This window comes from Muntiacus reevesi, chromosome 13, assembly GCF_963930625.1.
Source record: "Muntiacus reevesi chromosome 13, mMunRee1.1, whole genome shotgun sequence".
NCBI classification, from domain to species: Eukaryota; Metazoa; Chordata; class Mammalia; order Artiodactyla; family Cervidae; genus Muntiacus; species Muntiacus reevesi.
The window spans coordinates 10,641,681-10,695,001 of NC_089261.1; the positions used below are offsets into that span (position 1 = coordinate 10,641,681).

Below are 53,321 nucleotides of genomic sequence, written 5' to 3' on the forward strand. Positions count from 1 at the left end.
AGACTTAAGCTGTGATTGTCTTGTCACTGTCAACGAGAGGTTCAGCCACAGCCATTAAGGAATGCTGAGGCTAGTTCTCCATTCCCCTTTCCTTGAGAGGGAATCATGGAGGCATGAAGACACATGGGAGAGAGGGATGGGGAAAAAGGAGTAACAACACAATAGTAACAAAAATAGCAAAAACTGTACCAAACTTCCTGTGTGCCAGGCACTGTTCCAAGGGCTTCGGGTACACTAGCGTGTTTCGTCTTCAGAACAACACTGTAACATCATCCCCATTTTGCAGATAAGGCCCAGGGGTTTTTTTGTTGTTGTTTTTTTTTTCCAACCACATCTTGAGGCCTGTGGGATCTTAGTTCCCTCATCAGGGATGGAACCCATGCCCCCTGCAGTGGAAGTGCAAATTTATTCTTTTTCTAAAAAGTTTACTCAGATTCATTCTTAACCACTGGACCACCAGGGAAATCCCCAAAGGATCTTATAATTTACCCAAAATGACACAGCTTGTAAGTGGCAGAGCTGAGATTTGAAACCCAGTGGCTGACTCCTGAGCTCATATTTAAAAAACAAAACAAAACAAACTTCTATCATAAAATAAGAAAAACTGAAAAATACCCTGGCATAAATGTACAACTAAGTGAGAGACAAACAACCTTGTAACTATCATATGGATCAAGAAATAGAACTTTGCGGGACTTCACTGGTGGTCCATGGCTGAGACTCCTTGAGCCCAATGCGTGTCCGGGTTCGATCCATGGTCAGGGAACTAGATCCCTCATGCTGTGACTAAAGTTCCCGCATGCTGCAGCTAAGACCCAGGGCAACCAAATAAATAAATAAGTATTTTTGAAAAAATAGAAGTTTGTCAGATTCCCCAGAAGCCCCTCTCTGTGCCCTGTCCCAATCACAGTCCTGTCCCTCTCTCTAAGTGTGTTAGTTGGGCAGTCGTGTCTGACTCTTTGCGACCCCATGGACTCCGCTAGCACCCTGCTAGGCTCCTCTGTCCATGGAATAATCCCAGGCAAGAATACTGCAGTGGTTTGCCATTTCCTTTTCCCGGGAATCTTCACCACCCAGGGATTGAATCCATATCTCCTGCATTGCAGGCGGATTCTTCACTGTCTGAGCCACCAAGGAAGCCCAATCACAGTCCCCTCCCTCTCTCTCTCCCTAAAAGGAACCACTATTCAGACTTTTATAAGAATAATTCTCTTCTGTTTATGGTGGGTTTTTTTTTTCCAATTCAAGTGCACATCTCTAAACACTGTCATTTATTTAGGCCCACTTTAAAAAAAAAAAAAACTTGATAACTTTTAAGTCTCTTTTCATCCACAAGTCCTCCATCCATCCCTTTCTTTTTCTTGTCATTTATATGTTTGAGCCCTTTGACCTGTGAAGCTTCCCAGGTCTGAATTTTGCTGATGGAATATTCACGGTATGTCTCAACGTATTCTTCCATACTCTGAATTTCCTGCCACTTGCCCACTGGAGCTAGAGGCACAGTCGGACTCGGGTTCTTACCTCTCAGCAACTCCCCCAAGGGATGTGTTCTTCTGTTAAGGGCACAGGATGTCTGTTTTTCTCTGTCTTTTGGTCAGAACCAGGCTGTCAACCACACTGCTATGAGTATGCTCCCTGGCTGCCCCTGACTGCCCCTGGCTGCCCCCCGGCTGCCCTATGAATTTGCTCCATGCTCTGGACCTGTCTGTTAAATATGAGCCCTTTCTAAGCACCAGGTATTCTGTTGCCGTGGCCCTGGCTCACACAAGAAAGCTGCTCCTCATAAGTCCCCCATGAGCCCTGTGCTAATCAAGCTCCACCCTCCAATGTCTGGGTGGGATCAGGCCTTGCCTCTCTGACCAGCATCATCTCTGCTCCTTCCTCCAACCCAGTACACCAGCCAAGTGGAATTCTGCTTCGTTTCCCGAAGAAGCCACACTCTCTCTTATCCCTGGGCCTTTGCTTCTGCTGTTCCCTTAACCAGAAACACTCCTCGGTTCAATTCCTCTGACTCGGCACAGCTGATCCTTCAGGTCCTAGCAAACCTGTCCCTTCCGCCCCACCAGATTGGTGGGTGGATTCTAGTACGCGCACTTCTCCTAGGCTAACCTCATAAGTAACCTGGTAAATAGCACTTCTACCACTACATCAGCCTTGTCTGCCTTCTTATCCGTTTCCCTACTAGAGTCTGAGCTTCTAAGAGACAGGGACTCGGGCAGAGGACCTGGTGCAGACTAGGTGCTCAATAAAAATCGGTTGAATACATGCTTGAATGAGTGAATGAACTGGACTTTACAGGTCCAAGGAGACAAATCCAGGCTCAGTTTCAGACCTCACAATGAGAACTCTTCTAAGATGATACACCTGCCTGGGGAGAAGGTATAGAAAGAGTTCCTGCCTGGGATAGGGTTCATCCAGGAAAATGAGCCTCGGTTCTTGGAAAGGAAGAGAACCTCTTCTTCAAATGATCTTATTAGGAATGCCTAGATATACAAGTTCAAGGGGTTTCAGCACTGGAGGAGGCAGAAGCCCCGCCTCTGGGCTTCCCCCGGTCCTGGGCATGCGGGCTCCTCTGAACAGCGGCCTGACACCTTCCCAAGTCCGTTAATCATGGCCGCCGTGTCTGTGACTTTAGCAAACCCCAGTACTGAGGACAGAAGTTGACGCCCTATCTTCTCCCAGTGGTGCCCTCAAGGGCTCACCCCTGTCAGCTGACAGGGATGCCAGGCCACTGGATTTCTGAAACAGTGTGGGTCTGGAGTCTGTGGGCAGAGCTGGGCACAGCAGCAGGCAAGGCTGCAGATCTGCCCACGAGGGCGCAGAGGCAAGGGCTTAGTCTCAGAATTGGATTATTCCAGTGGATTTGGAGCTCCCAGCCCCCTGGCTCTGGGGAGTCGGGGATTACCCAAGCCTCTAGAGGGTGGGGCCGGGGGGGGGAGCCCACCATCCTCCTCTAATGGATCTGATAACATGGATCCTCTCTCTGTGGCTACAGAGAGGCAGGGGATTGTCTACTTACCTCCCGCTTCCAGCCTGCAGCCCACAGCCTCCGTCAGCTACGTCCCCTGTGTCTGGGATGTTCAGCCGTGTTATTCCAGTTGAGGTCCTGAGAGCATCAGCATCCCCTGAAGCTTGTGAGAGATACAACTTCACGAAGTCTGTCCCAAACACTGGACCTGAATCATTGGGTTGGGGGTGCCTAATAAACCCTCCAGGTACTCCTGATGAGCAAACTCAAGATTGAGAACCCCTGGCTTGGAGTCCATGGTTCCATCCCACACACCAGTCAGATTATGCCTCAAGCCTGTCAAAAGATTCTGGGCAACTTCTGCCCACAAACTTCTCCTTCAGACTCCTTTAAGCCTTTGATTATAGAAATTAATGACAGTGATTACAATGAACTCTGTTTAATAATGCCACCTTGCACTATTTCAAGGCCTCTGGAGGTGGGCACTGCAATACCCCGAGATCATTTACAGTGGACTTTATTATCCCCTTATTGCACATGAGGAAACTGAGGTTCAGAGAGGAGATGTGACTGGCCCAAAGTCACACAACGAGGATAATAAATCCAGGACCCAACAGGATCCTGCTTCTCGCTTGGCGGAGAGAATGAAGGCTGATTCTACATCTGTCTTCTCACACACTCTGGGATTTCCTCCTGGGTAAAAACCGTGTTATCACTTCCTCAGGAAAGCCTCTCCTGACCTCCCGGGAGAGTAGTCCAGACCTCCTTATTCTACCCCACCAAAGGTCCCCGCGTTTTTCCTTAAAAGCAGGACCGCAATTTGTAATCACATATGGATGTGATTATCTCCTGTCGGTCTCCCCAACCAGTGTGAAAGCTCCAGGGAGGCGGGAAGTGAGGCAGACCCTGCTCCAGGGCTTGCGCAAGCCACATCCAGTCTCCTTTCCTTATAGAACTTGACTCTGTTTGGTGCAGCGCTGTGTTCAGCTACATCCGTATATGACCCAGTCTCCCTTTCAGTTAAAGGTACCGGGTTCTGGCTTCTGAGATGAGTGTGGAAGAGGCTGGGGACCTCATGGAACTCCACACAAGGCGTTGCAGGAAGGTTTTTGAGCCAGTTCCCCGAGTGCAGCTGGTACTCAGGAAATGCATGTATCATCTAACCAGACAGGAGAAGCAAAGAACCCCCAGAGCCACCTTCCTCTTGGAAATGTTTTTATTGGTTCTGAGATAACAGGGCTGAGGCGAGCTGGGACGGGCACAGAGCTAAGGAAGGTGGTGAGAGGCTCTGCCCCGGGGCAGACATGCTGTGTGGGCCCCCCCACCCCAGCCAGCGGCGGCTGGGTCCGTGGCACTCGGCGCCCGGCCTGACCTCTGCCGGCCTGGCATGGTGGCCTCCTCGTTGGCGGGCGCCCCCCCTTTCCAGTTGCAGGAGTCGTGAGTCTTTTTCACAGTGCGGAGGGGTGGGGGTCCGGGGTGGGCACCTCCCCGGGGTGCAGGCAGGCCCCGTCCGCCAGTACATCCTGGGCTCTGGGCGGCGGCGGCGGCGGCGGCGGCGGCAGCGGGGTGAGGCCAGCTCAGGCTCTTCTTCTCCCGCCCCGCGGAGCTTGGCGGTCCTGGAGGGGCCCTGGCGGCCTCAGCGGGACATCATCCGGACAAACTCTGCGGTGGGGGGTGGGGAGAAAGCAGCAGTCGGGGTGCAGGACACTGCCCCCACACCTTCCTCAGATCGATGCCTCCCTCCTGCATCTGTGGCCACCGCCTCTGACCGGGGCTGGTCCCCAGTGTCCATCCGCATGGTTTTTTGTTTTTTGGTCTCGCCCACCACGTGGCATGCAGGATCTTAGTTCCCTGACCAGGGATTGAACCCAGACCCCCTGCAGTGGGAGCATGGAATCCTAGCTGCCGGACCACCTGGGAAGTTCCCCATCCAGCATCTTCCAATCCCTCTTCTTTGCAACAGCCAGCAGGATCTTTCTATCTGTAGGTGTGACCCCTTTCAAACCTCTCATGGTCCCCACAGGGCAACGGACACAACCCCAAGGCCTCCCTGTTCTGGCCCCAGCTGACAGCTCCAGCCTTACCTGTCACTACTCACCCCCTACCACGAGGTTCGACTCCAAGGATCCCCTGTCTGCACCTCAGGTGGAGCTGACTCCCCCCTCCCCTCCCCGCTTAGCTTTCCTGCAACCTGTCCCGTTCCCTTCTCTTTTAACTAGACTGTTTTTTAGAGCAGTTTTAGGTTCACAGCAAAATTGAGCAGGAAGTCCAGATTTTTCCATCTACCCCCTGCCTCTACACACACACACACACACACACACACACACACACACACACACACACACACACAGCCTCCTCCATCACCAACATCCCCGAGCAGAGTAGGATGTTGCTTACAGGTGAACCTATGTTGACTCATCATTATTACCCCACGTGCATAGTTACATTAGGATTTATCCTTGGTGTTGGAGACTCTGTGTGTGTGTGTGTGTGTGCTAAGTCACTTCAGTCGTGTCCAACTCTGTATGACCCTATGGACTGTAGTCCCCCAGGCTTCTCTGTCCATGAGGATTCTCCAGGCAAGAATACTGGAGTGGGTTGCCATGTCCTCCTCCAGGGGATCTTCCCCAACCAGGGATCGAACCCACATCTCTGAGTCTCCTGCATTAGCAAGCGGGTTCTTTACCACTAGCACCACCTGGGAAGACCTGGAGGCTCTATGGGTTTGGACAAATGTATAATGACATGTATCCCTATTATAGTATCACACAGAATAGTTTTACTTGCCTAAACATCCTCTGTGTTCCCCCTATTCATCCCTTCTGCCACGAACAACTCTTGGCAACCACTGATCTTTTCACTGTCTCCAGGTCTCCATGGTTTTGCCTTTTCCTGAATGTCATATGGTTGGAATCACAGAGTACGCAACCTTTTCAGATTTTCTTTTGCTTACTATGCATTTAAGTTTCTTCCATGTCTTTTCATCACTTGATAGCGTGTTTCTTTTACAATGCTGCATAATATTCCATTGCCTGGGTATACCATAGTTTTATTTATATATTCACCTAGTGAAGGGCATATTGGTTGTTTCCAAATTTTGGCAATTATAAGTAAGGCTGCTATAAACAGTAAATCTGTTTGTAGGTTTTTGTGTAGATAAGAGTTTTCAATTCCATAGGGCAAATATCTCTTCCTTCTTTTTCACCTGGTGACTCCTACTTGTCTCTTAGGGCTCTGCTTACTTACAGCCTCCTCCAGGAAGCCTTCCCTAATCCTTGCCACTTTGGCAAAGGTGCCCCCACTGTATGCAACAGCCTGCTGTACTCCCCCCCACATGGCATGGACTACTGTCGGCTTCTCTTTTCCTTGCTGGTCATGGGCTCCTCAAGGTGGGGATCAGGTCTTGGCACACAGCTCGTGTACAACACATACTGGTAGAATGAATGGGAGATACTGAGCTTTCAGGGAAGAGCTGTCATCTGTAGGGGTCACTACCTGGACATGGGGTACCTGAAATGTTCAGCTCTGGTGGTAGCCAAGCCTTTGGTAGCCAAGCCTCTCCACTGCCACACTCCCCTTGACCTTGAAGACCAGCTACTCCCCAGAAAAGTCCTCCCAGCCTTTGTCTTCTGGACATATTCACAGTCTAGCTCATGTTTATCTTGCCTTTCTGCTCAGCACCCAAGTTTATGGAGTGTAGATTCAGTGTTTTGCTGTGTTTTTCCCCCCTGTATCCCATGGTGCCTCAGATGGTGTCATGAACAGTGTAATGTATGGAATGGATGAGATTCCAGGCCTGAGTTTATGACCCAGCTCTGCTTCTCTGTAAGAGAAGCGTTATATTACTTCTCTGAGGCTCAGTTTACTCAATTGTAACGTGAGGTAATAATAGTGCAGTCCCTGGAGTCATTGTAAAAATTAAATGGGATAATACATGTAAAGTTACTTAGTACAGTGACTGGTATATAATAAATGTTCAGTTCAGTTCAGTTCAGTCGCTCAGTCGTGTCCGACTCTTTGCAACCGTATGGACTGCAGCATGCCAGGCTTCCCTGTCCTTCACCAACTCCCGGAGCTTGCTCAGACTCATGTCCATTGAGTCGGTGATGCCATCCAATCATCTCATCCTCTGTCATCCCCTTCTCCTCCTGCCTTCAACCTTTCCCAGCATCAGGCTCTTTTCCAATGAGTCAGTTCTTTGCATCAGGTGGCCAAAGTATTGGAGTTTCAGCTTCAGCATCAGTACTTCCAAGGAATATTCAGGACTGATCACCTTTAAGATGGACTGGTTGGATCTCCTTGCAGTCCAAGAGACTCTCAAGAGTCTTCTCCAACACCACAGTTCAAAAGCATCAATTCTTTGGTGCTTAGCTTTCTTTATGATCAAACTCTCATATCCATACATGACTACTGGAAAAGTCATAACTTTGAATAGATGGACCTTTGTAGGCAAAGTAATGTCTCTGCTTTTTAATATGCTGTCTAGGTTGGTCATAGATTTTCTTCCAAGGAACAAGCATGTTTTAATTTCATGGCTGCAGTCACCATCTGCAGTGATTTTGGAGCCCAAGAAAAGAAAGTCTGTCACTGTTTCTATTGTTTCCCCATCTATTTGCCATGAAGTGATGGGACCAGATGCCATGATCTTCGTTTTTTGAATGTTGAGTTTTAAGCCAACTTTTTCACTCTCCTCTTTCACTTTCATCAAGAGGCTCTTTAGTTTCTGCCATAAGGATGGCATCATCTTTGTATCTGAGGTTGTTGATATTTCTCCCTGAAATCTTGATTCCAGTTTGAACTTTATCCAGCCTGGCATTTCGCATGATGTACTCTGCTTAGAAGTTAAATAAACAGGGTGACAATACACAGCCTTGACGTACTCTTTCCCCAATTTGGAACCAGTCTGTTGTTCCATGTCTGGCTCTAACTGTTGCTTCTTGACCTGCAAACAGATTTCTCAGGAGGCAGCTAAGGTGGTCTGGTATTCCCATCTCTAAGAATTTTTCAGTTTGTCGTAATCCACACAGTCAAAGGCTTTACCACAGTCAATAAAGCAGAAGTAGATGTTTTTCTGGAACTCTGTTGCTTTTTCCATTATCCAACGGATGTTGGCAACTTGATCTCTGGTTCCTCTGCCTTTTCTAAATCCAGCTTTAACATCTGGAAGTTCACGGTTCATGTACTGTTAAAGCCTGGCTTGGAGAATTTTGAGCATTACTTTGCTAGCGTGTGAAATGAGTGCAATTGTGTGATAGTTTGAACATTCTTTGGCATTATCTTTCTTTGGGATTAGAATGAAAATTGACCTTTTCCAGTCCTGTGGCCACTGCTGAGTTTTCCAGATTTGCTGGCATATTGAGTGCAGCACTTTCACAGCATCATCTTTTAGGATTTGAAATAGCTCAGTTGGAATTCCATCACCTCCACTAGTTTTGTTCATAGCGATGCTTCCTAAGGCCCACTTGACTTCACACACCAGGATGTCTGGCTCTAGGTGAGTGATCACACCATCGTGGTTATCTGGGTCATGAAGACCTTTTTTGTATAGTTCTTCTGTGTATTCTTGCCAACTCTTCCCAATATCTCCTGCTTCTGTTAGGTCCATACCATTTCTGTCCTTTACTGTGCCCATCTTTGCATGAAATGTTCCCTTGGGATCTCTAATTTTCTTTTCAGAGATCTCTAGTGTTTCCCATTCTATTATTTTCCTCTATTTCTTTGCATTGATCACTGAGGAAAGCTTTCTTATCTCTCCTTGCTATTCTTTGGAACTCTGCATTCAAACGGGTATATCTTTCCTTTTCTCCTTTGCCTTTTGCTTCTCTCCTCTTCTCAGCTATTTGTAAGTCCTCCTCAGACAACCATTTTGCTTTTTTGCATTTCTTTTTCTTGAGAATGGTCTTGATCACTGCCTCCTGTACAATGTCATAAACCTCCATCCATAGTTCTTCAGGCACTCTGTCTATCTGATCTAATCCCTTGAATCTATTTGTCACCTCCACTATACAATCATAAGGGATCTGATTTACATCATACCTGAATGGTCTAGTGGTTTTCCCTACTTTCTTCAATGTAAGTCTGAATTTTGCAATAAGGAGTTCATGATCTGAGCCACAGTCAGCTCCCAGTCTTGTTTTTGCTGACTGTATAGAGCATGTACAGTTAGAGATGATCACTAATTATGATTATTACTATTTTAAAAACACTTTTACTGAGCATTCGCTATGTGTCAGGTACTGAGTTCTGTGGGAATCTCAGAGATAAAGAAAGTAGGGTTCCTCTTTTCTCCAAAAGTTCAGAATTAAGTGGAGATATAACTAGCGCTTAGGGGCCAGTGTGAAGAACGAGGGTAAGCCTGAGGTGCTGTGAAAGCCCAGAAAAGAGGAAGCTCAGTCTGGGGACCGAGGGAAATGGCCCCACTGCTGGGTCTTAAAGATGGAATAGACTTTAGCCCCAGTGAAAAATAGAATACAAGGCATCCTGACAAAAATAATAGTGTAATCAAATGAGAGCTTGGCAGGATCACCTGTGGTTTTAAGGTGAAGTGTGAGTGAAGGAATGGTGAAAGCTGTGGCCAGAGAGGTGAGTTGTGGATAGATCTTAAGGGGTCTGAGTGTCAGGTTGAGGAATGTGGTGTTCAGAAAATACCTCCATTGATGGATATAGGAGAAGGTGGATCAATAGACATAGAAAGAGATGGGTGGGGGCAGAGGGACATAGGAGTGGATAGATGGATGATTAGATGGATACAGATGGGGAAAGTACAGACGACTGCAGATCAATGGAAGTGTGGGTGGAGATATAGGCGGATGGGTAGAGAATAAATATGTGAATGAATGTTGAGAGTTACAGATGCATGGATAGATGGGAGAAGGTATACAGGTAGATGGAGGCATGGGTGAATGTACAGAAGAATGAATAGATGCCTGGATGGGTAGGTAAGGCCATAGGTAAATGATTCTATGGATAATTATTTGGAGATCTGTTAGTGGATAAATAGGCACCTGGACAGAAAAAGAGACAGATGTATGAACACATGGAAAGAGAGATCTGGAAAGATGGATGGATGGATGGATGCAGGAACAGACGATGGATTAGAGGGGTGGAAGGATGGAAGGGTAAGGGGATGGAAAGTTGGGGCAGATTGATGACTGCATGATGGACACTCATGTGGAGGGATAAACTCTGTGGATGCCCACTCCTGTCTTGGTTCTTCTTCCACTCTCAAGACCCGCCTACCTTCAAAGTCCACTCGTCCATCCCCGTTGAGGTCCACGTCCCGGATAATCTCTTCTATGTCTCGGTGTCCCACCTGGTGACCCAGGAGTTTCTTCATGGCCTCTCGTAACTCACTGGTGCTTATCTCACCATCACCATTGGTGTCAAACTAGAGGGGGCATGAAGGAGGGAAGAGCGGCTACAACAGAAAGACTGTCGGAAGCAGATTCCAAGGTTGAACCCCATCTTCGGCATCATTGTCCCCCCCACAACCCCTTCGCCAGAGCGCCTCTCTGTCCAAGCTTCTTCCCCTGGGGTGGGATCCAGAGGTCCAGGTTCCTTTCAGGTTGGGAATTCTAACAAGTCCCCCTGCCCCTGCCTGTCCGCTGTCTACCACTTACCTCTCGGAAGGCATCTCGCAGTTCCTTTACTCCAATCATATCTGCCGTCTCCGCCAGGAGTTTAGGTCCCATTAGCTCCACAAAGTCATCAAAATCCACATGGCCACCCACTGGGGACAGAGGAACAGGCTGGGTCATCCATCTAACCACCACCCACCTCCAACTAGACAGCCGAGGGAGCTGCCAGCCCCCCCTGACCTGCCCAGCGACAGGCCCAGGGTAAAAGCAGAGGCCGAATGAGGACAGAGAAGTGACCATGGACAGGGGGGTTATCACAGAACACCTCAGAGGAGAGGCCGGGGGCTAACTAAGGGAACGAGTCAGGAACTGGACAGGGGTACAGAGGGGAGAAAGAAACATGAAGTCACAGAGATAGGCAAAGAATTTCAGAGCAGGAGAGAGACAGAGACAAACATGCAGAAAGACAGAGAGGGAAGCAGGAGTCGTGCGCGCCTGGCCCACTTGCCCACTTGCCCCCCTCTCTCCCTCACTGTGCAAGTGGAACTCACCTTCCAACCTTCAGCCAGCTTCAGCCACCTTCCAACTTCACCCAGCCCTCAGAGGGTGGAAATACAGGAGACCTGCCCCCGGGGCCTGCTCACAACACTTTCAGCCAGTGACTGAGCTTGGGGGGTAAATACCCAGCCCGAGAGACAGCTCCACGGCGGCCCTTCGACACCAGCACCCTGCGCTCCATCACCCACAGTGGCAGCTCCTCGAGTGCCTTCTGCTTTGGCGCCCTGTCTTCACCCTCCCCCCTCCCTACTCTCTACCGACTCCGTCCTGCCCCTCCTAAGTAAACTCCACATTCAAACCCTTGTCTCCTGGTCTGCTCCTGGGAGAACCCAAAGTGAGACAGAGAAAAACGTAATAGTGATAGCGTCCTCTGTTCAACTCTTACTGAGTGCCAGGTATTGATTTATTGAGCTGTTTAGAATATCCTCTAGGGACTTCTTTCCTGGTGGTCCCGTGGCTGGGAGTCCCGCCGGCCAGTACAGGGGACATGATCCGTGGTCTGGGAAGGTCCCACCTGCCATGGGGTAGCTGAGCCCGTGCACCACCACTACTGGAGCTCGTGCTCTAGAGCCCGTGCTCTGCAACAAGAGAAGCTGCCTCAATGAGACGCCCACACACCGCAACCAGGAAGTAGCCCCTGCTCAGTGCAACGAGAGAGAGTCCGAGCGTGGCAACAAGGACCCAACACAGCCAAAATAAGTAAATAATTAAAAAAATAAAATAAAATATGCCCCCTAACGAGAAACAGGCTCACAGATACAGAAAACAAACCAGCGGTCACCAGTGAAGGGAAGGGGGGTTGGGGAGGGGCAACATAGAGGCTGGGGATTAAGAGATGTCAACTACTCTGTGTAACATAAAAAAGCCACAGGGATATATTGTACAGCATGGGGAATAGAGCCAATATGTTACAATAACTTTAAATAAAAATTTTGAATCACTATGTTGTACACCTGAAACTAATATAATATTGTATATCAACCATACTTCAACTTAAAAAAAAGAAATGCCCGGAATAGGCAAATCTGCTTAGACAGAATGTAGATTAGTGGTTGCTCAGGGCTGGGGAGGGACTTAGAGGTGATGGCAAAGTGGTATAGGACTTCTTTGGTGGAGGGGGCATGAAAATATTTTAAAGTTGATCGAGGTGATGGTTGCACAACTCTGCATATACTAAAAGCTACTGAAATCTATACTTTAATTCCCCAACCAGGGATCAAACCCATGCCCCCTGCAGTGAGAACAAGGAGTCCTAACCACTGGACCACCACAGAAGTCCCTGAAGGGAATGCTTTAAGTGAGTCAACTGTATGGTATATGAATTATATCTCAATAAAGCTGTTTCCCCAAAAAATAAATGAATAAGTAACCCAAGGAAAAACAATAACTAAATAAACATACCCCCAGTTGACTGCCTATTCCACCCCTCATTTTACAGGTGAAGAAACTGAGGCACAGGGCGGGTAAGTGGTTTGCCCACAGGTCACAGAGCTAGGAAGAAGGGGGAGCTCAGAACTTGAACCCAGGCAGAGGACAGCAAGGGCGAGGCCGGGGAGGGAAGGGGGTGCCTGGCGGAGGAACTCACGGTTCATGTTGATCTGCTGAGACAGCTCGATGAGCTCCATCTCGGTGGGCATGTAGCCCATGGTGCGCATACAGTTACCCAGGTCCCGGCAGTTGATGTAGCCATCCTTGTCCTTGTCAAATTCTCTGAAGGCCTCCCTGAGCTCTGCGGAAGAGAAGGAAGGTGAATGCGGTCACCCGCAGAGCCTCTGGTGCAGAGGCTGCCCCGAGGGGCCCATGGACTCATGCATTCCTCCAACGCCCGGCTCCCCAGAGGATGCCCGGCTCTGCACTAGGACCTGTTCACAGGAAGCCGAGATGTCTCTGCCCCTCTTCCCACCCACCTCCCTCCCCTCATCTTCCTGGATGGCTGAGCAACACCCTCCTCTAAGAGGCCAGGTCTCACCTTCAATCTCCTCTGGCCGCAGAGATCTGTCCTGAAACAAAAGAACATGTGCCATTAGCAGCTGGGAGGGGCCCAGAAGTCATCCAGTGCCCAGCTGGGCCGTCCCCATGGCAGCAGGCACGGGCTGGGAGGTGATGGGGCGGCCGTGGAGGTGTGCCTGGACCATGTCCTGGAAGGGAAAAGTGCAGCCCCACCCATCTCACACACACGGGAGAGGCTGGGCCCCAGAAGCCCCTTCCAACCTGGGCCCAGAACCTCTGCACCCCTAACCCCTTATTCCAGACACAAGCATGTGGTCAGGGAACAGAACTGATCTGGAGGCCAAAACCTGTAAATAAAATGGAGTTATTGGGAGGATCCCAACAGGTAGAAGAGGGCTCTACCCAATAAAACCAAGGGCTTCCCCGGTGACTCAGTTGCTAAGGAACCCGCCTGCCAGTGCAGGGACACAAGAGACGCTGGTTCGATCCTTGGGTTGGGAAGATCCCCTGGAGAAGGAAATGGCAACCCACTCCAATATTCTTGCCTGGAAAATTCTATGGTCAGAGGAGCCTGGAGGGCTACAGTGCATGGGGTCGCAAAGAGTCGGGCACAATTGAGCACGCACACACACACACACACACACACACACACAATGAAACCAGGAAGAGTTGGGGAGAAGAGGGGCGGAGGGGGGCAATGGGAGAAGCAAGAGGCTGGGGGAGAGGAAGTGGGGTCCAGACCAGTGCACAAGAGGGAGGAAGAGAAGGAGCAGAGGGAATGGAGGCAGGATTAGGACTGCGCCCTGCTTCCTGGGCACCGCCCCACCTTCTCCAGTTGGGCCCCCATCGCAGACCTCGCCCCGTCACAGGACACAGCATAGGACCCTGGGGGCTGCCAGTGCCTCTGGCGGCTGCCAGGGTCCAAAGCACACGTCTCAAGCCACAAGCAGTGCCCAGGTCTCCTTGGGGAGTCAAGGAAGCCCCAGGGCGAGGCATCCGAACAGATGGCAGAGAAGTCTCCAAAGAGCGGGCCCGGAAGGAGCAGGGGGCAGGCTCCAGCTGGTGACATGCCAGCTGCCCCAGGCCTGCCCTGGAGGGAGACAGACTGGCATGAAATGGATGCGGTGCCCAGCTGGACATGCTTAGCAGGCTCCAAAACTGGTCCACGGGGCTCATCCTGCCCATATGTCACAACTCCCTGCCCAAAGGGGCAGGGTGTGCCCGCCCTGAGGAAGTGCACACCAGGTGTGGGTAATCCAGTCAGGGACGCAGACATGTGGGCGTGCCATAGCCGTGCACGCGGGCTGTTCTAGCCCACTGGGCCAGGGCAGGTGAGAGGCTGCTGCCCACCTGCTCCAAACTGGCCCCAGGGCAAGGGATCCCAGTGCCAGAAAACCAGGGGATCTTTTAGAAAGGGGCTGTTGAGCAACATTTTGCAGGACCACCAGCTGCACAGGAAGGACTTGGCTCTTGGAAGGGGCTGTACATGGCAGGATCATGCTGAGAGCGTACATGAGCTTGACACGAGTAGTCTGCAGGCTCCCAGGTCCTGCCAGCAGCATTTCAAGCTGAAGCTGTCTGTCTCTGTGAGATGACTTCCACTTAAAAAAGCCTGTCGCCTTGCACAGGGAGGGGTTGTCACTCCCTCTAACACCTACCTATTTCTACCTCTATCACCCACTAGCTGTTCTTAGTCAGACTGGGATCTTGAGTGACCACAAAGGGTGCTTCTCACAATGTCTTGTACCCCCCATAAGTGAAAACGTCAGTGAGAATATGCATGTACACACACATGCAGGGTATGCTCACTGGGACAGGCGACAAGTCCCTTCCCACCCTGCAGCCTCTCACATCTCCAGGATCAGCTCTGCAGCCCCTTCCCTGCTTCTTGTAAACCCAGAACCAGGGTGCAGAAAAACCAGTACCCCTTGGCCATGTGCCTGTGGCCAGAGCTGGTCCGGCTATGTCCTGGTGGCTAGTCCCTGGGTCACATGCTCCCCAGGGCAGAGTGGTGGGGGATGTGGAGCAGAGCCAGGGATGCTCAGCGACATGACAGGGAAACCATGAACACCGGTTCGGGGGGTCAGGAGGGAACGGAGCCCACCACAGCCCTCACTCCCCAACTTACACAGTAAAGGGATGAATTTGGCCTCTAAAGTCAGATGGACTCAAGGACAAAGCCCAGATCTGCTGCTTCCTAGATGGAGGACCTTGGACAGGTCACTTCCACTGTATGAGCCACTGATTCCTCATCTATAAAATGGGTTAATACCAGAAACCACCTTACAGGGTCTTTGTGAGTATCTGTGAGGCAAGATAGGTAAAATGTTTAGCAGGTGGCATTCAACAAACCCTGGAGAAGGAAATGACAACCCACTCCAGCACTCCAGTATTCTTCCCTAGGGAATCCCATGGACTGAAAAGAGGAGCCTGGAGGGCTACAGTCCATCGGGTCACAGGAGTCAGACACAATTTAGCAACTCAATCACCACCATTCGATAAACCTACCGATGTTTGAATCTGTAACATCATCAATACCCTCCTCTCTGTGACTGTTCAGATATGTATGAGAGGCCCTCCAAAGCAGTGGGCACATGTGACTATTTAAATTGGAATTGGAATCAAAGAAAATTAATAATCCACTTCTTCAGTTGCACTAGCCACACTTCAAGGGCTAGTGGTTAATGTAGAGGGCTGCGCTGATTGGAGAAATGTTTCTATCATCATTGAAAGTTCTAGTGGATGGTGCCATGTATTCGGTAGAACACAGGGGACCCTTGAGTCAGGCTCCCTGAGTCTGAATCCTACTGCTATCGCCTACCAGCTGTTATGTTGAGCATGTTACTCTCTCCAACTCAATTTCTTCATCTGCAAATGGGGAGGATAATAGTACCTACCTCTTGGGGTTGCTCTGAGGCTTAAGCACCAAAGCACTGAACACAGTGCCTGGCACATCTTAAGTGCTCAAAAAAAAAAAAAAAAAAAAAACCCAAACCCCAAACAATACTATAGCTGCTATTATTATTTTTTGCTGGTGGATGTGGACACACCAGGGCTCTGCAGCCATGAGTGGGAAACTCTGGGGGTCAGGTTCACAAGCTGAGGGTGTGAGGTGCGTCTGCCGGGGGATGCACACCACTGTGTACAGAGCCCCTCTTCTTCCCAGCACCTCCTTCCTCATGCCCCATGAAGCCAAGTCGAACGCGGCTCCACCGGGGCCAACTTACGTACAGGCTGCCTGTTCTCCGCGAAGCCCTTACGCAGGAAGATGCAGGCCGGGCCCAGCAGGTTGTGCATGACCGCGCAGTTCTGAGCCAGCGTCAGGAGCGGCCCGGGGAGCTCGTTGCTGGCCGCCAGCCCCTCCTCGCTCGTCTGCACCACTGTGTAGCTGGTCTCCTCCTGGCGCATCTTCAGCCAGCACCAAGCAAATACAAAACAGAGGCAGGGTGTCACCTCTCTGGCCTACCTGGGTCCTCCGGGCCCCAGCCTGGCTCCCGATCCTAGAAGGGGCCATTCTCAAGGGAAGACCTTGAGAGGCAAACACCAGGGTGCAGAGAGCCTTCAGGATGCACAGGCAGCAGGCGGCAAACTGGCCCGACAGACGGAGTCCTGGATCTTGGGCCGAAATGGATGCTCCAGGGAGATCTGGGTGTGATACCCACTGTGTGGCACACCTGCAGACACACACACACACACACACACACACGTGCACAGAAACACACCCTCGTGCGCAGACAGAAGCTCAGAGAGAGGAGCAGGCAGAGGGAGGCTTCTGTTAATTCAGGGAATAATGTCCTTGCCTAAGATGCTCCCAACATCCCGGCACAATCCTCAGGGCCAAGCTCCCCAGCGGACCTCTGATCCTACCCCTGCTGGAACCCGCTGGAGGTAGTGAGGACCATCAGAGCTGGCAGCAGAGCGTGGGCTCAGCTAGTCTACGGGACCGGAGGCTGCCGACACAGGGGCCGTGGCAAACGGAAACGAAGCAGGCAGGTGTGAGAGGCGGGGCCCAGGGTAAGATGGATGCTCTGGGCCCCCTCTGAAGGGACAGCATGACGTAACTCCAGCCCGGTGTTGCCAGACTTTCCGATTTAAAGCACTGTGTGGGCTAAACAAAGCACTTCTGTCGGTCAGCTTCCACCTAGCTCATGGCCTCAAGACTAGACGCTGTCTCCCATCAGCAATCTTCCTTGTCCCTCCCGCCTCCGCTGGCTCTGTGCCTGGTCCAGGGACCTCTGGAGGCTTAGGCAGGGGCCCTCTGTTCTGACCAAATATAGCCATGCTCCCTGGCCCCAGCCAACCCATCCTCCCCCTGATGGTTCCCATGCAGCTATAAAAAGTCAGCACTGCCCACAGACCGTCCCCTTAGGACAACAGCAGTGTCCAGACACAACATTCTCTCCCAGCCCAGCCTCCTCGCCAGGATGCCCAGGGTCCCCCTAGGTCGGGGTGGTCTGCCTTCAGCCCCCAGCTTGGATACCTCCACCCCCAGAGTGAGGAGCTGGAGCCAAACCTTCTAAGGAAAGAGCAGTGAAAGCTTAGAGGGCTGCCTCTGTCCAAGGACCCCAGAGTTGCATGTCCCACCCATCCATTCTGCTGCACCCTCTTCCTGCCAGTTTCCTCCAGCTCCAAGAAGTTCCCACTCAGGAGAAGATGCTAAGACCTAAGGGGTAGCCTGTCCTCCCAGGTGGACAAGCAAAGCAATCTCCCACATCTCACCCTGTCCTCATGCTCCTTCTCCTCAAAGTCCCACAGTGTGGGGTTGCAGTCTAGACTCTTGTCCAACTTCTAAACTTCTTCCAGGCCTAGAGAGGAAGGAGCGATATTCTGGTTCCTCTAAGGGCAAGCAGCCACATAGACCCAGGGTACGGGCCCTCAGTGCAAGGCCCGAGTCCAGGGAGTGCAATGAGGGTCACCCTGGGTAGTCCTAGAACTTGAGGGGTGATCAGGGTCCATTCTGGATTGACGACCAAAAGAGGTTCAGAGCCTCGGCCACACTCACACAGGCTACAGGGACCTGGCTAGAGCGAGGGCAGGACCAGAGAGACCTTCTGGACAGAGGGAGCCAGGGAGTCAACTGTGGTTAAGCCCCAGGAAACAATCTCAGAAGATATTTGCAGAGAATCAGCCTTTTTGTTTCTGGCTGACTCTCACTCACTTGGCTCAGATGAGCATACCCAGGAGGAGGAGGCAGCAGGTGGCAGGGAACTCAGAGAGCAGCTTGAGTATAACTGGCTTTGGACTCAGACAGCCTTGGGGACAAATTCTGGCTCTGCCGCTTGCTCGCTGTGTGACCTTGGGCAGGTCACTTCACCTCTCTGGGCTCTGGTTTCCTTCTCTGTCCAGCGGGGGATGATCAGGGCCACTCACAGGATTCTGTGAGAGGCAAATGAGCCATTGCGCAGTGCCTAGAGCATGGCAGGAGCCGAATATGTGGAGTTGCCATGGTGATGACAATGATGATGACAACGATGATGACGATGATGATGATGATGCAACTTGAGAGATGCTGGGCGCCAGAAGGCATTTACTTCTGGCTGCAGAAGAAGTGGGAGAATATTTGCCAATCAGGAAAGAAGTGAGGAGGACAGAGAAAAATTTGCTCCCACGAAGCAAGAACCAGCGATGGCTGGGGAATTTCCACTGCATCTCTTGATCTTAACCCAGTCTGGCACCCAGTTGCCCCGGGAGGCTGCTGTTCTTCCCTGGCCAGTGATGGTACCTGACAGCCCAGTCCTGCCCAGCTCAGAGCCTGGAGGAGGCCGCCTCTCTCCATCACTAATTCCTGGTCACCACACAGGAAGCCAAGTGGGCAGCGGCCCAGGGGCTGACAATGTTTCCTGGCACCAAGGGGGCATCTCCTGAGTGCGGCAGGGCAACAGGAGGCACCGGCACACCTCCTGACCTAACAGCTTTCTAACAACACAAGGCAGCCAAGACCGTGCTCCCTCTCATCGAATGTATTCACTGAAGGAGGAGTTGAGTGAGGAAGCACTTGAAGTGGTGGGAGAGGGCATTTCCCAGCGAGTGGGAATTTGGACTAAGATGACCTATAAGGTCAGGTTCACGAATCTGTGAATAACATCTCTGACAGCAGGAGAAAGCGAGAGAGGCAAAATTAAAAACAAAACCCCAGCTCTGGATTCACACAGACCAGGGTTTACATCTCAGCCCTGCTCCCAGTCAGCTGTAGCATCTCAGGAACACTCTTATCTTTGAGTCTCATTCTTTTCTCTAGAAAATAGCCAAGAGAACCACTCAGTGGAAAACAGTAAATGAGATAATAGATGTTGGAGATCTTGTAGATATTCAGGAAAAAGCAATGTTTACTATTATTTTTTAAAAAAATGAAACTGAGTGCAATACCTTTTATGATTTTTTGCCTTACTCCGTGGACTCAAAACCTCTCCTATTTCCTTTTCCTCATCCCCCTTCTCAGAAAACCCAGAATGTAAAAATTATGATTATGATGCTATTAATACTAGCTAACATATACTGGGTATGTTAGCTGCCTGCATCCCAGGCAGCAATCCCAGCTCTTTCTTTAGGCCCCACAATCACCTCAGGAGGTAGATGTTAGTATTTCCACTTGATAGACAAAGGAACTGAGACCCAGCAGGGGTCAAATAACTTATCCAAGGTCACATGGCTATAAAGAGGAGACCTGAGAAGTCTGAGTCACGGGTGGGGTAGGACAGAAGGACAGCTTTTGTTCTTGAGTTCACCTCTTGAAGGTCTGGACAGAACTCAGGGAAAGGGCATTCGCCCAGTGGTCCTCTAGACTAATTCAGATCCATTTCTACTTCTCTGCAACAGTGTGGAGGCCACGTCTGATGCAAAGAACTCTCCTTTAAGATGACAGATGACTGGGGGTGGGGGATGCACAGAAGAAACAGTCAACCCTCAGAAATATCCAAGGAACAGCGAAGATTAAAAGGAATTTGATGTGAGCAGCTTAGCTAAATGAGGAAGAAGATGAGCAGAAAAGCCTGAAATGTCCTAAATTGAGAGGCTGTCAAACTAACAGAGGGGGTAGGAAGGGGTTGGGGGTGGAGGAGCCATTAGCTAACCTGAGACCTTGGATAAGTCACTTAACCTGAGTGGCAATCAAGTTCCTTCTCTGGAAAATGAAAGAATTGGAGGAAACCATCCCTCATATTTCTCCTTCCTTTATGAAATATCTATGAATTTCTTCTATGGCCTGACTACAGAGGGCCAGAAATACAGGCACAGCCCACCTAAAGCAAGATCCTACAGATGTAAGTCCAGGCTTTCAGGAAAGATGCTTTGAAGGTGATTATTTGCTTTCCAAAAGGGATTCTTGCAAAAGAACATTATCCCGGTGTATGAGCAATGCATCCACTACAGAACGCAATTGACAGACACCTTTGCTATACACTCCATTTCTCGATGGAAACAACCCTGGGGCCCTGAGCCAGACTGGTCCTATTTGTGGATATTCCTGATATCCTGAATATCTGGATATTCCTGAATATCTGACTCAAGAATTCGCAAGGGTAGACAGGGATGTCCGGCTTGTTTCCTCTCAGTAACAATGGGATCTACTTTAAAACCCACAACTCTGAAGACCTTAGAGACCACGGGAGAGGGTCAGAGTCCCTCAGAGGAGATGAAGGAACCTCTCCTCTACCGCTGGGAAAGAACCACCAGCAGCAGGGTCAAAGTCCAGCTTAACCGTCTTCTCATCCTGCTTATCCCGAGGCAGTCTGTCCATGCACATGGTAAGGACCCTACACGGTTTCTTTCCTAAATCTTATGCAAATTCCCAAACGTGGGCCCCCATGCAGCTCTAAATCCCAACTTCAGCTTACAGCCCCGGAACACAGACAACTGTGATAGGAGGGAATGCAGAGGCAGGAACAGGGAAGCGGCCCTAGACAGAACCCACAGGAAGGGAAGCGAGCTTCAAACGTCCACCCTCTCCGCCCCCAGCCTCTGGGACAGATGGCAGGATGCCCCAATCTCCCACCCCAGGTGTTAAGAACTCCAGAAACATACCTTCCTTGAGAGATTTCTCAGTGGAGACTTGACACAGTTGCCCATCCTAAGCTGAGGCAGCCCCTTTCAGGATCCCTGGGTCCATGGAGGAGGCTCCCGGGGGCTAAGAGACCTGAGTCCCTGACTCCCTCTGCCTGCGCGGTGCTTCCTCCAAGACCGGCTGAGCCCTCTCTCCTGCGCGCGTGCTCGCTTACTCGTCTGCCTGTTCCTGCTCCCTGTTTTTTTTTTTTTTTTTTTTTTTGGTGGATTGTGTGTGTGTTCGTGTGTGTGGGTTTAACTTTCTGGACACTTTCTTGAGGAGATGAAGGCAGGAGGGGAGAGTGCAGGCACAGAGAAAATCGCCTGGAGAGCCGATGGCAGAGGGCAGCCGAGCTGGAGAAGGCTGCGGGATCAGCTACATGAGATTACAGCCGAGTCCTCTCCCGGTTCACTCCCCTTCCCTCGGCCCCTCCCCTCCCGCTGTCAAATCTGCGGGGAGATTGCCTCGGGGAGGGGAGCCCAGAATGGCAGCTGCAGCTGGGAATTAGGCCAGCAGACCCAGAAGGGGAAGCAGGCTAGTTTGGGCCCCCAAATCCAAGGGTCCTCGCAGCTCCCAACCTTGTGTGTGCATTCTCTCTCTCTCTCTCTCACACACACACACACATACACACACGCACCCAGGGACGAACCGGGCATCTTAATCGCCCCCGACCATCGCAGCTAGATCGAGAGATGGCGGCTCCAGTCGAGGCCCTGGAGATCTTGTGACGACTCTCCATCACGCTCCATTTTTCACACTTGCCTCCTCACTGAAATGGGATGAGGCTCCGGGGCTGGAAGCACAGCTGAGCCAACAACAGCTTCTTCCGCTGGCTCCCTTCACCGTGTGCGGTCTTTCCGACCCAGGGGAAATCAAGAGCCGGTCCTGAGGGGGTCCTGACGGAGGCAGTGCTGGCCCAGCAGGCGTGAGCGAGCGAGGGCGACGAACCTTCTCCCAAACCCTCTGTCTGACCCTGATAGAGCATCTTTCACCGGCTCCCTCGGGGCGCAGAGCAGAGAGGTCGCCCTTTGCAAAGGGGGCGTCACGGTCCCATGAATGGAACTTTTAGGTAGCCTGCACGTCCTCGTCCCTTCGGGTTCCAGCTTTGATGTGAATTCATTTCAAGCCTCAGATGTCACCATCGAGACCTACAGCCCGGAGCCAGATGACCCGGGAGAGTCTGTATCCACGTTTCCCTGCACCCCTACTTTTCCCAGCAGGGGGCACCAGAGACAGACTGGGACGCCAAGCTTCTTCCGGGCCCTGATGCAAAACCCCTTCCACGCACCGCTCTAAGAGTTTCAGTCCAGAGAGGGTCCTTTCGCAGGAATTTTTTTTTTTTTTTTTTGGTCCAGTTTTGGGTGGCTGAGCAGAGCTCCCGTTAGGGATAGATGGGTGGGGACGCTGCCCAGAAGGTGCCACAGACCGGCTCCCAGGGAACTGGGGAGGCAGGTCCCTGGGTGGCTCTTGACAACCGTGCAGTGACGGCAATGGAATAGCTTAATCAGGGGAGTCATTCAGCAGCCTGGTTTGGCCTCTGGAAGGGGATACGGAGGAGGAGTGTCACCCCCTGAGGACACAAAGAGAGGCCTGGGTGGGGGCGAGGTTGTTGACATCTAAAGGGCAGGAAAGGGGAGTGAAGACACTTGGAGGGGGGTGGGGGGAGCTGGTATGGGAAGAGCCAACAAAAATGCCTTCTTCAAAGACCTGTTTCTTGGAAACAAAGCGTGAAGGCAGGGCTCTGAGAAGAGCAATGAACTCAGATGAAACTGAAGGGTCTGGAGGCCTGGGATGAGTCCTGGCTCTGCTGGCTTCTGAACACTCACCTGGCAGGGCTCAGTTCCCTCTCCTGGTTATAAAATGTGCGTGATTCAGAACAGGTACTGGAATGAGGAATTATTAACATGGAAGGAGGAAGTATCATTTGTCCCATGTGCTTGGCTCTGGGCACGTTGTAGGAACAAGATATATACAGTCCCTGCTTTTAGATTTGATCCCTGGGTCAGGAAGATCCCCTGGAGAAGGGAATGGCAACTCACTCCAGTATTCTCACCTGGAGAATTCCATGGACAGAGCAGCCTGGAAAGTTACAGTCAGTGGGGTCACAAAGAGTTGGACATGACTGAGCAACTAACACTTTCACTTTCACTGCTTGCAGGGAGCTTACATTCTAGCAGGGGGGCAGGAGATATTAAAGAGCTATCAACTTACTGAATCGCGGTTCAGGTCAATGCCATGAAGGGAAAGTGAGCCAGAGGGATCTGACTTAGTGTAGAGGGATCAGGAAAGACTTGCACACAAAATCTAGAGTCTTGCAGACTCTTTTGAAAAGCTAGGGCTTACCACAGACCCAGAGGGGAGATGAGTTAGGCTCCAGGTAAGGTACAAACCCAATTCATATGAGCTAAATGGGTGGATATATGAAAAGACTGGACAGGGTGAAGCAGGTGCATTTTCAGTGCTGGCTGCAGACTAGAATCACTGGGGAACTTCCCTAAAGATGCTGATGGAATAGGTGTAGGTGAACCCTGGGCACCGGTGTTGTTTAATACTCCAGGTAATTTTAACCTGCAGCCAGTGTTGAGAACCACTGATCTAGAGATAGAGTTCAGCATGTGGAGTCGGACAGGCCTGAGTTCAAATCTTGCCCTGCTGCCTACCAACCATGTGAGCTTGAGGACTTGATTATCTTTCTGAGCCTCGGTTTCTTTATTTATAAAATGGGTACCCTAATAACCCTTCCCTGGTAGGACTTACGAGGAGTTAATGAGATCACGTCTGCAAAGGGCTTGGCACAGTGCCAAGCACCCGGAAGGTGCCCCTTACCCTGCCCAGCAGCCTTGGTCTAGCAGGGCCCCCACTAGGTCAGACCTGGTGACTCCTGCCCCCTTCAGGCCAACCTATGGCACAGCACCCATTTGTCAACCTTGGGATATGCCCCTGTCCTTGGAGACAGAAGACAGGACTTTTCCCCCTATAGAAAAGTCCACCTACTTTGAAGAAATTCCATCCTTCTTTAGAAGAGAGGGTGCCAACAGTAGCCTGGGGGCTTAACGGAAGCAAGGGATTCAGGACTCAAACCCAGAGCTCGCTTAAGCTATTTTAGGTTGGACAGATGGGGTGATGGTGGTTCTGCATGACAGGAGTAGCTACTGATCTTGACGAAGCAGATGGCTTGACCTTCGGCAGAAATTTTTATAAAGGGCTGAATGGTGGAGGCTTCCTTAAGAAGCAAAGAACATCGCACGGCCCCGCCTCCCCATCCCTATGCACTGTGGCAGCAGGCCTGGGCCTTCGGAATCCACACTTAGAGTTCTGGAATGGGATAATAGGATCAGAGGGATGAGAAGGATAAACCCGTTGCTGATTATTCCTGATTAGGAGGGAGGCTGGCTTTGGGCCCTGAGCAGTCCTAACGCCAGCATTTGAACTTGGATGGCAGCCCAGTGTTAAGACACTTGGGGAAAGCTGGGTCGTAACCTGAGAGGTGCTTTGTGGATGCTTCTGACAAATAGGAAACACACTTCTGTGACTTTCTACCAGCCGGTATGGTGTGGCACTGGCAGACTGGAGAGAGACATAGCATGTCACAGTCCTGCCTTTTACTTATTCTGGGACCTTTGGTCAAGCTACTTCCCCTCTCTTGGGTCTGTCTCTTCATCTCTAAAATGGGGGAAAATGATGCTACATTTCACAGTTTGCTATGAAGATAAGATAATGAGAAGATGCTTTGTCCATTGTCTACTGGATTCTAGACAGAGATCTAAAGTGCCAATGTTGCTTCTGCAAAACCTACAAACTGACACCAAGACACTCCTATCATCTATAATCTATGTCAACCACAAACGGGCCTTCTCTTCCCCTTTCCCAGGCCCCAGAGAAAGGCCACAGGGGCTCCCAGCCTTTTAAGAGAGCAGTATGAAGCGACCTGACCAGGAAGGAGTAAGTAATACACCCAAGCCATCATCCTAGGCACACAGGCCTAGTGCAGTTGAATCTGTTAGGACCCACATTGTCATGGCCTGTCTCCCTCATCTTAACTATGGGAACTAAGAAACTCTGAAGTTCAGAGGCTGGAGATACCCGTCATTCATTCATTCATACATTAAATATCTCAATCCTGTTATGCACAAAGCAATTTAGGAATTGGGCTGGCCTACTCAAATCAGAAGAGATGTCCCTATAGTTAGAGAAAGGGGAAGGATAGAACAGAGCTATGGATTTTATTCATAGTTGCCTCCTCTAAAGAGGTGTTTCTTCCCAAACTTAGAATAAGGAACAGAAAGACTGTTCTTTGTGTAGTTTTCTGGACTTCTCTGATGGTTCAGTGGTTAAGACTGTGTGCTTCCTATTTCAGGGGGAGCAGGTTCAATCCCTGGTGAGGGAACTAAAATTTCACATGCTGCACAGCCAAAAAAAAATTTTAATTAGTTTTCCAAGATCCAATGCCAAGAGTTGTCTGTTTTGAGTTGCTTTCTGATACCACATCTTCTCTCTAGGTAGTTGGGTGGTGTGCTATTAGCTGGCCACAAAGAGGATACCAGGGAAGGTCCTTGGTCATTCAGCTCCTTCCTTTAGTGGCCTTCCTCACTTAGCTCAGAGACAGCTTTCAGACTACCTTATGCAGTCCCTCATTTTGACAATCACTCTATTAATAATGATAATAATAATAACATGAATGAAGCCTGAGCCCTTTTCTAGCACACACTCTGAGCCAGGCCATTTGGCATCCTTAACCTTGTATAACCCTCATAAGAGTTCTGCAAGATAGTTTTTTTGTTATTGTCATTAGTCTTATTTCTGGATGAAGAAACCCAGACCAGAGAGAGAAAATAACAGGCCCAAGGTCACAGCAATGGGAAGTGACATTGCTGGAGTGGGAATCTTCAGCTCTATCTCCCAACCCACCATTCCATGCCTTAGCCTCAAAAGCACACGCTCTCCCTGCAGGCCGTAAGGATGCTCTGTGAGGTCACTGGGGGAACCCTAATTCCCATTCCCTAGTGAGGGAATCTATCTTGATACCCTCAGCGTTGCTTTGGCCCCTGGCCCTCCCTGACTCTGTTACAAATGGAAACAAGTTCTGACACAGCCCTTGGTAGTGAATCAACAACAACAACAACAATAATAACATCCACGCACCCTTGCTCTAGGCCAAGCTCTGTGTATATCTTCATATCCCCTTTAATTCCACCCCCCCCACAAACTCACTGAGATACTGTGTGTGTGTGTGTGTGTGTGTGTGTGTCTGTGTGTCTGTGTGTCTGTGTGAGTGTGTGCGCGCGCGCACTCAGTCGTGTCTGACTCTTTGGAACCCTATGGATTGTAACCTGCCAGACTGGAGTAGGTTGTCATTTCCTTCTCCAGGGGATCTTCCTGCCCCAGAGATTGAACCCGAGTCTCCTGCATTGGCAGGCAGGTTCTTTACCACTGCAACTCCTGAGATACTATGATTATCCCAAATATGCAGATAAGGAAACACAGGTTTACGAGGTTAAGCGATTCACCAAAGGTTTAAAAAAAAAAGAAAAGAACTTGGGAGACATGAAAAATATATTTCCCCAGGGCTATACTTTGCCCAAAGCAGAGCCTATCTGAAAGTTTCTGTATTCAGAACCTCATTTCCCTTCTCTTGGTTCTGACCTAAGGACAGAAATCTCCATGCAGAGAGAAGGGACAGAAAGACTAATTCTTGCAGGAGACTGGAGACTCTGACACAAAGTCCCAGGCGGGGTTTTGTTGTTGTCCCTGTCATTGGAGCAGATGTCTTAGAGCCATCAGCAGGAAGCCCAGACTGGATGTGCCCAGCTTTAAAGAGAAAGTCGGCAGCTCCAAAGGCAAGAGCTTCCAGGGGAAGGTAGTAAATATTTGATGGGACCTTCCAGCTCCTCCTGACTCAGGTGACCCTGGTGACATTTCAGAACACTGGACCAGAGAACAGCCTTCATCTCATGACTGAGAAAGTAGAAGAAAGAGAAGCACATGAGCTGAAATGCTCTGTGCTCACAAAGGGCCCAGGCAGGGAAATTCTGCAAGGCTGGAATTCGTTCCTTTTCTAGGAACGAAGTCGGATCACTGGCAAACTAAATAACCAGAAAGTGTGTGATCCTCAATGACCTACCCTTCCAAACTTCTAGACTGCTAATCTCCAAAACAGTCAGGACCCCGCTACCCTCTCTACTTTCATCTCCATAGTGCCCAGCAAACGCCTGGACAAAGCAGGCGATCAAAAAATATTTGATAAATGCAACCGATAGTTGTCATCGATTCAACTGGCACAGTATCCCTTTCGCAAGCCAACCCGCTCCTGCCCTAACACCTGACACCCCCTCAGTCATACAGAAGCCACCGCAGTCAACACAGCGCTGCACTGTCACAGCTCTGCATCCACATCTTTACTCTGGAGAAACTGTTTCCAACTGCCTCAACTAACGAGAGCTCCCGGCAGGAACAAAGCCAGACTGCTGCCCTATCACACCACCACCGCAGCCCCGTGCAACCCGAGCCTACATGCAGCCGCCTTCATGTCAGACCTCCACCGGCATCAGCCGCAGCGGAGTAGTATTTTGAAAAGGAACTGTGCACATCTGAAGCAAAACACACACGGCCTCCTTGGAGTTCTGATCCAGCCTGGCAAGCCAGGAGCTTGAAACAGCTTCTTTACGCTACATCCCAGCACAGAAACGCACAGGTCCGCCCCCACCCTCCATCCCCCACACACCATGCAAATACTCTGATCACATCTATGCATTACACCCCTCCTCGGCTGCCGCAGAACGGTGTCCACGCTGTGCCAACGAGTTCGACTTAATTATGGACTTGGAACTAGATGAAATCCTGGCTTCACTCAGGAGTTCACAAGTCCCTTTCTGCTGAGCCTCTTTCCCCAGCAGCACGGCCTCAAACTGTAGATCTGGATTATGACTACGGGGCCATTTGTAAAGGGCAGGTGCCCAGCTGCTTGGGGCTCTTGAGAGAAAAGAAACAAAATGAGCCATTCGTGACCCCTTAGCGACCTTTCTGACCCTAGAATGCACACTAACTCAGACTAGGGATCTCTGGGTGTCCTTCCACGCCCCACAACTCGAAAACTGACCACTGCCATCCTCGTGGCATTCCTAGATGACAACCTCCTTGAAATACCCTCAAAGTTCCAGTTTGAGCCATAGCTCTTACAGCCCTCCGTGTCTACCCACACACTCCTCTTTTCTCATATTTTTAGCTCTCCTAACTTTTCCCAGGTCTTTGGGGCCATCACAGGCGATGGCTAGGGTCCCTCATCGCCTGACAAGGCAGTATAACCCAAAGTCCCCTCTCTTGACCCCCAGACTCCATGCTCATTCATTGGTCTTCTTGGTCAGAGGCCGAAAGAGTGGGTTTGGCGCCACCTGCTCGGAGCACCCCTCCTTGATCCCTGCAAATTTCCAGGCGGTTGGTGGAGGTAGCTCCCTTCCAAGACTGGCCCGTTCTGGCAGGTGGAGGGAGTCTAAGCGGTGGTGCCTGGCCCGGAAGAGGCCCGGAGCGTGGACAGCGCACAGGGTGCTGAATCAGGCACGGGGGAGGAGGAGGCGCGCGGACTAGGGCGCCAGGCGGCGGGAGGACCAGAGGAGTGTGACCTGGGGGGCCGCGCGCAGCGGGAGGAGGGCTGAGGGCGCGCAGCCGCGGCAGGGTCCCGAGCGCCTCTCCAGGGAGCGGGTGGGAGGCGCGGCCCTTACCTGGCCGAAGGCGGAGCTGAGCATGGGGCGCAGCTGGTGGAGGAACGGGTCTGCCTCGGACGCGGCGGCTGGAGCGGAGTCCCCGCGACCCGGGGCTCGCAGTGAGCCCCGGAGGCCGAGCGCCGGGGACAGACCCCGTTCCTCCCCATCCCGCCCACGGGCCGGCGGCAGCGGCGACGGCGGCGAAGGTCGGGACGCCGCGGCCGGCGGCGCCTCCCGGGGCCTGCAGTGCGCCTGGGGGAGCCCGCGCCGGCTCCCCCGCGCGCCCTCCTCTCGCGGCGCCGGCCGGCACAGGGGCCTCCGCGAACTGGGGTCCCCTGACGGCGACGGCGTGCCAGGGCAGGGGCCGGGCAGCCGGCGACTGGGCAGCACTGGCTCCCGGGCAGGGCCGTGGCGGGGAGCCCGGCTGCCCCCGCTCGCCGCCGCCGCCGCCGCCTTCAGCAGAGACGTCTTGGACTCGCTTTTGGCGATGTGCGAGCTCATCGCGGCGGGGCCCGCGCTCTCATGGCCCGGCGGGGGCGGCGCGGTGCGGCGCGGCGCTGGGCCCCCGGCGGGCAGAGAGCGGGGCGCCCGGCGGGAGCCGAGCCCGAGGACGCGCTGGAGGCGGGCGCCGTCCCCCGGCCGCTTAAATGCGGCCCCGTCGCCGCCGCCCATGTGACAGCGCAGCCTCTACGCCCGGAGCCCCGAGCTCCCCGGCGGCTGGCGGTGCGAATCTGGGGGGGCCGCCGGCTGTCCCCGAAGAGTCCACCCCCGGCTCCCCGGCGGCCCAGGTACCGCCGCGCCCCGCCCCTTGCCCCGCCCCGCGCTCGAGGAGCCCCGCTTCCGGGCGGCCCCTGGCGGCGGAGGGGGCGCTGCGGCGCGGAGCCGCGAGCGCGAGGGAAGGGGCTCGGCTAAAGGCCGCAAAGACGCCCAGACCTTGGTGGCGCCGGCGGTGCCCGGGAGCACGCCCGGAGGTTCCCAAATGACCCACAACCGCCGGAACCTCCAGAAATGCTGGCGGGGTGCACTGTCCAGGGGGTACAACTTTCGAAAAGATGACGAGAGAAGTGAAGGAAGTAAACTCGAGACGCAAGGAGGGTGAAGGCAGGCTGTGTATGACACCGCCACCCCGAACCCCGGAGCCAGAATGGCGTGGAAGGACACTGCTGGAAGGAACGGCTCCCTTGTATGGGGGCTTCACCCATTCCCAGTACCCTGGAATGGGACCAGGATGACAGTTCTCAGAACCGAAGAGAAGCCAGGTGGCACCCGCGTAACCTGGACTTTGCAGGGTCTGGTGATGCTCAAGTCTCAGGTAGGACCCATCTGCTGCCCCTCCAGCTCTTGTCCCCCTCCTGCCCTCTTACCCTTCCAGATGGTAAAGAAATTTCTGTTCTTGGTAGGCAGGCAGGAAGTCCCATAGACCTGGTTTGAATCTCAGACCCCAGCTCTGCCGCTTACCATCTAGGTATCTTGGGCAAGTGTCATCAGCCTCTCTGAACCTTGTTTTCCTGTTCTGTAAAATGCCGGTAATAATCATAACCAACTTCTCGGTAACATCTGATGAACTAATCCCATCACCATAAAACCCGAGACTGTGAGCCAGGCGGCAGAGCAGTTCTCCTGGGTTCCCTTACCCTCCTGCTCTCCACCCAGGTGCCTTTTCCCAATAAAATCTCTTGCTTTGTCAGCACATGTGTCTCCTCAGACAACTCATTTCCGAGTGTTAGACAAGAGCCCAGTTTCGGGCCCTGGAAGGGGTCCCCCTTCCTGCAACAACACTATCACATAGAAGGCCTAGCCCAGTGTTCACAGCAGGGCCGCAAGTGCAGTTCAGGAAGTTTCCTTCCCTCTGCACCTTATAAGGCCCCATCCCCACTCTTGTTTAGCAATGGGATACCAGAGACTTGGAAGGATGGGGTGTGGACCTCAGGCTCTCCCTGTTCTGGCCTCTCCAAATTACATGGATGATGCCATCCATGCAGGGAAGTATGAAAGTCACTCAGTCGGGTCCAACTCTTTGCAACCCCATGGCCTATACAGTCCATGGAATTCTCTAGGCCGGAATACTGGAGTGGGTAGCCTTTCCCTTCTCCAGGGGATCTTCCCAACCCAGGGATCGAACCCAGGTCTCCCACATTACAGGCAGATTCTTTACCAGCTGAGCCACAATGGAAGCCCAGGAATACTAGAGCAGGTAGCCTTTCCCCTCTCCAGGGGATCTTCCCAACCCAAGGAGCGAACCCAAGTCTCCCACATTACAGGCGGATTCTCTACCAGCTGAGCCACCAGGGAAACCCATCCATGCAGGAGAACAGGGCAAGTCTGATCACAGCTTTGACTCCACGGAAGGCTAGATGGACAGATTGCCAAAAAAGCTACACTTCACTCCTGCCAAGGGTTCACCACTCTCTGTACTGTCTGCCTATGCAAACATCTCATTCCATACGCAAGGATTTAAGAGAAACAGGATGGGAAAAACAGCTGCCCAGAGGCCAAAGTGAAGAAGGGAAATTTCTCTTGTTCTCCAGCAAATTGTTCCCCGCAGCCAATCCCACTGACAGAGGAACCCGGCGGGCTACAGTCCACGGGGTGGCAGTTGGACATGACTGAGCGACTAGCACTTTCACCTGCTCTGAGGGCCTGAGGTGCCACATCAAAGCCACCGGGTCCTGGAACACAAAAGCTGGGGCAGGCTGGGGTGCTTCATTGCCGTGTGCCCTCTCTCAGAGTCCCAAGTCAGTCAGCGTCTTACCTGTTCCAGCCCTCGGAGTAATCAGCGCTGGGCAGGATTAACAACCAATGTCCATTCTGGATAAATCACAGGACATAAAGTACCTTATCTGAATCCCTCCGGAGCTTCTGAAAGCAGTGGGCTGAAGGGTATTCTAAATCCCCACTGTGCCCCCTCTTGATGAGCTTTCTGAAATTCCCTCAATATTCTTGGGCAAGACCTCTGTCAGCGACCAGCTTCTGAAAAAGTGAAGAATCTGGTTACATCACTTATGATCTTAAATAAAACAAATCAAGATTATGTTCATGGGACAAGTGGATGAAACACTTGCCCTCAGATCCTAGATTATCCTGGATATAGGCCAAGATGTCATTTCATTTGTAAAATTTGTTAATTTGGACATTCACTTGACAGATCCTTCTAGAATCAGGTGCTGTGTTAGTCACCTGGGATATAAAGATTCATCCACTCATTCCACAAACACTTGAGTGCCTGCTATTTGCCAGGCACCATGTTAGGTACCAGGGACACGGTGGTAAACAAAAACTCTGTATCCCTAGCAGCAGATGGACAACTGGAGATGCACAGATAATTAATGGTGACCAACTGGTGGCATTTAGTGCAGGGAAGAGATATAAAGCAGGTAGGAGAGGAAGACTTAATGGAGGGTGTTACCTTAGACAGTAGTTAGGAAGGCCCTTTCTAAGGAGGGGATGTCTGAGCAGAGATCGCAATGAAGTAAGGGAGCAAGTCAGGCATATATCCAGAGCAGAGAGGAGACAGGTCAAAAGTCCCAAGAAGGGGGACTTCCCTGGTGGTCCAGTGGTGAAGATTCAAGCTTCCAATGCAGGGGTGAGAGTTTGATCCCTGGTCAGAGAACTAAGATCTTACATGCCTCATCATGTGGCCAAAAAGTAAAAAAGAAAGAAAGTCCCAAAGAGGGAATGACATGGCACATTCCCGGAGAAGCAGAGACAAGTGGGGCTGGGGTGAAAAGTGGGAGAGAGATAGAGATGAAACTGGAGAGGAAGGCAGGGGTCAGAGAGTCCAGGGCTTTGGGAGTTTTTTAAGTATCAAGGAAAACCACTAGCAGGTTTGTGGTAGAGACAAGGCACCTGGTTGTTTACATCATTCGAGGAGCGCTGGTGGCTTCACAGCAGGTCCGTCGCCCGGATGGAGACGCGGCAGCGTGGAGACAGCCAGGTGCTGTCGCATGGAGCAAGTGAGGGAGGAGGGTGGCTTGGACTAGGCCGAAAATGGGGGAGGAAGGAAGGGGCGGTCAGCGTCAGGAGATTCGTAAAGAATCAGGATAAGCTTCGGTTCCTGCTCTCCAGGAATTTGCACACACAAAAAAGCAAAAACAAAAAAGAGGATAAACCCTGCTATAATATCATGGGAAATGTGCAATAAGGGCAGGACAAGCTAGATTATGTGGGAGTACCAAGCAGAACCCTTAAGGAAGCTGGAGAAGCATCAGAGAAGGTGACATTTGAGCTGCGTTATGGAGAAGTGAAATTCCACCAGGTGAATAAGGAAGATAAAAGGAAGGTCATTCCAAGGAAGGGGGACAGCTTCTGTGGAGGCTTGGGAGTGTGAATCTGCAGAGGGAGTTTGGGAACTATCTATGGTTTGTGGGGAGGAGGGGTAAGGGCTGGAAGACAGGCCTGGAAAGGTGATTGGACCAAACTGTGAAGGCTCTGGAATATGATATAGTCAAGAACCTGTCCTTTATTCTACAGACAAGACAGATGCCTTGATGGTTTTATGCGTACATATAGGACATGAGCAAAACTGTTTTTGAAGAAAATGATGATGCATTGTGGAATGGACTAAAGGGACACTGAAGGCAGGAACAACCAGGAAACTGGGTCCACTTCTTTAACACAAATGCTCAAGTCCCCACCATGTGCTAGGCATTGGAAACAGAGCAGTGATTAAGGGAACACTGTGCCTTTCTTTATGGATTGTAAGTCTGATGGGGAGGTAATAAGGACTAAAAGTAAACTCTGGGTCAAATTCAGGAAATGTTTCAGAAATTTCACTGTTAAGACATGGGAAGTTCTGGATGTAGAAAATAAGAATGGCTTGCCTCTCTGTTTTTTTGCCATGAATGGGGGTATAGTTACTGCAAAGTACCCTGCCACATAGAAATAATTTTTTAAATAATCCTTTTGGATTATACATATTTTATAGGTTTAAAAGCATTGTCACATAAAGCCTCTCACTTGCCTTTAAATGTTATATACATTGCAGTTATTAACTAATTATATGTTGTTGTGTTATTTGACTGCATAACCCTTAATGAAAGTTATACAAAAGAAGAGCTGTCGTGGAGTGCTGGAAAGACAACAGGACAGTTGGGACCACATTAGTCTAGAGAGAACAGTGTGTTTCGCTGTCTTGGTGTCTCATTTCTAACAGCATGCATTCAGAGGAGTAAGGCAGGATTAAGGGCAAAGTTTTTAAAATGTACACAGATCTCTCATTTAAAATGCCTCAGTCTGATGATGTCATGTCCCTGTAGCAAACTCCTTTAAAAACTGTTCCATCCTGACCAGAACTTACGTCATGTTCAGAGTCATGAAAAAGGTGGACAGCGGTGCTCGGATTAATTCTCATGACGTTTCCTGTCGAGCTGGCTCCTTTCTGCCACTGTCAGAATCAAATTTTGTACTTAATCTCTCCCTTGTTTTCAGATGACAAAATCTCTCTGTTAGGTTTCAGAAAGCTGGGATTACAAAATGTTCTTATGGCTTTAAGTCCTCTGTGGTGATTGGGGAACTCGAGAAAGGATTAGATGAGAATTTTTTTTTTCAAGGGGTTGGGGGGAGGGGACAGTCAGTGAACTGAATAGGGGATTCCTTTTTGGATATCTGCCTTTGGACCCAAATGTTCATCACTTAAGAGGATTCCAAGATTTTTAAAATAAAATGAAAAGGGATGTGGATTATAAGAATATATATGCAGATGTCGACACTGAACTGTATGTTTGAAACTAGACCTCCTGCTGTGTATAAATTATAACTCAATACAAAGAAAAATCAAGCAAGCAGGACAGACAGAGCAAAAATAATTAACACTGACAAGTAGAACCAACTACCAGACTGTCTTAGGGACATGAATTATGATTTTCAAAATAGTGGGGACTGAACTTCATTGGAAGAGGCTCTGACAGTGAGGCCAGGGTTTTCACCAACTGATTTCTATGTAGGTCATTAGCCATCCATGGTTTTGGGGGTGCAGTTTGTTTGTACCCCTCCTCCTAGATAGCAAATTCTGTGTTTACTTGTTCCCTTGTTTCAAGGGCAAAGGAGATCAAAAGCATAGATGAGGGAAATTCATGGGGTCGCAAAGAGTCGGACACGACTGAGTGACTGAACTGAACTGAACAGGTGACTGGTCAGAAGTTACCATTTTCTTTTAAGGACAGCCTATCTGATCTCCAAGTATGAAATATATCGTCACCGTCATTCTCATTCGGAGCATTCCTCTTTGTCTTCCCCTAACCCAAAGCAGTTCTCAGCCTCTCTGAAATCTTGACTGGATACAGGAAGTGATCTCACCCCCCACCCTCACTCTGCCATCCCTTTAATACGATTGCCACACACCCCTGGCACACCCCTACGCTGCTGTCTGCTCTAGCAGTGTAGACGCATACCCTCCATATACAACACACTGGAAGTCACCGTTACATCCATACAGTTTCCATCAGCTGAAATGCAACCCATGTTGAGATGACCTAAGGACATTCCAACAATGCTGGCCTCCTTTGTTATCTATCTCCCCCACTAGACTGTGTGTTCCATGAAAGCAGAGACAGGTTTTTATTCACTACTGGATGTCCAGCATCTAGCAAGGTGACCGACACTTAATAGCACAGTAAGTGCTTGCCTGACATTGAGTGAACGAGTCACAAACCGAAAGCAGCAAAACATTTGTTGTTTTTATAGAAATTAGTTCCCTCTGTTTGGACTCAGTGGTGGGGAAATGGAAGTGAAGAAGATTCCACGTGGCTTGCTTTGTTTTCCTCCATCAGACAGATCGTGTCTGTCGTCTGTATGTGCCGCCTGGATCCTGAGTGACCAGCCAGCATAAAGGTACATGTGACCTTTTAAGGACCAGGCGTGTTTTTGCCCCAGGCAGGAGGGTTCTATGCTTTAATTGCCTGGAGGTTCCATCCAAAATTCGAGTCAGCCAACAGTGCGCTCTGTGAGCAGGGCGGTTACATCTGCAGCACTTGGAGTTGAGCCTGGCTCGACACCCGAGCAGACCTCCTGGTTCTGCATGGCTGAAAACAAAGTAGCAATGGCCACTCACAGTGCTGCATAGAAAGGTAGAGCTTGCTCATGGAATCACCTAAAATAATAGCCTCCCAACGACTTAAAAATTAGCAGAAGGATGGGAGGCACTTGGGAGCGCAAAGGTAGAACTATTTACCAATTGATATGGAAGTATTTCAGTATTTTCACAACTGGAGCATATCAGCTCATTTCCAGCCCTAAGTATTAATATCAGTAGAACTGTACCCACCACAGGATGCTCGAGAAGCCTTTGTTCCCTTTTAGATGAGCTACATAGGCAGCATCTTTGCCTGGACATTTAAACATTGTGGTTTCGCTGACAGGGCCTTGCTGGGAAGCTCCTTCCCTTACAGAGTGCTGAGATAATTTTCCTTAAGCAAAGATGACATCACTGACCTGAAGGCGGATCCAGGCAACTGCCCTATCTGGGGAACAATCATTCCTGCAGGTATGTGACTCACACGAGCAAGAGGGAGAGAGAAAGAAATTCAGAGACCGTATCAAACAGATCTCTGCTCTCCCCACTCTGACACAGCCAGCCCCATCCCCAGGCTGTGTGTAACCCGGCAACAAGGATGGACCCGGGGACCAGGCTGGGTGAGGAAGGTTTGGAGCTCAAATTGCCAAAGATGCTTCAGATTTTAATGGAGGAGGGTGTTCAGAAGAGATGCGGCAAATTCTCTGCCCTGGCAACTTCACTTTCTGTTCTCTTTTTATCTGCTTTCAATATTTCCAATTAATCTTGGAATGAGAGCCCCAGGCAAGAAGCCAGCGGTGCCTGAGGAATGCTAAAGAGCAGACTGAGCCAGGGAAACAAATGCCAGCGAGGGACCCCACAGCAAAGAGACAGACACCGTGAGCAACTCTCCCGTTACCATGAGGCTCGCGAGGCGTGTGTGCGGGTCTCCGCGTTGGCACCATCTGCCAATTCCTCAGGAGGACAGAACAAACCAGTGAGGCATGAAGATTAGATTATGTAATGCGCGAGGATTGCTGTTTTCAAAAAGGAAGCAAATGGAACGAATTGATTTGCTTGTCAGAGTCATGTCAGTAAAGGAGACCCACTCCCTCCTCTTCCAAGAGGACTTCATTAAAGAGGGGGATGATTTCACAGATTCAGAAAATGTGAGACCACGATGGACTCCATCCACAAGAGCAAGTCCAATTTCCAGAACTGCACTGACAACCCCGCTTCTGGTACCCTGGCCTGAAAAATGACTATTCAGCCACTACCTAAAAGGTACCAACACGCAAGGAACATAATTGCCAGTTGCCAGCCACGAGATTCAGAACCTGGGCGCTTTGCCTGAACTGAACTCGCTCGCTTCTGGGGAGGGAAGCAGCATCTAATTTTGAGTCCAATAGGGTCATAGGTATATTCCAAGCTCTAAACAAATGCTTCTTTGATAGGGTGAGGAGGTGTTCTGAAAAACACGTACATCGGGAAGGAGAATTCCTTGCATTTCTGGGATTCTTTTGTCAAAGCTGGACTTCTCTCAAAATGTCCACCTTAATACTTTTTATAGAATGTTCAGTAGATCCAAAGAATGAACACATGATAACCTTGAACCTCCTGCCACGGGGCCATCCCTAAAGGTTTCATTGTCTAAGACATCAAGATTTAAATGTTAGGTATTTATTCAACTTGGAAATGAAGGCTGCTGTACCAAATATTTTTCCATTTGCCCTTCCTGATCTACTGTCTGACCTGGGATGCTCCCCCGTACAGACTCCATGGACTTGACACTGTCGCTTCCATTTGGGTACAACCAGTGGAAGGTGGCAGCAGCAGACTGGAGGGCAGAAGGACACTGAGGGTGATGTGTTTATTTCCCTGGTTCCCTCCCTGCCAGATGGCCTCAAGTTGGTTATGTCTTTTGATAAAAGGTCACTGCTCCCTTTCAAGGCAGCCCTTTCCACAAAGAAACTCTCTTTCTGGGTTCTGGAATTTCTCCCTCCCTTTCAACTTTTAGCTCTAGGAATGGTAAAGACCCCAATTGTTCCTAGCCCCCTGGATACTGCACTCAGTTCAGTTGTGTCCAACTCTTTGCGACCCCATGGACTACAGCACACCAGGCTTACCTGTCCATCACCAACTCCTGGAGCTTGCTCAAGCTCATGTCCATTGAGTCGGTGATGCCATCCAACCATCTCATCCTCTGTCGTCCCCTTCTCCTCCCGCCTTCAATCTTTCCCATCATCGGGGTCTTTTCAAATGAGTTAGTTCTTCACATCAGGTGGCCAAAGTATTGGAGTTTCAGCTTCAGCATTAGTCCTTCCAGTGAACATTCAGGACTGATTTCCTCTAGGATGGACTGGTTGGATCTGTTTGCAGTCCAAGGGACTCTCAAGAGTCTTCTCCAAAAAAAAAAAAAAAAAAAAAGAGTCTTCCTCAAACACCACAGTTCAAAAGGATCAATTTTTTGGTACTCAGCTTTATGGACACTCCACTACCCCTATGATTTCCCTACACTTTACCCAAACCTTTGTAAATAGTCCCTTTATTAAACCCTCCTCTAATTATCTAATTTGAACATACCATCTGTTCCTTATACAGAACCTGACTGATACACCTACCACACATGTCAGTCTGTTCCAGGCCCTGCACCACAGTTTTTTTTAAAGAAAGAGTAGCAAAATGAATAATACAATACGCTACTACTTTATAGTTATTCTCAATGTTCACCTTTTCGCAACGCTATAATAACAACTTAAAGATAAAACCTAATTCCTCTTTACAACATAATTGTGCAGTAGCGTTTGTATGAGCTAAATATAAATCGAGAACAAGCTTTTTCATGCCATCAAAATTCATGTGAACAACTATAAAGAGAGAGCTACAGAACTGATGCCCCTGACTTGAGATTTAGCAGAAGGTTTATTCCAGTATTTAAATCAACCACAAGTACTCAAATGTCTACTCCATGACCAGAAAGATGGAAATCTCACAGTGAGGAATAACATCGCCATGGGCTCTGACATGGTGAAATGTGGTCTTGTTTTATGCAACAAATGTGTTCCTAAAAAGTTGAATAGGGACTCTATTTCCATAAATCAAGTAATAAGTTGGATCAGGGGGACCTCACTATTTGAACAATAATTTTGTAAAATAATCACCTTTTGATCTTATGAACCAATTCCACTTTTTTCATCCATCCAGAGTACTTCAAATGAAATTTATCTTTAGACTGTAGGGAGACTTGGTCTCCTTCCGTGCTCTCGGAATAGCAGAATTTGTGAAATGGAATTCAGAGGAAAGATAAGGGAACTACCATTTATAGACCACACTTAGAATGCTAGGCAATTTGCATCTGTTAGCACATTTAATCCTGGAGGTAAATGCATATTCTATCATTCCCTTATTTTCTCCTTCTGAAAAAAAATTATTTTGGCAGGTATGGAATTGAAAAATCCACTTTTTTTTTCCAATGAGAAAACAAGGCAAAAATATTGTTCAGTGCAGGGCCATAAACACTGCGTTATTCCCCAACCTCAATGGCTTCCCACTGCTCTTAGAATCAAGTCCAAAATTCTTCAGAGTGCCACCATTCCCCCTCAGTTCTCTCAACCATCCCAGCTTCTCCCCACTCGAAGGCCCTTGTGCTCTGTTCCCAGATCTGTCAGCAGCCTCCCTTTCCCCTCTTCTCCAGACTGAGACGCATCCGTCCGGTTTCCACCTGGCTGACACTTGCCAGGGAATGTGTCTGCCCAGCTGGGGGTGTCACTGCACCCCCAGATCGGAACACCAGTGAAGAACTGAACGCTCAGTTGTTGCCTAACTGAACCCAGGAGGACTGCCCTGCCCGATGATGGCCATTTCTCTACCAATTCTTTGGACCCAGGTTTCCTTTGGTCCCCTGGGCCTGGCAAAGCATCCCTCAGTAATGAAAAAGGTCAAAAGAACCTCTGAGGTTCAAGGTGTTTGCTTTCTCTCTTCCCCTCAAGCATATACCCAGGCACTCCCAAGACCTGAGATGAGGGGAGAACATGACAGTCCCCAGGGCCCCAGTGGGAGTATAACGTTCCTCCCGCTTCACACCTTGGACTTGTCTGGCTTCCAGCCCCGTGGCTTGTAGATGCTGCGCGTGTGCGAGAGGATTACTTCCTGTGTTATCCCTCCACCCTTGCCCGGATGTTGCAGCTGCACATTTCAGCCTGGTCTGATTGAGAACAGGAGGCAGTGTTGAAATGGGAGAGAGATTCAGAAGGTCACTGAGGCGGTCAGGATGGGCTTGGAAGGTAGTGAGGATCACCCAGTGACAGGCATTGGGCTAAATGACCCCAAGAACTTTGTGTAGAAGGGACCAATGTGTCCGTTTTACAGATACAGAAAATGAGGCTCCTGTGGCTTGAGGGACTTGTCCACAGCCACCAGTAATGACAGTCCTGGATTTGAACCCAAGTTTCTCTAGATCCCCAACACCCATGCTCTCTTAGGCCCTTGCTCCTCCTTCAAAAGTAAAGTTTGTTTTCCTGAAGTGTAGTCATCACTGGGAAGGAGTTTCTGCTCTCCTTCCCTAGTAACTCGGAGCCACCTGCCTGCCTGGGTTCATGTCTTACTGTATGCCTTTGAACTAGTCATGTCACCACCGAGCCTCATCATTATTATAAAATGACACTCCTGCCTGCCTTCCACTACTCAGAAAAATGAATTTTTCTACCCATCAGATGCCAGGTACTGTGCTAGGTAAGTTCAGGGTGTGCAAAAATGGAAGCGATCATGTGAGATAGTGTATGAATGAGATAGTGTATGAATAGGCGAATGAACTCCAAAGCCCTTTAATAATATATGTAGTGGGCTCTGGGACTTCCTTGGCAGTCTAATGATCAAGACTCTATGCTTCCATGGCAGGGAATGCGGGTTTCATCCCTGGTTGGGAAACAGATTCCTGAATGCCCCATAGTGTAATATTCATTGGAAGGACTGATGCTGAAGCTGAAACTCCAGTACTTTGGTCGCCTGATGTGAAGAACTAACTCATTTGAAAAGACCCTGATGATGGGAAAGACTGAAGGCAGGAGGAGAAGGGGACGACAGAGGATGAGGTGGTTGGATGGCATACTGACTCAATGGACATGACTTTGAGTGGGCTCTGGGAGTTGGTGATGGACAGGGAAGCCTGGCATGCTGCAGTCCATGGGGTTGCAACGAGTCAGACACAATTGAGCGACTGAACTGAACTGTAGCCAAAAAAGGGGGGGGCTTTCCTGGTGGATGTAGAATCCACCTGCCAATGCAGGAGACACGGGTTTGATCCCTGATCTGGGAAGATCCCACGTGCCACAGAGCAACTAAGCCCATGCACACAACTACTACTGAGCCAGTGCTCCAGAACCCAAGAGCCACAACTGCTGAAGACTGCGCGCCCTAGAGTCTGAGCTCCACAACAAGAGAAGACACCGCAATGAGAAGCCTGCGCACCACAACTAGAGAGTAGCCCCTGCTTGCGGCAACTAGAGCAAAAGCCCGTGCAACAGTGGAGACCCAGCACAACCAAAAATAAATTTTAAAAAAGGGTTCTGCCAGTATATGTAGTGAGTTAGATGATAGCAAGTACCATGCAGAAACATGAAGCAAGGAGAGGGGATAAGGAGTGTGTTGCATGGGTAAGATTTTAAGTAGAAAGGTCAGGGCTAGGTCTCTCCTGAGACGTCGGGATTTGAGGGGGAAAAAAAAAACAAAACCTGAGGAGATGAGGAAAGAAAACTGGGCAAGTTTGGATCCATTTCCCCTTAAGAACAGATGAGATCTAAACGGGGCCTGGCGTCTCCATGAAGCCCGCCGTGCGCCAGTGGGCCTCCGTCATACAACAGTGGGCAGCGCTGCAGTGGGTTCCTCTCATCTGGCTCCTGAGGAAGTACCCACAGCCTGTTATCGGTATGAGGATTCACAGCCAACAAGCTCTTCCCTTCATCTCCAGAGAAGTGGGTGTTCCCATCAGCGAATTGCAGAAGGGTCTGCCATGCCCTTGGAAATGTCTGATTTTTGCTCCACTGAAAACAAAAAGAAGCAGGAAGATGGAATGGGGGCCTATGCTGACATTTCACTGCCATGTCCCATCTTGGCCAGGTGCCCGAACACATGTAGGGGCTCATTCACACAGATGCATCTGCTCAAAGTCCCTAATGTAGGTTCAAGAGTGCCGGTGTATGCCTGCTTCCAGGCCCCAGAGCTCTGCAGAGAAAAGTCTCTGCAGAGAAAAGTATCTTAGTCTGGGAGAAAAGTATCAAGCCAGGCCTTGGCCAACTGTCATTTCAGCATACATTTTTTTTTTTTAAGTATATCACAGGAACCAGGATGATGAGTTAGAGCCCAATGACTATCCAAACTGGGAGGCCACTGACTGAGGCCCAGAGGGGTGAAATTAGCTGTCCAAGGTCACACAGCAAGCCTGTGAAAAATCCCAGTGAATTCATGCTGCCAACGAATGCTCTTTGAGTGCCATATATGTGCCAGGCACTAGGGTTACGGCAGTAATCAAAATGGACAAAAATTTCTGTTCCCTTGAAGCTGATGTTCTAATGGGAGGAAACAGACAATTAAATGATAAATTAGTAATGTATGTAATGTGTTGGATGACGGCAACCACCACGGAGAGAAATGAAGCAGGCGAGGGAATCAGGAGTATTCTGTGTAGGTGCAGTTTTAAGTCGAAGGGTCAAGGAAAGCATCACTAAGAAGCTGGCACTGAAGCAAAGACCTGAAGGAGGTGAGGGAGGAAGACAGGCCAGGATCTGGGGAAGAGAGTCCCAGGAGGAGGAAGCAGAGTGAGACCAAGGCAGGGACGCTCCACTCGTGCACCCAGGAGAAGTAAAGGAGTCCCGTCAGGTAGGAGCTTTGTAGGCTGCTGGTAAGGACTGTGGCTTTTACTCCAGATGAGATGGAAAACCACTGGAGAGTCTGGGGCAGAGAAATGACATCATCTGACCCAAGAAAAAAGTCTGAAGCGATGATCGCTCATTCATTCATTCATTCAAGCCTCTTAGGTACCAGGCACTCTGCTGATGACAAGCCAGACACCCCCAGAGTGAACCACAGGGCACTTGAGGGTGTATTTTGTACTGACTGGAGAGTCCAGACCAAGGAGAAGGGAGGCCTGGCCATGGCCTTCCCCGACCACTTGCCTTCCCTCTCTGCCCTGCAGGCCAGGGCCAAGGGCCCCAGGTAGCTGCAGGGCTCCGTGATCCGGAGGCTGCTAGAACCTGCAGGTTATAAATAGTATCTCCTGCGGCTGGGAGTCAAGCTGCTCAGTCTGAATGAGTCAGAGGCTCAGAGCCACAGCCCCCCAAACTGCAGCATCACTCCTGAATCCCACCATTCCATCCCGGGCTTCCCCGCTGACCTCCTAATCAAGACCTGGCCTCTGCTTTTTGTTTGTTTGTTTGTTTGTTTTTATTTCTTTGACTGTGTTGGGTCTTAGTTGCAGCATGTGGGATCTACTTCCCTGACCAGGGATCGAACTCCGGGCCCCCTGCATTGGGAGCATGGAGCCTTAGCCACTGGACCACCAGGGAAGTCCCCTGGCCTCTGCTTTTTACCATGACCCTCTCTGACCCTGTCACTCTCCCTTGACCCCAGGCTCAACCCCCTGGAGCACCAGAAGGCCCACTGGTTCACTAGGATTGTATAATATTTAAAAGCTCAAGATCTGCACTTGGGCTTACCTGGATTTCAGGCCCAACTCAGCTACTTCTGGCTGTGTGACCTTTGGCAAGTTACTTCACTCTGGGAGCCCCATATTCCTCATTCAATAACGAGGAAGAATAACAGTAATAGTACTATGGTACTAATACTACTGTGATATTATGATGATAATAACTGCACCTACTTCATGGAACTGATATGGGGAATTCAACAAGATGCTCCACATAGAGTGCTTAGCCCAGAGCCTGGCATATAATGGCCATCAATTAACAGAGTGACTGTCACTGTGCTCAGTTAGATTCTAATCTGGAGAAGGGTAATAATAAATTAGAAAATGACAGCTTTCATCTAGTCTACAGAACATCTACCAGGTGTTTGTAGTATGGGTTCCTGACATATAATGCCATATCTCTTATCTTCATAACCAAGCAAATTTCGCCATCTCCATGTCACACAGGAAGAAACTGAGACTCAGAGAGAGCTGGATGACTTGTCCAAGCCCCACAGGACCTGGTGAGGCAGCATCTGACGTCAGCAGAAAGGTTTAACCAGCCCCCTCTGACTCTGGGGACATGTGCAGACACTTTCTTCTAGCCCACCCGACACGTGATGTTCCAGTGAGCAGAAGCGGAGGGGTCAAGGGAAAGAAGTGGGGCAGGTGGGCAGGGATTCAAGATATCTCTGCTTCCTCTGACCATCCCTCCCACCTCCTGAGATGAGAAGCGGTCTCTGTGGCACGTCCCCAAAGCCTGGACTAGCTCTCCTGTGAGTGATACTGAATAAAACTCTCTCTGCCTAACGGCTGCCAAAACATTGTCTTCTTAATAACTTTTATATGTTACACACATTAAGGATGAAGGTGATGGTGACATTCCGACTTCCCTGACACCACGACCCAACTTTGATCCTCCAGGATTTTGTCTGGTCATCCTCCAAAACCTCCAAGTTCCAGAAAAATCTCCTCAAGTCCCTGTTCCCCCGTCCCCACCATGCTAGGAGCCTTATAAACTAGTAGAAAGGGCATGCATTTGGCAGTGAGGTAAATCTGGGCTCCCTCCTGTCTCTGTCACTTCCTAGCTGTGTGACCTTGGGCAAGTCACTTCACCTCTCTGAGCCTCAATCACTTAGCTAATGCATATTCAGCAATGCGATCAGACAGGAAGTGACATTTATTCTGAGACCCGAATGATGAGAAGACCTAGACACCTGGCTGGCTGAGAGACCTGGAGGCAAGGAAAGAGGAGGCAGGGAGACCTCCAAGGGGATAAGCTTGCTGTATGGAGCTTGTGTGGTGGGACTGGAGTGAGCCGCGGTGGGGAGAGAGGGAGGTGAGGTCAGAGAGGTAGGCAGGTGCTAGTTCGCAGAGCTCCCAGTGACGAGTATCCCAACTCCTCACGCTTGTCTGCATTTGGGGAGATGATGCATAGATCTAGCACAGGGCCTGGCATACAGTGGGCGCTCAATACGCAGTCACTATCACGATGACGAGTGTTCCTCGCCCTCCTCCTCCTCCTCCTAGGGACCCTCATGTCCTTCCCCTGCGTCTTACCCCCCTCTGCCCAACCGTCTCTCCCTGGTCCCGGGAAAAGGACCGGGAGTCGGCAAGTGTCACAGCAGGAAGGAGGAAGCATTCCCCGTTCTCCTTCTCAATCCCCCCCCCCCAAAAAAAACCCTCCCACCGCAGCCCAGTGATTTTCCTGCCTCTCACAAGGCGATTTTATTAAACATCTCGAAAAAATATTCTCTCACTCCCTCTCTCTTTATTTATAAAAATCAACTTAACACCCTGCTCCTTTGTTCTATTTGGAAACTGGAACAGCCTGGTTTATATTTAGCTGAAATCCTGCTCCTTTCCCCACAGATTCCGGCACAGCCCGATGAGCTAGAGGGGCTAAGGAAGGAGGAGGGGGACAGGAGTAGGGGAGGAAAGAGCCATGGGAGGGACAGAAAGTGCCGTCTCCCGGGGGCCCAGGTCTCCACCAAGTCCGAAGGACCCGGAAGGGTAGGAGCTGAGCTCTTTCCAGGACTTGGGGTGATCCAAGTCCAGGTTTTGCCCATCATCCTGTCACTCTCTAGTCCCATTCAGGTATCCCCAGAAGAAAAGACGAGGGGACGGAATATGGAGAAGAAAGACACCAGCCTTAATCTGGAACCAGGCTTGGAAAGGCTGTGTAAGGCACTTATTAAGAGTGGGGGGTCTGGGTTCACATCCGGTCTCTCCTCTGCCCCTCGGGAGCTGGCTGCTCCCCAGGAGGTTATGTGCTCGTTACCATGCCCTGCACACAAATAGTGGCTGTCATTATCAGTCACTGTGGGCTGAAGGAAATCTCTCAACTCCTCAAACTTTAAGACTCTCCACAAAAGCTGCTTCCTCCATGAAGCCTTCTCAGATTAAAACTTGTCTTTTCAGGTGACAGCACTGGGTTAGACACTGGGGTTATGGAGACAAATGTGCAAGAACACTTGGGGCCCCCAGTGTGATCAAAGATGGACACACATAGTTGCCACAGAGAGGACTAAGTTCCAGAAGATTCTTTTTTTTTTTTTTTAGTTCCAAAACATTCTTAAGCTAGCTTTCTTTCCCACTATATGTGAAGAAGAACTAAAGAGCCTCTTGATGAAAGTGAAAGAGGAGAGTGAAAAAATTGACTTACAGCTCAACATTCAGAAAACTAAGATCATGGCATCCGGTCCCACCACTTCACAGCAGATAGATGGGGAAACAGTGGAAACAGTGGCTGACTTAATTTTTCTGGGCTCCAAAATCACTGCAGATGGTGATTGCAGCCATGAAATTAAAAGACACTTACTCCTTGGAAGGAAAGTTATGACCAACCTAGACAGCATGTTAAAAAGCAGAGACATTACTTGCCAACAAAGGTCCATCTAGTCAAGGCTATGGTTTTTCCAGTGGTCATGTATGGATGTGAGAGTTGGACTATAAAGAAAGCTGAGCGCTGAAGAATTGATGCTTTTGAACTGTGGTGTTGGAGAAGACTCTTGAGAGTCCTTTGGACTGCAAGGAAATCTAACCAGTCCGTCCTAAAGGAGATCAGTCCTGGGTGTTCATTGGAAGGACTGGTGTTGAAGCTGAAACTCCAACACTTTGGCCACCTGATGTGAAGAGCTGACTCATTGGAAAAGACCCTGATGCTGGGAAAGATTGAGGGCAGGAGGAGAAGGGGATGAGAGGATGAGATGGTTGGATGGCATCATCGACTCGATGGACATGGGTTTGGGTGGACTCCGGGAGTTGGTGATGGACAGGGAGGCCTGGAGTGCTGCGGTTCATGGGGTCGCAAAGAGTCAGACATGACTGAGTGACTGAACTGAACTGAACTGATATCCGTAGAGCTAAAGACACCACCTGGCACATTGAGAGAGAGCATAGAATAGTGGTTAAGGATCTACCTGGGAGGAGCTTCCCTGATGGTCCAGTGGTTAAGCATCCACCCTGCAATGCAGGGGACATGGGCTCAATCCCTGGTCAGAGATCTAAGATCCAACAAGCCACAAAGCAACAAAGCCTTGTGCACCATAACTAGAGAGTCTATGCACTGTGAAGAAAGATCCCTCATGACCCAACGAAGATCCCAGTTGCTGCAACTAAGACTCAATGCAGCCAAATAAATAATAAATAAAATTTTTAAAAACGAATCTATCTAGGTAGACACACAACCCTAGGTTTACAGAAATACTATTCACAATAGTCAAGACATAGAAACAACTTAAATGTCCATTGACAGGTGAATAAGTAAAGAAGGTGTAGTGCATATACACAGTAGAATACTACTCAGCCATAAAAAGAACAAAATAATACCATTTGCAGCCACAAGGATGGACTCGGATATTATCATACTAAGCAAAGTGAATCAGAAAGAAAAAGACAAATATCATATGATATCACATATATGTGGAATCTAAATATGACACAAATGAACCTGTCTATGAAACAGGAACAGAATCATAGACACAGAGAACAGACTGATAGTTGCCGAGGGGGAAGGTACTGGGGGAGGGCTGGAGTGGGAAGCTGGGGTTAGCAGATGTAAGCTTTTTATAGAATGGAAAAACAACAAGACCCTACTATAGAGCCCAGGAAACTATATTCAATATCCTATGATAAACCATAGTGGAAGGAATATAAAAAAGAATGTATATATAACTCAATCCCTTTGCTATACAGAAGCAATTAATACAGCATTATAAATCAACTATGCTTCAATTTAAAAAATTGTGGTGTGTCCATATGATGGAATATTATTCAGCCATGAAAATGAATGAAGTACTGACTATACTACAATGTGGATAGACCTCAGAAATATACTAAGTGAAAGAAGCCAGACACGAAAGGTCGAATATTCCATTTATATGAAATTCCAGAATAGACCAACCCATAGAGACAGAATGCAAATTGATGGTTACCACATCCTTGGGGAGAGGGAATGGGGCATAATAACCACTTACTGGGTGCAGGGTTTCCTTTTGTAGTGACTAAAGATAGTTTGTCTTTATAGACTGGAGAGAGATGGTGGTCATGCAATGCCACTGAATTGTTTGCTTTAAAATTATTAATTGTATGGGACTTCCCTGGCAGTCCAGTTGTTAGGACTCCATGCTTCCACTGCAGGGGCCTCAGGTTTGATCCCGGGTTGGGGAACAAAGATCTGGCATGCTGTGTGGTGCAGCCAAAAATAAATAAATAAAAGATTAACTGTGTGTTAATCTTATGTTCATCTCAGTTTACACACACACACACAGGGATTAACTACATGGTATTGATATGAAAAAACATTTGGTAAAAGTTAATGCCTAGTCATTATTTACAAACAAACAAACTTGAGCAGTGTCAGAAGAGAACTTCCTTAACCTGTTGCAAAACACCTCCTGTATATAATGCTGAAAACCTACACACTTTCCTCCCCGAGGGTTTCCCTGGTGGCTCAGCTGGTACAGAATCTGCCTGCAATGCGGGAAAGCTGGGTTCGATCCCTGGGTTGGGAAGATCCCCTGGAGAAGGGGAAGGCTACCCACTCCAGTATTCTGGCCTCGAGAATTCCATGGACCATATAGTCCATGGGGTCACAAAGAGTTGGACACCACTGAGCAACTTTCACTTTCATTTTTCCTCCCTGATTGGGAACAAGGCAAGAATATCTGCTCTCACCACTTCATGCAACACTGGGAGGTCCTAGCCAAGATAATAAGACAAGAAAAAAGAGGGGAAAGGGCAAAGTTAAATGATCTTTATTTGCAGATGACATGATGATGTGTGTAGAAAACCCTAAAGAATTTACAAAACAAAACTAGAATTAATCATTTTATTTAACAAGATCAAAGGATATAGGTAACTATATAAAAATATAATTCTCTATATAGTCATCCCTTGGTATCCACGGGGGACTGGTTCTGGGAATCACCTGCCCATGGATACTGAAATCCACAGATGCTCAAGTCCCTCATACAAAAATGGGATAGTATAGCCAGCTTTCCCTATCTGCAGCTGCAGAACATGTGGATACAGGAGGGCAGACTATACTAGTAACAAACAATTGAGAAGTTAAATATATAAAATCATTTCCAATAGCATGAAAAAATATAGAATATTTAGGGATACATTTAACATAACATGTAAGATCTGCAGTCTGAAAACTACAAAACCTTCCTGAGAGAAATTAAAGAGCTAAATAAATGGAGAGATATACCACGTCCATGTGTAAAATGTCATTCTCTCCATATTGTTCTATAGATTCAATACAATCATGATCAAAATTCCAGCAGAGTTTTTTTGTAGAAATTATCAAGTAGATTATAAAATACATATGAAAATAAAGAGTAGCCAAAACAATTTTTAAAAACAGGAATGAATTTGCAGCACTTAATGCTACTTGATTTTGAGAATTACTATGAATCTGTAGTAATCAAGACAATCTAGTATTAACATAGGAATACACATATAGATCAACAAAACAGAATAAAGTCCAAAAGTAAATCCACATACATACAATCAATTGATTATTTTACTGAAACGCCATGATGATTCAGTGGAAAAAGGAAGCTAGTAGTGAAACATATCAACACAGAAAGAAAAAAAGAGATATGACCCCTGGGTCATACCATACATAAAAATTTTTAGGAGAAAACATAAGAAAAAACATGTGACCTAGGGATAGGCAAAAATTGCTTAGGACACAAAAAAGAGTAAACAATAAAAGTAATTGATTGATAAGCAGAACTTTATCAAAATTTGAAACTTCTGTTCTTCAAAAAAAGACTATTAAAAAATGAAACTGTAAGCCACAGACTAAGCAAAAATATTCATTATGTGTGTCTCTCACAAGGTACTTCTCTATCCATAATATATAAAGAAATCTTACAACTAAATAATGAGAAGACAAATAACCCAGTAAAACATAGGCAAAAGAATTAAACAAATACTTTCTGAAAGAAGACAAACAAATGTACAATATGCATGTGAAAAGATGCTCAGTGGTTGACAGGGAAGTACAAACTTAAACCACGATAAGGTACCACTACACACAGATGGAAGGGCTAAAATTAATATGACTGATGATACAAAATGTTGGTGAGACTATGGAGTAACTGGAACTCACATATACTTCTGGTGGGAGTATAAGATGGTAGAATTACGTTGGAAAAGTTCGGCAGCTTCTTATGACATTAAATATAAACTTACCATATGGTTTGGCTATTCTACTCCTACCTATTTACCTGAAATAAACAAAAAACATATGTCCATACAAAGACATTTACATGAAGTTCATAGCATCTTTACTCATAATAGCCCCACACTGGAACCAGCCCAAATGCCATTGAGCAGGAGAATTGGATAAAAGATTTATGTCATTTCTACGCAGTGGAATACTACTCAGCAGTTTAAAAAAGAATTACCAATACATGTGACAAGGTAGATGGATCTCATAAACATTTTAGTTCAACAAAAGAAGCAAGTTGGACTTCCCTTGTTGTCCGGTGGTTAAGAATCCACCTGCCAGTGCGGGGGACACGGGTTCCACCCCTAGGTTGGGAAGATTTCATGTGCCGCAGAGCAACTAAGCCTGTGCGCCCTAGAGAGCCTGTGCTCTTCAGCAAGAGAAACCACAGAAATGAGAAGCCTGCCCATCACAATGGAGAGTAGCGGCCCCCCGGCTTGCTGCAACCAGAGAAAGCCCGCGTGCAGCAACAAAGACCCGGTGCAGCCAAAAATAAAAATAAACAAAAAAGAAGCAAGTTACAAAAGAGGACATACTGTATGGTTTCATTTATATGAAGTCCTAAAACGGACAAAGCAAAAATCTATAGTCACAGAAAGTCAATCAGAGATTGCCTGGAGCAGGGCCCAGGAGGATCAACTGCAAAGGGCAAGAGAGAAAATTCGGGGGAACAAAAATGGTTATATCTATATTGGAGTGTTTTTACTGTAGCCCAATAATCATTGGAAGGCCTGATGCTGAAGCTGAAACTCCAATACTTTGGCCACCTGATGCGAAGAACTGACTCATTGGAAAAGACCCTGATGTTGGGAAAGATTGAAGGCAGAAGGAGAAGGGGACGACAGAGGATGAGATGGTTGGATGGCATCACCAACTTGATGGACATGAGTTTGAGCAAGCTCCGGGAGTTGGTGATGGACAGGGAAGCCTGGCATGCTACAGTCCACGGGGTCACAAAGAGTCAGACACGACTGAGTGACTGAAATGAACTGAATAAAATTGACTGAAAAAAATACTCCATGTTCAATTCCTGGCTTTGCCACTTAGCTGTATAATTCTGGACAAGTTATTTCACTTTTCTGTGCCTCTGTTTCTTCAACAGAGAAGTGACAATAATAATACTCAGAGGTTTCTGTTTCATTTTCTTTAGATAACCTCCTAGGACTTGTGTTTTTGTTGTTGTTCAGTCGCTCAGTCGTGTCCAACCATTGCGACCCCATGGACTATATACACTTCCCTGTCCTTCACCATCTCCTGGAGCTTGCTCAGGCTCATAACTGTCGAGTCGGTGATGCCATCCATCCTCTGTTGTCCCCTTCTCTTCCTGCCTTCTATCTTTCCCAGCATTAGGGTCTTTCCCAATGAGTCAGCTCTTCGCATCAGGGATTTGGAAGGGATTAAATGAGTGAATGTATTGGGAACTGTGGTGGCCAACCTCCAAGAAGGCTTCCAATGATTCCTGCCTCCTGGCATTCCTTCCCCCGTGCCCCTCCATGACACCCCACCCCTGTCCATATTGAAGGCTGACCTGTAAAGCCTACAGGGTATTGTTGAAATGATGGTCTGTGGATTTCCAGACAAGGTCAGAAAACATCTTGAGGATTCTGCTCTTGGCTCATTCTTTCTGAGGGAAGCAAGCCACCCACCACACCATGAGGACTCTCAAGCAGCCCTGTGGAGAAATCTGGATGGCAAAGAACTTGAAGCCTCCTGCCAACAGCCAGCACCACGTCGCCAGCCTCAGGAGTGAACTGCTTGAGATGAGTGGCCGACAGCTTGGCTGTAACCTCAGGAGAGACGGAGTCAGGACCGTGCAGTGAAGCCGCTCCCAGCTGACCCACAGGAGCTGTGTGAGGTAATATGCATTTGTTTTAAGCCACCAAGTTTTTCAGTAACTTGGAGGTTTGTTTGTTTGGGGCAAAAATTCACATGCATGATTTATCAGACAACAGTTCAGGGTGTTTTGTTTTGTTTTGTTTTTTGGCCACACTGTACAGCTTGTAGGATCTTAGTTCCCTGATCAGGGATTGAACCCAGGGCCTCAGCAGTGGAAATCGCGGAGCCCTAACCATTGGACCACCAGGGAGTCCTCTGGGATAACTTGTTACGCAACAGTAAATAACTAAATGTGAGCACTAATAACAGTAGCTGACATTTATTGAGCATGCGTCATGAGACCTACTATGACTCCTACTGCTTACTACTGGATAATGATCAAGTTGATAATCCTCTGCCCGTCCATCCATCCAGGAGCATGCTCCACTTTCCCCCACCTTGCTTTGTGCCCAGGGAGACCGACCACTTCAGACTCAACAATCTCCCATGTCCTTTGGCTTCTAATCAGGTTTGGCCAATGGGGAGCCCTCAGGAGGAGGTGGAGATGGGAGGCGAGAATTCTACCACTGAACCACCAATGCCTTGGAGGTGGAGATGGGAAGGGAAAAGGAAGTCAGGATGCTTATTCCTCTGCACCCCCAACCCCCTCTCAACCACAGGGCACCTCAGGCCGGCTGCTCCTGCAACGAAAGGTCACAGCTTCTCTGAAAGGTGGCCTTCTGCACACAACTCCTTCTGGGAAGGAGAACTGCTCCCTGGGCCCAGCCTGTTCCTAGCAAGGTGCCAGCAATTTCCCTACCCTCTGCTCACACCTAAACTGTCCTTTATTCAGTCTTTCTCAAGTTGCCCAATTTTGAGCATGCCATCTGTTTCCTTGTGGGACTGACTGGCCACCCTAATTAAGATCCCCTACTTTAAAAAAAAAAAAAAAAGATCCCCTACCTTAGAGAAGGAAGTAGGAATTCAAAGAGAAGCAAAAACAAAGGAAGGAAGAATAGAGGCCACCCAGAGGTGAGTTCTGCAGCCAGCGGGCACTAATGATGCTTGTTGAATGAATGAATGCATGACCTTGTGGGCACCAGGGAGGACCCTGCTTCCTTGAAGGTGACAGGTGCTAGACCTGGATGTTGACATCTGAACAACTTCAGACAGACCACCGAAGACCTTCCCCCCGACTGGCCCAACTTGAGTTGGCTTCAGGAAGTCTTGCCTTGAAAGGATTAACTCACAGCCTGGGACACCAAGGAAGCAGCCCCTCCACCTCGGGAAGAGACTCTGGAGTTATT

At 49.2% G+C, this 53,321-nt stretch overlaps 1 protein-coding gene across 2 annotated transcripts; it reads right to left on the reverse strand.

The window, feature by feature from the left end:
- Window positions 1–4,249: 4,249 nt before the first annotated feature.
- Window positions 4,250–29,460, reverse strand: CABP1 (calcium binding protein 1). 2 transcript variants are annotated; one of them, XM_065904421.1, is made up of 7 exons: window positions 21,073–21,322; window positions 16,285–16,461; window positions 13,073–13,103; window positions 12,689–12,832; window positions 10,588–10,697; window positions 10,208–10,355; window positions 4,250–4,630 (listed from the first exon to the last, which is right to left on the reverse strand). In XM_065904421.1, exons 1-7 carry the CDS (start codon window positions 21,115–21,117, stop codon window positions 4,605–4,607), a joined length of 681 nt encoding a protein of 226 aa, XP_065760493.1. In that variant the 5' UTR covers window positions 21,118–21,322; the 3' UTR covers window positions 4,250–4,604. The 2 variants fall into 2 exon arrangements, with proteins under 2 accessions (XP_065760493.1, XP_065760492.1); XM_065904420.1 differs by lacking the exons at window positions 16,285–16,461; window positions 21,073–21,322 and adding an exon at window positions 28,807–29,460.
- Between the last annotated feature and the right edge of the window lie 23,861 nt (window positions 29,461–53,321).

Excerpts from the sequence above, each read along its gene's own strand:
- CABP1 (XM_065904420.1), bottom strand. The coding sequence starts at position 29,460 with ATGGGCGGCGGCGACGGGGCCGCATTTAAGCGGCCGGGGGACGGCGCC. Across the intron at positions 12,833-13,072 it reads GCGGCCAGAGGAGATTGAAG|AGCTCAGGGAGGCCTTCAGA; the intron begins GTGAGACCTGGC and ends TCTCTTCCGCAG. Across the intron at positions 4,631-10,207 it reads TGGACGAGTGGACTTTGAAG|AGTTTGTCCGGATGATGTCC; the intron begins GTAGGCGGGTCT and ends CCCCCACCGCAG.